Source organism: Ammospiza caudacuta, chromosome 5, assembly GCF_027887145.1.
Source record: "Ammospiza caudacuta isolate bAmmCau1 chromosome 5, bAmmCau1.pri, whole genome shotgun sequence".
Classification (NCBI taxonomy): Eukaryota; Metazoa; Chordata; class Aves; order Passeriformes; family Passerellidae; genus Ammospiza; species Ammospiza caudacuta.
In genome coordinates this window covers 44,122,272-44,194,360 of record NC_080597.1, presented here as the reverse complement: position 1 = coordinate 44,194,360, position 72,089 = coordinate 44,122,272, and the positions used below count along the sequence as shown (strand labels likewise).

Here is a 72,089-nt window from a genome sequence, read left to right as displayed (position 1 = left end):
CAACATCAGCTACTCACTGTTTTCTTCTCTATTCCAAATAACTCTTTGGGTTTTGTTGGCTTGATTTGAGTATTTTTGTCAATATTTACCTAAACCCTTACATATTCTACCAAAGTATATATTGGGTTCATACTGTTTGTATTTCTAGAGGTAAAGCAGATATACCTCTTTGTAAGGCTTTTGATATTCTTCAGTAACCATAGCTGCCAGTTCTGAGTACCCTTACAGAGGTGACAGTCTGCTTTTTGTCATAGTGATCAGCTTCATGATGCTGCTGAATTCATCTGTTGCCTCTGCAATGTACTTTCTCTTACCTTCTGTTTGGATGCAGATAGAGGTTGCTGGTATAAATGACATGAAGCTTCTTCATGTTCTGGAATTTAAGTATTTGCAGACTAGCAAGATGTCACTTGTCATCTACTTGCTTAACATATAGCATCCTGAAGGGCTGCCAAAATACACACAAACACTAAAAAAGAAATCCAGAGCAAACATTATTTCAATTAAGGCAGTTTTTCATGGTCGTGCTCCAAATAATTACAACGGGGAGGCTGAAAGCTGAAACTCAAAAACAAATGAAACCAGAGGAGTCAGTAATGTCCCATAAAGTCTAACTGCCGTAAAAGAGCCAATGGGCTCCTGCTCCCCATCCTATTGAGTGGCTCTGACCCTTTAGAACCACAATGCATGTCAGATAACAACAGTCCAGGAATAAACTTTTGTCTTGCACTTAATTTCCAGAAAAAGGAATAAATATCACAAGGGGTGAAAGGCATTCTCTCAGCATAAACTCTTGACATAAATTATCTGAATTGGGAGACTATATTATAGTGGCGCCAAGGCATTTTAATTTCAGCCCTCAGTGTTGACACTATTACACAGGTCTTGAGACACGGAGTTTCCTGAAGTCTTTCTGCTGTATGTCATTTCCAGAATCCCAACCTCTAGCAATGCCCAGTGGCTTGAGAAGCAGTAGTGTGGTGATGCTGTACATGATGAGTAATTACTGAGCTCTACCGCAGTTCCACCTCCTGTTCCCTCTTTAAATGCATACGGATTACCCGGGCAAGTTTTGGCAAATTGCTGCAATTAGCCTGTGCATCAGGAAAACGCTGTTCCAACAGGGAGTATCAATGAATAGACCTTGTCAGGTTTTATTGATACGTCACTTATGTGAATGCAAACACACATACATTCATATCTACATCCACGCATGCATTTTAACAAGTTGGATAACTTCTCTTCCAAACTGTTGGTGCTGGAAGGCTAGACAACCATTCCATGCTGCCCATCAAGCCACTACACGGTTATCATGCTAATCAAAGCCCTCTTTGAAATGCTGTTTAGCTTCATTACCATCACAAAAGAGCAGCTAAAGAACATCTAAGGCGGGAGGGGGGAAGCGGGGAGGGGGATTGGAGGGGATGTGAACGCTCTGAGACACTATAATCTATTTGAACAACCATGTTTATTGGAAACAGGAGGGGAAATTGTTTAGCATAAGCTGGTATCAATCACTGAATGGATTCTGTTCCCTGTTATTAATGCGCAGGCAGCCGGGCAGGCAAGAATAGGCTCTGTGGAAAGACAGACATCCCCACTAAAGGGGGAAAGGACTGGTACACACACCACACCCTCCCGACCAGATGGACTCCTGCAACCTACCATCAACACTGTTTTTTTCCCAGACTAGGACAGAGAAGTAATAACAACTCAATGCCTGAATAATCCTTTGTTATTTTGAAAAGTTTTGTGCCTTTTTGCATAAGCAAATGGAATTGTTTTTTTATGGGTGAGGATCTTCTCCATAAAGAACTCTCCATCCAGTAGAGCAGCAGACTCTATTACAATATAATTAAGTAATATTGCCTGGCTAACTATGCTTACTTGCCTCTTTGTAGGTGTAAATGTTTTAATGCCTTATTGCATGGTTGTCTCTCATTTTATTAAAGAAACACACCCTTTGTCTTAAAAACAATATTGTCTTAATAGTGCTGGATTTATCTGTTTTGACTTAGGGTTAGAAAAGTAAAAGAGAACACTGATTTCAGAGGAATTAAACCAAGTATAATACAGTTATCATTCTGCAACCGATGATAGATGCGGAGGCTACAAACTCTTGTGGTGCTTTAAAACTGCTGGTAAGTACAATGTAGGCAATGGTCTCAAGGACTTTGATGTAACAAATATATCCGTACCAAAGCTTTCCCAGTCTCTCTGATTTTGGCTTGAAAGGTCATTATGGAGCCACAGTTGTGTATATTCATGATAGATGCTAAAGGATGCTTTTCATTACACTTACCCTTCAACTGTAAAGCAAACAAGAGTTTCCTGTTATGTCGGTTAGATAGAAGAAGTTACACATTACTTACACATGCAAATAAATATAAAAAATGACACAGCCTCAAAACTGATCCTCTCTGCTTTCTTATTAAGAGCATCAGTGTGCCTTTTTGTAATGAATCAAAATACATGCTCAGGGTAGGATGTTTGCAATGTGAAGTGGATATATTTTCTTCTGGTGAAGTGGATATATTTTCTTCTGCTGAGTTCTGCAATATTCTAAGTCATACCTGCCAGTCTGCAGTCACATCAGCTCTCACAAGCTAAATGAGTTTTGATTAGGTCAATAATTAGGTTGGAAACACATACTAGGTGAATCAGGAAGGAAACATTCACCAGTAGATAGCAGACTCCCTTTTGTATGAGCCTTAAACTAGTGTTTGAAAGGGCGCTATTGTCACTGCAAGTCTCCAGGTAAATATAGAGAGCTAAGATCTACATGACTGTGTTAGGTTTGTGTGGCAAGGATTTGGTAGACAAGGGGCTACAGGGGTGACTTCTGTGAGAAGCTGCCACCATATCCAACAGACAATGCCACACAGCTCCAGGATAGACCCTCCGCTGGTCATGGCTGAGCCTATCAGTGACAGTTGCAAGGGCCTCTGGCATAACAGATTTAGGAAGGGAGAAAAAATCCTGCACAGATGCAGCTGAAAGAGAGGAGTGAGAATATGTGAGAGCAACAGCTCTGCAGACACCAAGTTAGTGCAGTAGGGGCAGGAGGTGCTCCAGGTGCCGGAGCAGAGATTCCTCTGCAACTCGCAGTGCAGACCATGGTGAGACAGGCTGTCCCCCTGCAGCCCATGGAGGTCCATAGGGATGCAGACATCCACCAACAGCCCATGGAGTACGCCATGCCAGAACAGGGGGATGCTGGAAGGAGGCTGTGACCCTGTGGGAAGCCCATACTGGAGCAGGGTCCTGGCAGGACTTGTGGCCCCATGGAGAGAGGCTTGCTGGCAGGTCTTGTAATCCTACGTGAGACCAGTGCTGGAGCAGTCTGTTTGTGAAGGACAGCACCCCATGGAAGGGACCCATGCTTTAGCCATTTGTGAGGAACTGCAGCCTGTGGGAAGGACTTACGTTGGAGAAGCTTGTGGAAGACTGTCTCACATGGGGAGGACCCACACTGGAGTAGTGGAAGAGTGTAAGGTGTCCTCCCCCTGAGAAGGAAACAGCAGCAGAGACCATGTGTGGTGAACTGAGCACAGCCCCCGTTCCCCTTTCCACTGTGCTACTTCAGGGGACGAAGAGAAAATGTGTGAGTAAACTTGAGTCTGGGAAAAAGGGAGGGGGAGGTGTGGAAGGTATTTTAAGATAAGGTTTTATTTATCATTATCCTACTTGAATTTGATTGGTAACAAATTAGACTGATGTCTTCAAGTTTAGTCTGTATCGCCTGTCACAGTAACTGGTGAGTGATCTCTCCCTGTTCTTATCTCAACCAAACAGACTTTCCTAACATTTTCTCTCCCCTGACCAGCTGAGAAGGGGTGTGATAGAATGGCTTTTCTGGGCACTTAGCATCCAGCCAGGGACAACCCACCATGATGGCTTTTTAGAGGTTCAAGTGCATTAAAACTGACACAACTATACACTGCTACCTGCCCATCTTAAAGGGATCAATGAGCTTGGGTCCTCATCTCAGCTTTTCCTTTCTTAGTATTACTTAATAAACTGGTCCCAAATTCCTTTGAGATGATGAATCATAAATGTACTGAGTTTTCTATGCAGTTTCTTGTGGTACGGCTGACCATAAAAAGTGACCATTGAAAGCAAGGTTTACACAGGAGAAGCAATCTTGGATAACTGCAGTATAAATTGGAGTGCAGTGTAACTTCAGGAAAAAGAGCAACAGATTAAAGCACGCAAATACTAGAAAGAAATCAAGCCTCAAAGTCTGAGGGGAGGGGGTGTATTCTCTTTTCCAGACATTCTTCTTCTTTTTGGTTATCCAGCACTATTTTCAAATCTTTCCTCTGACATGTGCCAGAAGAACCAGAGACAGTTGATAATTATTCCTATAAACTGGTAATACCTGTCCATACTCTTGCCCATACATAAATGGACTGAAACACTTCAAGCTCAAAGGGCTGTCAAAATGGTGAGACATTTTGGTTCCTGCTTAGTTCATGATCAGAGAGGTGTTCAAATTCTCACCCTCAATTCAGAATAAGCTTTTTTTACTAATCATCAAATCTTTTCCTTTTTTCAGATATGTACTGATTGATAAGGGTTCTGCATTTGCTGGCCTAATGATTGTGCTTGAAATGGCACTATTATTTTTGGAACACAGAATCTATGCTCCCACAGACAGAAAAGTAAAGCTTCTATTAAAATAAGAATAGAAAACAAGCAGGGAAAACTTCTGTAGATCTCAACCTCTCAGTCAGGGATTCTTTGACTAAGAAATTTCATTTATGCTAACTCGTGACACTCGGGCTTTCTAATAAGAACAGGAGGCAGCACAGGTCCCTCAACACACACAATGCTGAACAATGACATGAGGTTTTGATTTTAGGAAACACCTGATATCCTGCATGATATTCCTGTAACTGTCTACTTACAGGTTTGATTTTATGCTTAATGCAAAGATAGAAGAAATAGAGAGCACCCCAGGTGGAACCTCCACTGGAACAATCTCACTGATGAAGTTTCATTTGATGCAGTTGATATCACTTTCAGTCATCTCTGAATGGTAAACAGTTCAAATTATAAATTCTTTGCCACTAAATTGTCTGCTGCTAATTGCTCTTTTGCATGTAATTATCAGTCAGGATTTAATAAGTATGGAAATACTATTACATGCCAAAAAGTAAAAATAAAATGAGAAATAGCAGACTTAAAGAATGTCTGGCAGACAAACTCTTTAATTAATCCTGGAACAACATATTGGCTGGCGTCTCTCTCAGTGAACATCTCTGGCAGAGACATGATGGGGTTTTATAATCCTTCAAGAAAAACAAGTAATGCATTTGCTTCTAAGCTAGAGAGGTTTTAGCCTTTGCCTCCAGGTTATGCATTGGAAAAGAACATCGATATGGGTGAGAACAAGACTGAACACATCAAAGGAAACATAGGAAATCTAAACATAACTTTAGAACAGCAACTTCTGTCCAGCAATTCCAATGAGAGAGAGGCAAAACTCAGGAGGGGGTTTGAACTGTCACTATGCTTTCAGGAAGAGCTCTACTTTTGCTTTCTTCACGTGATTTGTTTTTTAAACAGCCATGTGGCTTTTGGTGCAGGTAAAATATGGGAGATGTGGATGAAAAATTTAAATAATCCTCTCAAGGATTTTCATCTTGTTTCTGTTTAGGGAAAAAAAAGATCAGGATGACCAAATAACTTTGCAGTGATACCTTCTGCCTATTGTCAGATGGTGATGGAAGTTGAAATATCCTTGAAATATCCTACCACTGATAACAGGCATCAGATAATATTGATCTGAATATAATCAGACTCAGCAGATAAAAAGACTGTACACAGACAGACAGTCCCAAATCTGGATCCCATGTAGTTAACAGCTAAACTACTGCTTGCCACTGTGAAAGAAAAATCCCAGTTTGTGCATTCCTGTAAACTATCAAAGAAAGTGAAGTGGAAGAAAGATTTGGTATTTTCACTACACTTCTCTAGGGAAAACATCTAAATTTAGGGTTGTTAAGCAGGTTAATGACCTGTTGCACAAGACTAAAGAATAAATTACCACTGAGAGAGAATGAGTAGAATGCAAATCCGAAATGTGTTTTCCTCAGTGAAAAAAAAAAAAAGTTACTTTAACTTCCTTAGTTGCTGTGGGTTACTTTTCTAGCTGTTATTTAGTGATTCGATGCAGACCTGAAAATGCCTTTCATGAAGAATTTAGAAATGAAATTGACCAAGTTTGGCTAAGCATAAGGCTGGTACTAGAAGATGGAGGTGGGAAGAATTACAAGATTTCTTTTGCTGTTCCTGGCTCAATTCCTCAATGTAAATCTGTTGCCCAAAGGGGAACAAGTTACAGAACTAGTGAGACTTTTGTTCTTCCTGCCTGCTTCAGTCAATATTATTTCTTTCTCTGAGGATTAAGAGGGCAACAATTTACACAAAATATTTTGTATTGATTAATACCAGTTTACCAGGAACTCTGACCAATTCCCTTAGAGCAGATATGGCAACAGAATTCACTATCTTCACTTATTTCAGGATTTGAATTGCTACCCTAGATAAAAAAGAGAACAACTGTGAGCACACTGAGCCTTCTAGATCATCATACTTGGTTGTATTATTAGTAGCAGAACAAGACATCACACTTCAGTACCTTTGCATTTGGCTAAATAAACTCTGAAGACATTCTGGTACACTCTGATTATGTTAGCAAGATTTTTTTGACAGTTCTTTAGGCGTAGGTTTGCTTACTATGATTAGAGAGAGCTATCTCAGTCTGGGAGCTGCTGTTTTAATTCATGTATGAAATGAAAGTGAATTTTCCAGACTTCTTTCTTTTTGTGGGTTCATTATAAATTTCTCTGGAATATCATTACTGAAGCTCTAAAATGACGATAACACCACCAGGCTGGATTTGATGTCTATTTTCCCTGAAAGATTTATGCATTTCATGTGTGACTGATTTTGTGATAAGGTGACTCTCTGGAGGGCATAGCTTTAGTTTTCAGATCAGTTTTTTTGCTTTCTAAACTAGAACAGGAAAAGAAGAAACCCTGCCTGATTGGATCACCTCAGCAGCATATTTCTTTAGGACTTTTGCATCAAAGCAAATTAGATCATTCTCCACTGATGTGATATGTAATTCCCATATCTTCTGCGCCATCAGCTCCTCGGGTTTGGTTTGAAGGGAAAAGAATTAAGCTGCAGAATTTGAGTGAAACTGTTTTTATTATTGGAATCACAAGGGTTTTTTATAGCCAAGAGAAAATCTACCATGACTGCCACACAGCGTGACTCAATCTTAAATATCAAGAACCTTAACTCTGTCAGCATCAATTGGACCTGAAGCACATCCACTGCTTTGTTTTTACTTTTATGTAGCTCTATTAGCAAAATAAATTATTTCCTTTTTGTAATTCAGTGCACACTGTTTTTATTATTTCCTTTAATTCTTCCTCATGTTTAAGTCACTGTATATCAAATAATCTTGCAGTATTTCCTTTCTGAGTGTGTTTTGGTGCATCAATTGAGCACAGCTAAGGCAAGGACTGGATCTGCTGCTTGAAAACTTTAATTGATGGCAAATAATGAAGAGGTAATGGCAGCTGAAACAATAACTGCCTATAGAAATCTGACTTCAGCTACTGTTGAACTTGTTGATCTTTAGTGAAAAATGTAATATGAACTTTAAAGGACTATCATTCTCACTGTATCTTCCATCATCACATTATAGGTTGTGATTACCACATTTTTCTCCCTCCACTGTAAAATGACTCTTTGGATAAAAAGGGCTGATTGCTCCATTAGTTCTTGATATCATTCAGCACTCAGGACAACATGCATTTCTTTTTCCCTTCATTTGCATTCCTTAATCACTGCTAAAACCCTGGACAATCTTATACCCCTTGATAACCTAGTTAGAGAATATTTTTTTTGCTGAAGACCTATTTTGCTCCAATTCCTAGAAATATAGTCTTGCTCTTTAGGCATTTATGTTGAGCATAAATTATGATAACTCTTAAGATGTGATGTGGACAACAGTAAACACATTTTAAACCTCTTACACTAGTTTGTCCTGGGAACTGTTGGTAAACAAAATAAATAGGCATGAGATAGATTTCAGTTGGAAGTAACTATGAATGTATACCAACACTACAAGATCTAAGAGCATAGAAAATGGAATTGCTAGCTCCCATTTGTATCATCACCTGATTCTGTTTACATAGGAATTTTAATCCCTGACAGGAAAAAGGATGAAAACCTGGGGTTTACTTGACTCTATGGGCCACAAACTGTATGTGCCAAAAGGGCAGCTTGAGTAAATTATCTTGTCAAAAAAGAAAGCAACATTTAGGGAGCAGCATGGAGGGAGTGAGCAATTCATACCAGTTTGTTAAAAACAGTGGTGCATTTTCAGCCATTACTCCTCTACTTCTTTGTCAAGTGCTGACTGTTCAGCTTTTTTGTATTCAAACCAGTGAATCTAGATAACTCTAGTTTACTAATGTTGATTGTTACTGAGCTTGTGTACATAAAGAAGTTATTCTAGAATAACTGCACAAAGACCTGTGCAAAGATAAAGAACTATATCTGTCATCAAATAACTTTTCTAGAGGAATATTATTTTACATGAGGAGTAACCACATTATAAGCTTTCTGCAAAAATTCTTAAAGACTGTATGTTGGGAACATCTCCATACATAACGCTTATTTTTTAAGAAGCAGACACTGCTCTTACTTTCTTATGCCATATTCTGCACACATCAAGAAGGACACTGAATTGGTGCTTGGCATAAAGATTACTTTGACAAGAAAGTCCTTCGAAGGTGTGAGGATGACATGGAGGAAAGTACTTACCAGAGATGACAGTGAAAGAATCAAGCAGTTAATAATGAAAATCTATAACTTTTTGTGGTACCTGAGTGATTTTTTGATGAGCATAGAATTGCTTACACAACTGAAGTGTTAATAATACAGATATATTACTGTAGAGAAATCCAGAAAGAAACTATGTTCTTTTTTCTTTTCTTTCCCGCTATGAAACTGAGAACCTTAGTGTTTTCACTGTCTCAAAAAAATATTTTATAATGAAGATCCACAGTAAAGCTCAAAATTAAGAGGAAGATTTCCTAATTCAGTAGCCCTAGCTCCGCAAATAAATAAAAAATGTCATTTGGTAACATATTTGACCCCAAATGGAAGTTTCTTTTCAACAGATGCAAGTTAATCTTTGAACAGCGGGTGAAAAAGTTATCTTAAGGCAGAAACCTTAAACAGGACAATTTTACAGGAAATATTTTAGTTGGTGGGAAATGCAGAAACAATTGTGACATGTAGCTCTTTTCCTTTCTGTCTTCCAACGTACATGACTCAGTGCTTTATCCTGAAAGAGACAGATAGATAGATAGACAGATAGATAGATAGATAGATAGATAGATCAATAGACAGACAGACTTCTACACCTCCCCCAGATTAGAACATGGTTCAGCATCATATTTGTTCATTTGGCCAGTGTTTAGCAATTGATGTGAAAATGGATTTTCATTCCAGTTGTTTCAAGTCAGTCAAAGGAACACATTTGTTCTGAATTACCTACCCAGGTGGTTGATAATGGAAGAGAGTCAAGTAGATTTAATGCTGCCTTTGATTACTTTCCACAGTTCTGGAAAAGTTTTTGCTATCTCAGACTTCACTTGGTTTTGCAAATGTGTCAGGGTTTTATCCTGCTAGATGCTGAAAATGGGATTCATGTTGTAAAGTGCTAACTTGAGCTAAGAACTTTGACAAGCGGGGTACTCATTAAGGAAATTACAAAATCTATTTTTTTCCTGATATCTGAAGCACATGATTTAAATACAGGAACTAAAGAAGGACCTGAGCCTCAGAACATATGTAGTGATAAAGATTTTCTCCCTGCTTGATACACCTGCCATACAGAGCAACATCTTTCTCCCAACACAGTGCATAAGCAGATGTGAAGCCATAAGACACCACTCTGCTTTAAAATTCAGCAATGTGCCTTGAATCAACCAAGATGGCTCACACAAGCCAACCATGTTCCACGATTCACTGAAGCCTGAAATACCATGGACCACTGCCAACCTCCTCTGACTGCCTTGCAGGGGCACTACTGCACCACCAGATGAATCATCTCAAGGAAATATAATTTTGGAGTTGGCTTCTTGAAAAAAAACCCATTGCATCCTTTGTGGACAAATAGTTCTGAACAGAAAAAAACCAACTACTCTTGTAAGTACTCTTCTTCTAGTATTCGTCTTCTAGTAATGTCTTGCTCATGAGCATTGACTAAAATGGGATCTTTCAACTGAAATAAAATATCTGTATTTACAAGCCAACCTTGAAGCATGTACAAACTATTCCTTCAGGATGATATCATAGCTTCTCAGCTAGATGCCTCAGACTATACACTGCTGAGGGGTAATGAAAATTCTTTTTCAGCCCCAGCTGCTGTGTAAATTCAACATGATACAAATCTCACAGTGTTCTCAGCCTTTGATGGGTTCTCAGAATGACCCCATTAACACCATGTAGAAAAGCAGAGTGGACAAGAATGAAAGCAATCCATGTCAAGGACCTGAGAACAATGAGCTTATGTGGTTTATTCATGGAATAAATTTGTATCTCACAAGAAAAAAACGTGGCCACACACAAGACTGGCAGAATACAGTAGGTGTTTTTCCATCTGGTTCTCTGCACCTTGTCAGAACAGGTTTCAAGAGAGAGCTCAGGGACACTAGACCTGACAGTAGTTCTATCTGGGCACACTCTCTCTAATGACCTCTTGATGGAAGATAAGGCTGCAAAACTGCACCTTGCTTCCATCTGTGTCCATCACAGCTGCACAGGGTGTCACTATTCACAGCAGGGCAAAGAGACTGCAACATGCCATCAGAGCAGCTTTTTCACACTGACTACATGCTGGTGGTAAATGATGACATCAGGTAAGGGAAAACAAAGAAAGAAGCTTATTTATTTCTATTGTTACAGAAAGCACTGCCTCCAGAAACACTGTAGCAATGGACTTCAAGGACATTCTTACAAATCGTTGGGAGACAAAATCATCTTCATCTTGCAATATGTGAGCAGACAATTGTCTCTCTGTATCTCATCCTTCCAAATGACATTTCTTCTACAATATATTTGTTCCAGTCTCTCTGAAGCACTGGCTAGTAATGCAAAAATCTTAGAAAAATGACTAATTTTGGCCTCTACAAGATGATAACAGAACAAAGCCCAGATCTAGTGGAACACAGAGATAAAATGACATCCTTACATTGCCAGTACCACAAAAGTGGTAAAATAATTAAAAATTATATAAGTCACCTTGACTGTGACAGGCAGGAGATGTTTCTGACGTAAATAATGTGACTCAATTTCCAATAAATGAAAAGACGAAATTTTGGAAAACTATTTTTGTTTTGGAAATAACATTCCTCTATTCCTCTGCATCAGACTGTAGCATGTGGGTTGACTTTTGTGATGGAAGTCATTAAAAAATACCAGATCTCTCAGTGAGAGCTACTGGCATCATTAACCCCCCAAGAGATAACAAAATATTGGAAGGCATTTCTTAAGCCTGTTTCAAAATGTAATAATGTTGTTTAAATTTGATTGTTAAAAATTGATATATGTTTTTCTTCCTGGCATGTAATGATTTCAAAAGTATTATAACTAATTGTAGATTTTTTTTTTTGGGAGCCCCCTCTTGCTTGAATAATGCACATGAGATATATGAGATTCTTGACTTGTACTCTTGCTTCTTTTGATACTTTGTTTCATATTTGCCTCTCAGATACATAAATTCACAAATAAGCCACCTATACTTGGCAGTCCTCAGTTTAATGCATATTTATTATGAAGAGAAATTTTACAAACCCAGAGGGCTTAAAAATTCTAATGCTGGCTCTGACATGTTCAAACATATGCCATAGCATAGATCTCCTAAACAGGCTATACCTTGCTATCTAGGTTTCTAATCCTAGAGTTATATGAATAGGCTAATAATAAATGCATGTAAACACCTTTCACACTTATGACTTCATGTTAACTAATTTTAGCAAACAAACATGTGCTTAATGATTTATATGAATTAACAAAATCATCTTCAAAGACCCTAAGCCCCAGAGTTCAATGGGTTATGGTAGGACTTTTCTGCAGTATAAATTAATTCTTGTTTCTGTTCAAATGGTAGTTGACACCCACAAGACCTTCAGTGCTGAGCTGAAGAGACCAATTGTTGGTCATCTCTAATTTGGTGCCATACCTGCAGGCAAGACAGCCAGAGTGGACCCCAGAGACCCCAATCCCTTCAGCACTCCTGCCTCCTGAAAAGTGGAAAAAAGGTCTTGGCATAAATGAGCAATGAGTTAGCTAAGTTTAGGTAAAACTTGAATGTGGACAAGGAGTTACTGGAGCTTTTTCACATATTAGCAGATTCATAAATTCTGGGGGTTGGATCTTGACTTCTGACCTTTGGAAGGTTTCAATTCAAAGCACTTAAATATTTTGAAGGGAGATATGGCAGTTCTGTAAGTGCAAACAGTGAAAGCAATCTTACTGCAGCTTTCTAGTCTGCTCCTGTGCATGGTACTGTTACCCTTGTTCTCTTTGCAAAACTAGGTAACAAGAGGAAAATAAACAGACAGGCTCTAATCAGTACTTGAATTTAGCACTCCTCTGACAAGGTTTTGTGCATAATAAACACTTATTACATGTCAAAAATACTTCACTAAAAAAAGCCTTAAAAAGAAATCAACAAACTTTTGAGCTGACTGACAGTAGAGTTCTCAGTCCCAGAAGAGTCTCTAATAAAGACCAGCAAGCGTGTTCCTGCTCAGGAAGACCTGAGTGCTACAGGTATTACATGGCAGGTCTAAAAACTGTAGTCAGTTACACAGGGATGCCTGGAGAAGTGTGCCTGCAGAGCATATGGAAGCCAGGGGATATTTTTAGGTTCTGCTCTGGGAATGTGGATGACCGTATATATTGAGTAATTAGAAAAGCATACATCATATATTAAGAGCCATTCAGCTTCAACATATGTCTAAAGACTAATAAAGCCCTTCAGCAGAACATTCAGAGAGTATGGAAAAGATCAAAACATGAGTCAGTTTGTGGCAGCCAACAGGGACATATCTTGACAGGCAGTGGCCTGTGTTTCTTGTTCAAGTGATGGTGAACTGACAACAGGCATCACCTGCTCCAAGAGAGCTCACTGAGGCACTTTACCTTGGACCATCCTCCAAATGAGTCAGTTTTGTTCCAAGAAATCAGACTCTGCAAAGTTACACTCCAGTCCCTCGATTCATTAATTGCAATTTAATTTTAGCCCTCTCTGTTCACATTGATGCATGGCAGAATAATTGTATTTGTATTTTTTCAACTTTGCAGTTACTGAGTCTCATAAGTGCCAAAGATAGCACCTTCTGTGGCCTGAAGTGAAGCATTTCTAAGAACCAACAGAATTCACTTGTGTCAGTAAACAAAAGAGATTAGCCCTTATGTCCACTTTGAAAAACATTGACTCATAGTGTAATTAGCCAATGTACTAACATTGAAATCTCTAAATTGCAGGTATGGTCAAGGCTTTCTTGAAATGTGGGATCCAGAATAAAGAAAATCCATAGTACAGCTACCTCTGATTCTAATAAGCCTAAATAGTGCAAACACTTAATTGGTATTTTTACAGCTTCTGAAATTCAGGGAATATGGTTCAATAACAGAAGTTTCAATTAAACAAATGCTTTTAAGTTTATTGAAGACAAGTGTCTCAAGTACAAGCATTGCTGAGATCATTATATGAACAAATGTGGGTATGCTGACATAAAGGGAAACATAATTGGCTCTGAAGGAATTATAAATTTCAAGTTGTGAGAAGGCATGAAAATACAAATGGTCAAGCAAAAAGAAAAACAATGTGGACTGATTCTCAGGAGAGTTACTGAGGGAGGAAAAAAACATTTTTCTCTGTAAACCAAGTTCATTTGGCATGAAAATAATACAATGAAAAAAATATTTGAATCTAAATTTCTGGGTCATATTTCAAATCAGATTTCATTTGAAAGACTGATCATTTCTATTTTTGGGTGGTTGTTGTATGTATTTGAAAATGACCACAGATGCTGCAAAAAGCTGTGCAGTGTTAAGCAATAAGAAGGGAAATTTCTTTCAGCTTCATTGTAGAGGTTTTACATTTTTTTAACATTTTAATTAAAACACTGTTATATTTTTTCCTTTAAGATATTATGTTTCCTGAAACTTAATCTTATGATGAGGTTGCTATTGGAACTCTGTCTTTTAGAGAGATAATTTGAGCTCATGTGACAGTTGTTTCACTCCATTACTTACCCAGATGAATACATTCTTTTTAGAACTGTTTTCCTATCTTTCTCTTTTTATAGCTGATGGAATCAGATACTCAAACACTTTGTTTTGCTTTGCTTTGCTTTTCAGGAGTGGATTATCTGGGCTAGGAAGGTAGTTCTCAACTGCAGATATTGTTTATTCTTTTTGGTAAGTCAGTAGAGGTATCTCCTAAATAAAGCCAAGAGTATCTTCGATTGTCCATAAATGAAACAATCTTAAGTGAAAATCAGCAGATTAGCACCATTTGGAAAGATGCTTTGGCACTCTTACTTACTTACTTACATCAACAAATTTTCTGTTTTAGGAAGAAAGAAACCTTAACTAAAACTTTGGCTTAAGAGGTCAAAGGCAGCCAATGATTTACTTAGTTTGAAATGTGTCCTACTTTGGAAATTGCTATAATTTGCTATGAAATGCCATCTAACTTGAAAAATAAGGAAAACAGAAAGTAAGGGGGGGGAAAAAAAAGATCCACCCTTGGCAGAGTATAGTTAGGATTAAGATTCCAAAGCCAAGATTAAAGTTCTACAGTTAACTCACCTTCATATCTTGGAACATGACAGTTTATACAATGCAATACAATAATAATGTCTTGGAACACACATTTACCTGTGAGACCATTCCAGTGTAGGTTATGCTATTTTTAAAAACTGTTTGCCTTAAGTTAAATACTGCCCTACCATTCCTTTTTATTTCTTTCATATTTAAATCTAGATCACGTCTTTGAAACCATCTGTGGTTTGTTAATAAAACCAGTCAATAAATGTGTAAAACTCTCTTTCCAGGCATCTTTGTGAAAATTCAGAGTTCATATGTTCAAAGTCAGCCGTGTATCTAAGTGATAAACCACAACTGTAAGGTCCTCTGGTTCAAATATCTGCTTGCAGCAGTGAGCAGCTTTTGAATTAGAGCAGCAATTTTCCTTTTATTCCCCCAAAACCAGCTGTAAAAAATGATAACCAGCTTTTAACTTGTCATCCAAAAGGATTCCCTTTAAGCTGAGTACAGCTGTGTGGAGTAACTCTTTCCACACTGAGACTGAGATGCAGCACATTCCCAATATCCTCTGTCCATCAGTGGCCTCACAGCTCCCATGTGAAGTGAAAATGCAAAATGGGGAGGGTTCCAATTCTAGGGCTGCATATGCATCTCTAACTCCCTCTTCTTCAACATTTGGGGAATGTATTTGTAAGTGCAAAGCAAGATAAATCCTTTCAGGTTCCAGCATTTAATTAAGCTTTCAGCTATCTTTGTGAATGAACTGAAGAGCATCTAATATGCATGCCTACAGGGAACAGAGCAGGAGTGCCACTCCTTCTGTGAAGCTGTTTGCTATCAGCTGGAAAAAATCTCAACTCAATTAGTGTCTCTCTGTGTTTAACTTCCTTTGGAACATTACATCTCCTATGGCTGAATCCCAATCGTAATAAATGTACTTGAACAAAAAAAATATTTTCTTCCTCTGCGATGGCCTGTGTTTCTGGTTGTGATTTGGTTTGAGCAGAGGGGCAGGATAAGGCAGCTGTGGTATGGGAACTAGCAAGGGAAGGATGATGTCAGAGGATTTAAGAAAGATTTTAGAAGTGTTCAAGGTTGTCTAACAGAGCAGAGCAGAATTCTGCAGTTCTGATTTTTTTCCTCTCGTACAATTTCTTATATTAAGTAGATGCATATAGGATTCCCATAGAGGCAAATAACTTGGTTTAGTGTCTAATTGAAAATGGTAAGGATTTAAAAAGGTAAATCCCAACAGTGGTTCGCAGGGACCACTGGCAATGCTTTACTCTGCAAGAGCAATCAACAAAACAACCCTAACTGCCATGAAGGATTTTCTTTTGTCTGCCTGGTTCTAGCGTGCTTCTGCACTTTAATGCATCATGGTAACCAAGTGGGCAGAATGGTTTTGGAACAGATGATCTTTCACCACCCAAGCCCCATTTAGTGCCAAAGTTGTGAATGTAAATAAAGACCAGGTTAGAACATTTCTTTTCCTGCACTATGTGACAACTGTGGGACACTAATGTCCCAGAAACAAGTTGTAAGATGCTCAAAAGTTACAGCCACCAAAACATTTCAGAATAGTGCTATCCTTGCCATGGCACAATATGAATCAGTGTGGCAAATGTCAGGCATTTGTACTTCAACTTTTGATGCCTCAGTACTTCAAAGAGGAGCTACACAGTATTCCTGTGTGTGTAAAATATCATCACAAACTATTTTCAGCTGTCACAACCAAGTCAAGATTGAGTCTATCTTCATCTGTATTGTTCCAGCTCGCTCCATTAAATATCCAACACAAGCATTCAAGCAAAATGAAGTAAAGAATTTCCCCTCTCTAAAAGGTAACCACTAAAATAAGGATTTCAAATTCAAATGAGTGAATGGCCTATTTAAAAATAGCACGGCTGCCAGAAAATTAACAGCATGAGCATCTTCCAAGACAGCTGTCAGTACACTGGGGTAGGGTGACAGTCCGTGGTGGTGACACAGTTCAGCAACTGAGTAAAGAGCACATTTTCCATTAGCTGCTGTGCAAGGCTGCCTGCAAGCTGCAGTAATAAATGCCTATAGGAATTTTCTTTATAGTTCAAGTCTTTTATTTTTAATAATAGTCTCAAAAGCCACTTCTACAGTTTTGCTGTACACACATGTATTTGAGGATTAAGGCTATTTACTTATGGCCTGGAACTTTAATAAGAACTTTTAGAAAGATGTAATGTGCAACTATTTCCCCAGTTTTCCTAATGCTCCTTATAATGCTCCATATCTATGCATAGACAAACCATAAATTAAGCCCAGGGAAGTAATGAGACTGACATGAACAGTAATGGTGTACACAAAAAAGCCTCATCTCTGAAACCTCCTTTGGCTTCCAAGGCCTCTGAAAGCACTCATATTTTCAAACTGCTTTCAGCAAACCACAACCAATGGAAGCACGCCATTACCTACCAAGAAAATTATTTTTCACAGCACATTATTTTTCACAGTATTTTTAGCTCACATCTGACATTTTTCTGAGCGTGCTCAGCTATGAGGAGAACCACTGTACAGCTCTGAGGGGGCCTGCAACTGGAGCTGCGTGCGGCCCCTGTAACATGAGTGTGAGATGCAAAGCTGTGCTTCGTGTCAGGTACAAACAGGCGACGTGTGTAGTTCTGAATGTGAAATGTGTGGACACTGACAATGGGAGAGCTGTGAATTCTAATAACTGAGGAAAATAAAGCATGGAAAAAGGCCTTTGAACCTATCTTTTGTTTGCAATTAACCCTGGTTGATTTAGGAGCATTGGAATTAAGGGGTTAAAGATGTTGCTTTTTGCTTGCATTTAATCCATAAAAAGCTCTGCAATAATAACCTTTTGAAGTATAATTTTAGAATATTACTTGTATCCTTGAAACTATAGCTTTGGAATATATATAAAGGAAATATGCTTATCTCACACCTTATTGAAGCAGAGAAAAACAGCTTGAGAAAGGAAGATGAACATCACCTCAAGGGTTTATGGTTTTGACCAAAGGGAAGCTGGACATCACTGCTATAGGATTTATAGTCTCTGCAGTTAAAAGGTGGACACACATCTGGGGAGCTGGACCCCACCAGATGAGATTCGTCTTCTTTCAGAAACTGGACTGTCACCATCTGGGGATATTCCTTTGAGATACATCCTGAGAAATGAAAATCACAATAGTGTACAGAATTGTGATGTAATAATTTGGAATAAAAATTGCTGATGAGTAAAAGATTGGAAATAGAAACTGCTGAAAAAAAACTGATGAGTACCCCTATAAATACCTGTAACCATCAATTATCGGTGTGCAGCTGGAGGGAAAACTCCCCCCACTGTACCCAGCGCTGTATTGCTCATACTTTACCATATTAAATAATAAATTGATTGCTGCTTGAATATTGGCCCAATCAAGCTTCTTATTCATAACATGAGGATATGTCGCGGGCTAGTAATGGCCACGCAGAGCACAGCACAGTAGGCCCGGGGCTGCCGAGCGCTCTGGATGCGGACGGAACCGAGGCCGCCGGGGCTCGCCCCAGCGCTGCCGAGCACTCTGGACGCGGTCAGCACCGAAGCCACCGAGGCCGCCAAGGCTCGCCCCAGCCCCGCTCCCAGCCCCGCCCGCTCTCCCTCAGCATCGCCCGCGCCGCCGCCGCCGCGCCACAACGAGGCTCCGCATCCCAGCAGCCACCGCGGCGCAGGGCACCCGCCACACTCCAAACTACACATCCCGGCGTGCACCGCTAACGGCCCCTGCTGGGCGCTAGCGCGGTGCACGCTGGGACACGCAGTCCTGGCTGGGCTCAGCGGCGCCCCCTCCCCCCTTCCCGCCACTCTCCCGCGGCGCCTGAACTTCCCGCGCACGCTCTGCGCCACGTACGATCTGACGTCACGTGGTGTCACAGGGCTGCACGCGCCTCCCGCCCGCCCGCGGACCCAATCAACAGCGCCGGCCTTCGACCCGGCGCCGAGCGCGAGCGGCCGCGCGCGCCTCCCCGCCCCTCCCGCCGCGTCCGCCGCAGCTGCCGCCCCCGCCCCGCCGCCCCCGGCCCGGCCCGGCCCGGCCCGGCCCCTGCAGCCGCGGGCGAAGTGGAGCCGGCGCCGCCGGGAAGACGCCGCCGACGCCTTCTGCTCTCCTGCTCTCCCTCCCCCCCCGCGCCCCGGCCGGGTCCGTCAACATGGCGAGCGCCTCGTACCACATCTCCAACCTGCTGGAGAAAATGACATCCAGCGACAAGGACTTCAGGTGAGATCCGCCGCCGCCGTCCCTCCGCGCCCTCCGCCGGCTCCGCGCCCGCGCTGCCCCTGCGGCCGCCTGCGTGCCGGCCCCGGGCCTGGTGCCGCGGCGGCCCGGGCGGGGGCAGGTGCCCGGTGGCGGGGCCGGTGCCGCGGGCCCGGGCTGTCCGCGCCGCCGCTGCGGGGCTGGGCGCGAATCTGCTGCTGCTGCCCCGGGAAGAAAGTTCCCGTGAGGGGATCCCCGCTCCTCGCTGCCCTTGAAGGACGGGGCGCGGCTGTGCGGGCACCGCCGCGGCCTCCGCGCATCGTGGGCAGAGATCTCCAGCAGGCGGGAGAAGCCGAGCCGCCCCAGCTTTGCTGACTCGCGTGGGGACAGGCGAGGGTGGAGGTCTGAATTCCTGAGCTCGCAGATGTTCAGAAGCCGAAGGGAAGAAGCCCTGAGCAACCAGCTGTCGCTGACCCTGCCTCGAGCAGCAGAGGTCGGGTGAGGTGGTCTCTCTCATCCCTTCCCAACTTCAGAAAATATGGATCCTGCGATTGTACGAATAGAAGCAGGAAGGGGTAGCCATTAGGGCAGACTCAAGACCGTGCAGGGGAGGGCCACGATGGTAAAGGGACTGGAGCATCCCCCTTATGAGGAGACACTGAGGGAGGTGGGTGTGTTTAGAGAAGAGAGGGGACCTTATATAGGTCTTTCAATATAGACCTGCATATAGTTCTTTCAAAGGTGGGTGCCAAGAGGACGGTGCCAGACGCTTTTCAGTAGTGCCCAGTGACAGGACTCAGAGGAATGGACATAAACTAAACTACAATAAGTTTCATCTCAACATGAGGAAGAGCTTTGTTACACTGAGGGCAGCAGAGCACTGGAACAGGCTGCCCAGGGAGGTCATGGGGTCTCCCTCGCTGCAGACTTTCATACCCACCCTGGACATGTTCCTGTGTCACCTGCTCTGGGTTACCCTGTCTTTGCACACGGGTTGGACTGGATGATCTGCAGAGCTCCTTTCCAACCCAGACGATTCTGTGATTCTCAGCTCACATCCTTCTGGATGCTATGTCTTTTAGACAGTGGGGTTTTGTGCTCCTCATGTAGTTTGCTACTGCCCCTGTGCATCCAGAGAGAAATCCAGTTAAGTCTTATGGAGAACTGGATTTAGTTTTGAGTTCAGGATCTGTCACAGGAGCACTACTTTTCCTTGGAACATTTGCTTGCTTTGTAATAAATTAATAGCAGATGAAATGTAAAATTTCAGAAAATAGAATAATACAATTAAAAAACAGCAGAGATAATACATTTACACAGTACCTCTGGCAAAGCATTAGGTTAAAAAGAATTACATTGTTTTGGTATTGAGTGCAACCAGAAATTCAAGTTTGAAGGTTTTACTTGTCTATGAGAGCGTATCAATACGGATAGGGAAAAGGCATAAAATACACTTGTTTTTTGTTGCTTTGCTGCAGCATCACAGTGCTTAATTTATTATTAAAGTCATCCAAACAAGTGTCAATGTATTAAAATCTAAAGGAAAACAGAGGTCCTGATATATAGGTATTTTGAATAATCTTGTTAGGTTTTGACAGAGTGTTTTAGCACGGGACACAAATTTGATATGGCATTTTTTGTGTCAATTTCTTTCAAATTTTAATAGCTTTATATTACCTGGAGAGTTCAGTGTAGAAATTGTGTAAATAAAATACTGAATAGTCTAAAAAGAGACAAACTAAAATTGTCTTTAAATTGTTCTGAAACTAGACTGAAACACTTTTTCCTCTAAATTTTACAAGATTTTTTTACTGTTTTCATACTAATTTGTTTCTGTGATTAAGTAAAATTTGCATTTTGTAGTTATGGGGAGGATTTACAGTAAGTTCCAGTAGATTTGTGATACTGATTTTTAGGAGTTCAAAACTTTCTGTATAGAAGGGCTAGGTTATACCTGTCCAGTGCAATTGTAGCAAACACTCTTTTCCTCCCAGCTGTGTGTAATTAAAACTTCTTGTGTAGTTCCTTTAGTAGAGCACACTTCAGAAATTCTGTTCTAGTAGCTTTGAACAATTTTGAAATTCTCAAATGTTAAACAAAAAAATGTCATAACATAGATTAAAATCTAATGTTGCAAACCATAAAAAAAAAGAGTGAAGATAGACCTTTACCAACTGGCTGTTATGGAGTAACATTTTATGAAACTTTATGTGTATTGTGTATTTGCATGATGGATAAAATAGTATTTAGTTTCAGTAATTATAAGTGCATTTGTTCTTTGATCATGTCTGTTTGAATAAGGACAGTGTAGTTATCCTGTTGATACCAGGGAGCAGAGTGTAAAACAATCATTCAAGTAAGCAGTCTACTGTAGAAAGTAATCCTCATTTTTCTTGATAAACTGACCTGTCCGATGCAGAGCTGGAATATGTACTTCTTGGAAGGTGTACATACTTGTGATTGTGTTGTCCACACAGAAGCTTGGGCGTAAGTTCTGAAACGGGCAGTCAGGTAAGGTGGCAGTTTCCAGTCTGGCTGTGGGAGGAGGAGTGTCCTCCCTGCAGCAGGAGAATGAGTGCTCTGAGTACAGGCTGGGAGCAGCTGCTGACACGCTGCCTGCTTTGCACCAGGTGAAGTTTGATGTGCAGGTAGGGTGAATTGGGACTAAAAGTCACATTAAAACTACTTAAAACTACGTTTCTAAATACCAGCAGTTTTACACTGAAGCTGCTTGGTCTCCCCACCCCATTGTGGTGTTTGGGTTGGTTTGCAAGTTTCAGTGGAGAAGTCTACCAAGAGAACCCCGTTGTGGTTGCATGCAGAGGCTGCTGGTGCACCTCAGCAGGATGTGCATGGTGTGCTTACTTCAGGAACTGACAAGAGAGTGATGAGTGGACATGACCTTCTCAGGCTAGGAAATAGGAGCTATTGGCCTAAGTTTTTAAGAAAAGGAGGTAAATGCAGCAGTAAGTTGGAGACAGTTTTTGAGTGTTCTAGTACTGTGTGACTTCATATATATGCTTAAATTAGGTCCTATCTGTTATCTTTACTTACCAAGTAGCTTTTTTCATTACTGTGCTTAAAAGCTGATGCTTTGCCTCCCCAGCCTGTTTTTGTGCACATCTGGTTCCTGTCAGACTGCAGGCTTGCTTCAGTGGGACTGTTGGAGTGAGTGAAAGAGGGGTGAAGTCTTACCTTAGAAACACCTTGAGACCATTAGATTGGAATTATTAAAAGACAGGACAAGTTGAGGTCCGTTATGTAGGGTTAGGTATCTGCCATTTGTGATGCTTATTAAGATTATGCAGAGTCTTGGCTTTTGTGTTCAGTAACAAGTAGTATCTGGCATGTCAAGCTGCAGAGATAACCTTCCAAGCATGACCTGAGCTGAAGTGATGTCTGCTTGAGGCTGATGTGCCTGAGGTCCAAATGTCACCCTTAGCTGTTTAACTACAAACCCTTGTTTGGAGTTTTGAGTGGGGGTTGGTGTCAGTGCCGAGGCCCGTGGGATTTGTAATTGAGTAACACATCTGTATTGCTGCTTCTGAGAAGAGAGGGCACTTACAAAAGAAAAATGGATTGTGAAACAGACTTCAGATTAAAAAGAAACAGAAGGCATAAAGGCAATATTTTTGGAAAGTAATTTTTCAGTATGTTCTTCTATTGGTAGATATTGACTGTTATTAAATAGTAAATTAATTGATATGAAGATGATTTTATTTGCTTGATCTCTCAAGAATTAATTTTGTTCTTCACTGTGGCACTCTGTATTGAGGGCTGGATAAATGTGATCAGCTCTGTTTTCTGGCTGTAAACAAGCTAGTCTGTACAAGGCAAGAAAATTAAAACCACATGGAACATAAGCATAACTTTTATTTCTCCCTTCATTAATTAAAGTTTGACTTTTGTGAATTTTATGGGAGAATGTTTGAGAAACTATATTTTTCTTCTTGGTTAAAACTTGTTTTAAAACAAACTCAGAGCAGAGATCTTTTTTTTTTAAACAGTTATAAAACTTGTTTTTTACAACATCAGCATAGCTTATGAAAGGACTACTTAAAATCTGTGAAAGTATCAGTTTTTCTTTGTGGAGATCATGTGCAATATAATGTAAATGCTGGAAGTAAAATATGTAGCTGTTCTCATAAGAGAAAGGTGATGACCTAGCTCAGTTATCATTTTCAAATACAGTTTTTCTTCCTTTCTGTTTTATATGTGCTACTTGCATCACAAAATAGACAACAGTAACTCAATGTTAAATGTGATTTGTTTGATAACAAATTATGGAAATGAGAATTTTGAATCCTAAGCACTGTGAATAACCCATATCCTTTTAGCAATAATTATCTCACATCTTTTGTCAGGTTTATGGCTACTAATGACTTGATGACAGAACTTCAGAAAGATTCTATCAAGCTGGATGATGACAGTGAAAGAAAGGTGGTGAAGATGATTTTGAAATTATTGGAAGATAAAAATGGTGAGGTACAAAACTTAGCTGTTAAATGGTAGGTATTCTTTTTTTATGATGTAAAGAATTGTATAATGACTGAACAATATAAAGCACTTCTGAAAACTCAAAGGACCACTTCACAAAATAATTTTGAAATTTATGTTCCCAAAGGAGCCCTTATTCTTGTAGATTACCTGCCTTAATGGTTGTAACATGAAAAACTATATGTTGTTGACATTGGGGATTAATATTTGGGGTTTCAGGCACCAAATAGCACAAGCAGTCCCTGCTGGAAGTGTTTGAGTGATGCACTTGCTCTTTGGTGCCAATTCTTGATTGCTAAATAGATAGAAAAAGCTTATAATTCAGTGGCAGTTGTCACATTGATACTTGATGGTGAGACCTTAGATGATGTGCAGGGGAAGAATTGTAGTATTAGAGTTGTTTTCAAGCAGACATGAAAACATGAAATGGTAAAGATGTGGCCTCGGTTATCAAAGTGGAACTTACCTTTTCACTAGCATTCAGAATGCTCTGCTGATGGTTTTACAAGCTTCACAGGGACTGTAAATGTTTTATGGGATCAGGGTGCATTTACTTGCCTTTCAGAGACTTCTGTTGCTTCACTGCCCTCTCTTCCTCACTTTATTGAGCTTTACATATGGTGTGAATTTTCCAGAGCACCCTTTGAAGAGGTGCTACATTTCTTACGACTTTTTGTTCTTGGCCATTCTGATTTTTGTGCGCTTTAAAGCGGGCCTCTCTTAGGAGGCATATAGTGTTCCTGAGAATGTTTCTTGTTTGTGAGCATAGGGTTTTTTTTTTTTAATACTCCATATACACTACTTAAATTCCATGAGGTATGGATTGGAGTAAACTTGGAGCTTGAGAAGTTTCACATTGTGACTAGCCAAGTTTGGTTTAGCTCGTTATTCTTTGTAGTTTAGCCCTGTCAGAGTAGCAAAGCAGAAAAAGCCCGTGTGTACCTCTGCTTATGTACTTAGAAGCAGTGTTTGCTTCAGCTTTTGAAGTGTTGTACGTGATGGTAACTAAAACCTTGCACAGACAAATGGGTGTTGGAATGTCAAGTTTCAAGCCAGATATTAGCGATGTTAGGTATATTAGCACTGTAATTGTCACTACTTTTTCCCTACTGTCACCAAGGATGCAGTGTTTTTAACATGTGTCTTACTCCTTTTCATAACAACACAAAATGACCTGTTTCTTTTTAATTCAAACTTCTGGAATATCTGCTCCTTATGTTTTCATGATTTTGAAACTGATTGCTTGTATTCAATCAGAAGAGCATATTGTTGTGAAACTTGGCTCAGGCTTAGAATTGTCTTTGTGCGCAATAGCATTTTATGGAAAAGTTACATTTTAGCATACATTTCTAATGTAAATCCTAAAGTTGTCCTGAAGTTTAGATTAATGCACCTAGAGACACATATCACCATCTTTAATGGCAGTGTTAGAATGTAGGGTCTAAAGTACAAGTAATGCTTACTAAAACATTAAAGAAAGATTGCAAAGGGAAGAGAATGAGAAAATAGATGACTTCCTGTGTGTGTGCACATCCTGTTCTTATTAACAGTTCTTCAGTTTTTAAATTTACTTTGATATATTGATAAAACTCTTGGATTTAACTAATATGACTGAATCTCTTTCAATTTTGGAGTGTTTTTGAGAATTCCAGATAATGTTAAGGAACAGTTTTACACTTATTTTAATGGGACAAGAAACATAATAGAAAAGTTTTCAGGTGAATTATGACCATCTGTGTAGAAGGTGGACATGTAAATGTTCTGGATCATATCAAGTTGTGGTTTTTTGTTTGTGTCCCAATCACTTGCAGCTATGATTTGAATAAAAAAAAAAAAAACAACAAAAACAAAAAAACAACAAAAACCACCACTCTTTTAGAGTATTCTTTTCTTAAAGCAGCTTGTAGTCAAAATACAGTTCATGACACTTTAAAGCCTAATATTACTGCTGTTTCCTGTTTGCTGTTCTTGTACTCCTTGTTCTTTTTCTCACACTGCTCCTTCCCTGGTTTTGTGACAGTCTGGTTTAGGGACTTTGTTTTCTTCTGGCGTATTGCTTTCCTCCTGCAGTTTACCTGTTGATAGAAAAATTGGCGGGGTGAAGGATGGGAGAGGCTGAGCACTACTAAGCTTTTTAGTTTAGGTTTTTTTAGTAGGTTTTTTAAGACAGTTCAAGCTGATCTGAAATCTTCCATCTGCCACAACACTCCATGTAAGACTGATTCGTTGGGAAGTTAATTTCAGCCAGCATATTTTTCTTGGCTTTTTAAATTTTAAATATTTTGTGCTCTTGTGTATTTCTGTTAAGGATTTCTTGGCACTTCCAGCTGAGGAAAGCACAAACTGTCTTTCGATCTCTCTTAATTTAAATACTGTGGTGAACATTAGAGACTGTTAGCAGTAACTTTTATCAGACCCTTGATGACCCATTAAAGTAGCAATTCCCTCTCATAGAAAGAGGATTTAAGACAGCCCAATATTCTTTTCAATCTGCACTTGAGATAGATTTTCCTTGAGGAAGGGAGAAAGGTGTTGGAGCTTGTTAGGGGAACTTTCTTTACAGGTAGATCAATTGAAATGCTCTGAATAAAACTCTTGCATAAGAGTCACTCTTTGAAGATTTGATTCTCGAGGTCACTGAACCCAGCAGATTTGAAACAACTCGGAGCAACCATTAAGCAGTATTTATTTTTAGGTGAGTGTAGCAACAAGTGAGCAGTGTTCCTGGTTTTGCCTTATCCACTGCTCGCTTTAACGCTTGAGTAAGAGGAGCTCCATTGGTTAAAATGCTGATGAACTTTTTCATTATTATCTCTACAAAGCACACTGGTGATTTTGTTCTTGCTCCTTTCAATTACATTATGCTTGTTTGGGGCAGGATAAACCAGGTAAAAGCAAAGCAGAAGTCAGTTTTTGGGTTCATTGGTATTTGAATAGCTGCTTTGCAAAATAGTTGTCCAGTTAATTTCTGAATAAAAGTGAAAATGAATGAGCTGCATTAGTAGTCTTGAAGTAAAAGTTGGCCTGCTGTAGTCTTTGACCCTACAGAAGGGAACTGAGTTTTATTTGTTAAGCTTCTTACTGCAGGCAGTAGATGAAACCTGTGTCAGTAACGACAGGTTCTTTACCTTGTTTTTCTAAACTGCATGTAAAATATTAAATGTATTTTTGTTGTCTCCAATTTTTGAAGGAATGATTTATGATTTACCTGATAGTCATAGGCTGTTTTACCATCCGCCAGTGTGAAAAAGGCTATTCTTACAGCATATCCTTAGTTTATCTTAGTAAATCTAGTCCAGCATGGCATCCTGTGCACCTTATGGCAGCAGTAGTTGCACTGCCTGTGGCTTGATTAAGATTATGTCCATGAGGTGTAGTCAAGCAGTGTGGTTTGTCTAAGTGTAGGTATTGTGTTGGTATCGCTTGTTCCTCATTGCTGATAATCTTTGTAATGCTCTGTTGGCCCAAATTGCACATTAATTGTTTCATGTGTTCAGTGTTGCAGCTTAACGATGAGCTGTTTCTTGTTTTGAACACTTTGATATTCTGCCATTTAAACCTACAAATAGAAATTTTTATTGATTCACACTATGAAATCTTTCCTGAACCAAGTAAGAAGTCAAACATACCCAAATCTATCCAGAGTGAAAAAAGAAGGTGGAATTAAAGTAAGCATTTCAGTGCTTCCTCCGTGTGGTACTGCAGTTTCTCTGCATTTATCAGAGTGACTTCTCTGGGCAGTAGTTCAATGTAGGGAGCTCTCCCTGACGCTGTGAGTCTGAGTCATTAGTGTGAGCAGGATGATGCATGTATTGGCTGCTGTGTGGCTGATCCAGTTCAGCAGCTTTAAAGCACTTTGTATGCTTTGCTAATACACTGCTGCACATCATGCTATACTAGTGATTTGAATAATGTGGGTTTTTTTAAATTTGTGAATTTTAATTCTTCCTTGTAAATAAATGTGCTTATTCCATAGCTGTTAAAATATGCCAGTTGGAGATTATAATTGATTATGTGTTGGTGTTCAGCTTCCTAATAAAGAGCTATGCTATGAACACCTTTATTTCCAAATGTGTGTAACTTAAAGGAGCCAGTGTGTTGCTGTTTATTTCCATAGGCAGCTGAATGAGCTTTTTACTTTAAGAGAACCTAGACACAAATTATTGGCTAGTAAAAGGGAAAAGATCAAAGATCATTTAAAACTATGCAAAATGGCCTTCAAGTGTGTAAAATACATGCTTAAGTGCAAAAGCTTTGTAGTCAGAACTGATTTGATACAAGAAGGTTATAGTATACTTTCAATTTCTGATAAGATTGATTTGTAATCTCGGACTAATAATAAGGTCTATAAGTGATATTTACTGATTGTGAAGGCCAGAAAAGCTTGAGGTAATATTTTGTAAAATTTACTTCACAATTGTTATGTCTGATTTGCTGAACTAATAGGTTGAATAAATAGGACTGAAGATGCTGATTCAGGTAATATATGGCTTAATACTTCCCAGAAACTGTAATTTATAGTGTGTATTAATATCATTCCAGTGGTTTGGTCATCTTTAAAACATTAGCAAAAAAGCGTTTCTGATTCTTAGCTGAGATGAATCTGATTGACTGGCCTTTACTGTGATTATTTTAATTACTCGTAGGCTGTATTTTGAAAAACAAGCATATTTAAATCAAAAGAATTCAGTAGTCGTTCAACAGTTCAGGTTTAAAACAAGGGGTTTTTAACCTTGTGTACTGTAGTCTGTTGACTGAAACACACAGGGAGTTTCATTTCTCTGGAGTACTATGGAGTCATTGTACCTTAGGATTCTACAGGTTTCTGTTCGAGTTGATTTGTGCTTTGTTGCTTGCAAAACAATTTACTATGCACCAAGAGTAGGTGCATGCAACAGTGCTGTGAGTAGCCACTGTCTGACAGTGGTGTTTATGAAGAGAAACTCTATATATAGATGTGTCAATGAATCATGGTGAAGGCAAAGCTTGACTGAAGAGTCAAATCAAGTTGTGAAGAAAGCTGTGAGCTTTTTCAGCAACTGGTGAAAATATTTCAACTGTAGACGGGGATAGCTTGATGTATTTGTGTCTCAGACATAATTATTGGTAATAATTTGTGTTAGCAGATGTTTGTGTACAGATTTAGCAGTTTTTAAGTTAGAGGCAAAAAGTCTTTACCCATATTAGTGTTCAGAAATTATTTTAATCATTCATAATTTAACATAATTGAAGCTATAAAATGAGCAGATTAGATTGTGGATATGGTCCTCTAAACCCCTTCCTACTCTCAGGGATTTAGTGGTTGTAGAGATAGTTTAATAGAATCTAAAGAATCCAGTACAGTGCCCTTTCCCTAAATTAAAGGGTAGTGTCAGGTTAGGGCATGAGGTCTGACTGCTTTTAAGGAAGGGATCTCTGTCAGAACTGTTAATTTCTGCAGGAACTGCTGAAGCAAGTTAGAAACCATCCATTACATCTTCATTTCTGTGCACTTAAAGGGCTTCTCTTTATACCTTCGATCAGATACCAGTCAGTATCTCAACTAAGAGTTCTCTTGAGATTATATGTATGCTGTACTTGCTAAAAATCTAACCCCAAAGTTGTTCTTGTGTATTTATTTTAAGGTTATATGTAAACCTCCATTAAATACTCTCCAAATGGAATAAATTGCAATCTTTCTGAATTTGTGGCTGATCATAAAGCATCAGTTTCAGATGTCTGTGCACTAGTTTGACTAATCTCAAATGAGTTCCAAATTCTGTGCATTAACAAATGGAGTGAGTTGCAAGTGATACTTCAGTGTCTGGTTTTGGCAAGTGTGTTTTGCCTTTGCTGCCTCTCCGCCCACCCCCCACATGTGTTTTCAGCGGGTTTTACCGCATGAGTACCCACATGCGTGGGTAAGGAGAGAAAGACACCAAGCAGGTTATGGTTTGTGAAGGAAAGCATAGGAAGTGCTAGGTGTGATTGCCTTGGGAGTTGCAGATTCCTGGGTGTTAATCCAAGTGTTGTGCCTCAAGTGCAAGCGCTGTTCTGAGTTCATGGGAGGTAAGGCCTTGTGAGCGTGGCCATCAAAAAAGGAGCTCCAGGTTTGCCTAACATGGGTGACAAGCCCCTGATGGCAAAACTCTGAACCTTACTCTGGTTACTATTGTGCAGCTAGTGCTTGAGTGCAAGGGCTTGCTTGTCCATGTCCTACTCCTGTGTGCTCTTGCTTTCTGCCTTTTGCTGATGATGGGCATTTTCTTATAATAATTGGGTCTTGCCCCTGTGAATTCTTGGACATGGAAAAAAGGGTAACAGCAATGGGGTACCTACAACAGGTTTGGGGATGGAAGATGCCTTTGGGTTTGTTTTACTGCATAGAGCCATGACTGAATCCAAATGTTGTATAGAATAAAGATGCAGTGATTAAGAATGTTGTTTACTTGTTTGTGAGTTATGCAGACACTGATGGTCAAGCATGTAAACTGATGGCTCTGGCTAGGTTAATTTTTGTTGTAAATCTTGTTGTGAACTGAGAAATAAGAGGGACTGTGGTTTTGAGACTGAAGCAGAACAGCCAGACAAAATGAATTTCCAGCTCCAAATAAGAAACATGTACTAAACAAGTGTTTTGTTACTAGATTTATGGAGGCAAGTTATCAGTCCAACCAGATGAGGGTTTTCAGTTTTTAGAATTCTGCTTTGTGTTGCTACCAAAACCAAGCTGAAGTTTATGACTTGAATGCAAAATACTGAAATAATATTGTTGCCAATTTAATACTCTTCTCTTGTTTATACAGTCTGGGACCTCTGGTGAGTAAAGTGAAGGAGTATCAAGTGGAGACCATTGTAGATACCCTGTGTACAAACATGCTTTCAGATAAAGAACAGTTACGTGACATTTCAAGCATTGGTCTTAAAACTGTGATTGGAGAACTTCCCCCTGCTTCCAGTGGTAAGGCATTTTGTGCTAAAGACTTTATGTAGTTGTATCATTTACTAATTCAAAAAAATTTAAAAAGCTGGAGGTTTTAGGGAAGAGTTTCAGTACTGGAAATAGTTTCAGTTAGGGTAAAAACATGGCACAAATACCCTTTGAGTTTCTCCTTCTCTGACTATATTGCCAAATTTTGCTAGTTTAAGAACATATTTTTTACTGAAGGATTGCATTAATGTGAAAAACAAGTTCAGAGAATATAAACTTCAGTATAACAAGTTGTAAAAGCTTCTGTTTTAATAATTGCCTTTTGGAGCACATCTAGGCTGTAGTAATAGCTAAATCTCATCTTGGTCTTTGGTTGATAATAAGCTTTAAAATTGATTACAACTCCTGTATTTTTCCTTAACCATCTGATTTCTTGTCTCACTTTCTAGGAATTGTCTTGGGAAGTACATTGTGCTTCTGACAGTTGCCTGTTAAATTAGTGAAAGTCTTATCTGCAGGTTTAAATGAAGGCAGTCTTTCCTCTAGAAGAGACACTAATGTTGATCAGCTCATCAGTTAATAGCATTTTTTTACTCAAGTGCTTTTTAGATATCATAGTGTAGGATATGAATGAAACTAGAGAGTAATTAAAAAGGCTTTGGAAACTACATTTTTAGAGACTGAGGTCTCGTGAATTTAAAAAAAAGCTCTGATTTTAATATCCTTTTTGAAAATTGACATGTAAGTCTTGCTTCTATCAAGCAGCAGTGAGATGCTTAAGCTTTACATAAGTAACTAATTTTAAGTCAATTGTTTTAAGCTTTTACTCTTGTGTTTGCCTACACAAAACAAAAGATTTTTGGGTGGAGGTGAAGCTCAAACAAAAATGTAGGCAAGTCTTTCAATATAATTAACATTCCTAGTATAAAAATAAACAGCATGTTATTTCTTGCTCCCAACTCAAACACAGATTGTTCTCTTTTTCTTAGCCTCCATGGTAACACATTAGACTGTCCACTTGTTATGTTTTAATTTTAGTTGTAGTTAAAAATGAGCCATAATATATATAAACTAGGTTTACCATAGGTTGGAATGGTATTCATTTCACATTAAAATTTGCAAAATGTGACTTGAGAAATTTCATGCAGGTGAAGATGAGTACTAACCACTGGGCAATCGTTACCATGATAGGAGTTCCTTCTCATAATTACTTCAAACAATGTTAGACAATTAGAGGAATGGGGAACTATTAAGTTGTTATAAAGACATTTTTACTTATATTTTAAAATACTTCGGATATAAATTTTCCCGCCTTTCTCAAATGTTTCAGTAGTATTTCAGTCAGGTACTTAATTTTTAAGTAGCTTCTTGTGCAAAATAATTCTATTTTGCTGCTTTTGTGCTTTTCCTTACCATATAGTATATACCTTCATTTTTACTTATACTCCTTTCATTTATTGCTCTAGACTTGTTGTGACTTTCACTTTCCATTGCTTGCCCTTCCAAAAGCAGTGCTCTGTTGTGTGTACCCTCTGGGACAGGAATCCTTCCTGCTTAGTATGTTTGTACATAGATAATTTTTCTGCTCTAATGCAGAGCATACATGACATTACCAGAGTGGCTGTTTAAGCTTGTTTTTTTGGTTGGAAAAAGCTTCTTTATGTAGATTGGGTTGCTTTCCATAGTCACAAAAATCATCTCTAGTATTAAAAGGTGTATTTTTAAAATATGGAAATGCAGAGGTTTTGTTGTACTTTCAGGTTCTGCATTAGCAGCTAATGTTTGCAAAAAGATCACAGGGCGTCTCACTAGTGCTATAGCCAAGCAGGAAGATGTGTCTGTTCAACTGGAGGCACTGGATATCATGGCTGATATGCTGAGCAGGTAAGCATCTCTCTTCTAATATGCTGGTGAATGCTCATAAATACTGCTTAAATCTTGAACTTCAGTTTTCCAAATGTTAAAATTAAATTATTCAAAGTCATATGAAATAATATGGTAGTGTTATATGTAGGTGAAACTTAATTTAGAAAAAAATAAGTGAATGTACTGAAGATAATTGGTTGATCAATTACTATTTAACTTTCTGAGAATTGTGGTTTTAAGCTTATTTTAATGTTTGTCGTTTTGAAGTTATGTTTTAAACTATCTCTTCTTTTAACAAGTTCTAAAACCTGAAATTTTAAACATTTGGTTGGAATGTTTGTGATGTTTGGGGAATTTTTGAAGGATTGTTTTACAGTATATGAACAAAGTTATCTAGATTCAATTGGTTTTGAGTTTGTGTTTTGTCTGTTTTAAGGCAAGGAGGACTGCTTGTTAACTTCCATCCTTCAATTCTGACCTGTCTGCTCCCCCAGCTGACCAGCCCAAGACTTGCTGTGAGGAAAAGAACCATCATTGCTCTTGGTCACCTGGTTATGAGTTGTGGCAATATGGTTTTTGTTGACCTCATTGAACATCTGTTGACAGAACTGTCTAAAAATGATTCCATGTCAACAACTAGGACCTATATACAGTGTATTGCTGCTATCAGTAGGCAAGCAGGTCATAGAATAGGTAAGAAAAATATATAAATTATCTTTTACTTTGAAGTTTTTCCGTGAGAGTAATTACTTAGCTAATTTTTTTATCTTACCAGGTGAATATCTTGAGAAAATAATTCCTTTGGTTGTAAAGTTTTGTAATGTAGATGATGATGAACTACGAGAGTACTGCATTCAAGCCTTTGAATCTTTTGTTAGGAGGTAAGTCATTCATGGGTACCTATTTCAGGCTTTCTTCAGATCTAGTAGTGTGTCATTTGGTTGTAAGCTGTCAAGAGACAGCCTCCTTCCTACAAATTACTCTTGCAAGCTTTGAGCTGGAACAGTTCCTTTAGCTATCTTGTAACTCAGCTCTTAAGCAGTGTGTTATGTCTGTACTCTACAAGCCTTCTACTGTGCCATTGCTACTTGTGCAAACAAAAGGTGGGAAGTTCTCTGATTGTATTTGTGTCCAGTAGTGGTGATAAAAAATTGGTATCCAAAGGCATATCTGAGTCCTTTGCAACCTTCCCGTCTAGCAGATCCTGTTAAAAAGTGACATTGCCCTTTCTGACCTTCCCTTTGAATTTCTGTAGTTCAGAGGGATGCCTTGATGGTGTCTTGGCTACTCTCTCCAAAGTACAGCTTGCAACACAAAATCTTTTAAGAATATTTTAGTACTTCAAAGTAATTTGACAGTGATTGTATTTTTATATTACACAGGTGTCCTAAAGAAGTTTATCCTCATGTATCTACTATTATAAACATTTGTCTTAAGTATCTTACTTATGATCCTAATTACAATTATGATGATGAAGATGAAGATGAAAATGCTATGGATGCTGATGGCGGTGATGATGATGATCAAGGTATGTTCTCTTTTTGGTTTGGGAGAGAGAATGAGCTTTTGATCTTGCACCCATCTGGGAGAATTGGTGTAGATGGTAATACTCCTGAGTCCCAGCATTTTAATTCAAATTTTGTACCTCTTTTAAACATGGCTAATGAACTCACTTCCTGGAATAAAAGTATAGGATGTTGATGCTGGAGATCAGTAATTGTGAGCGGGAACATAAAATACAAGACAAATATTTTAAAATACCTGAAAGGTGGAAACAGCCAGAAGCATGTGGCATGATATAAATCAAGTGAGAACATCAGTTAATGAATTGGAAATACATACACAGCATGGGAAAGGCTTCTCACTACTTTCCACTATAATATATTGGTACCTAATGCATAAAATCAGAATAGATTGAAAATGACTCAGTATTTTTCAGTAGGATTGAAGTATTTCAGACTGAAAGGCATAAGCTATTTTATTGTTAATATGGTGGCAAGCATTGCCAGATATAAGCTTTGTGAAAACTTGGACACACAAGTAATCTGAACTGAGGGCATAAAATTCTCATTACCTAAGGAAGGAGTGAGCTGTATAGCTGTTGCTTTAAGACCTGAAAAATCTATATTGCTTATTTTATGCTTTTTGTTATTTTTGGGGACAATGTATAGTTTGATTCACCTCTAGAAAGAAGCACACAGAATAATTTGTTGAATCTTGATCAGCTAGTATTCACTGTTCCTTTGTTGTCATGAATAAAGAATATGCTTTAAATCAGTAGTCAGGCTGGAAATATGATGGGGAGCTCCTTTTCCTGTTTGCAGTTTAAATTAATATGTGTGGGGGGTAACGTGAAAAAATTGGCTGAGAATTACAAGTTAGGCTGTTTAGAAGGCTTTTTGTGTGTGTGGTTTTTAACGTAATTCTGAACCTATTTCTTCATGTGTCTTATGCTAAGAACCCAACTTTTTAATTGTTGAAAAGTGTGTTCTTTTTAATTGTTGAAAATAAAACTTGATGCTTTGCTTGTCTAGACTTGAACATATGCATAATTTATTTTTTCAAGGGAGTGATGATGAATATAGTGATGATGATGACATGAGCTGGAAAGTGAGACGTGCAGCTGCTAAATGTCTGGATGCTGTGGTTAGCACACGACACGAAATGCTTCCAGAATTCTACAAAACTGTATCTCCTGCTTTAATAGCCAGATTCAAAGAACGTGAAGAGAATGTTAAAGCAGATGTTTTTCATGCATATCTTTCTCTTTTAAAACAAACTCGACCTGTGCAAAGTTGGCTTTGTGATCCTGATGCAATGGAACAAGGAGAGACACCTTTGACAATGCTTCAGAGTCAGGTTATTTGTAAAGATTTTTGTTATCTTTGAGAAGGCATGGTAAAATTGCACCCTGTTCATAAGGATAGTTCATTCAATGTGCTTTGTCCTGTAGTAGTAACATAGAGAGCAAGCTGGATAAAGTGGCCCCAAAAAATGCAGCAATCTTAGAAACTGAAATGGACTTGTACAAATGTGCTTATTTAATTTGTTTACTCACCTGTAAAAGTTGCATGTCCTATGTCATTTAGCCACATTGCCAAAGCAAAAGTTACTTCCTGCGTTCTGTATCCAGACATAAGATGAAGATAAAACTTAATCGGCTGCAACATTTTTTATTTGCAGAATAGAAAAGATAATGCTGGAAAACTTCATCTAAGTGAATTATTTAGGTGACTTTTCAATTGTTGCTCTCTACAACAAGTTTTATTAATGCAGATCACCTTTCAAAGCTAAATCACTTTTTTTAAAAATGCAATTATTTTGAATCTTCATTTCCCAGTGTTTCTACAACTTCTCTAGTTCTGTAGAGAAATCAGGGGATTAGGATGCACATATTTCTTTATATGCCCCCAGTGTTCAATAATGAAAGAAATGCCAGCTATTGAATCAATTAACAGATGTGTGATGATTACAGGTTCCCAACATAGTTAAAGCCTTGCACAAACAGATGAAGGAGAAAAGTGTGAAGACTCGTCAGTGCTGCTTTAACATGCTGACTGAGCTAGTAAATGTGTTACCTGGAGCCCTAACACAGCATGTTCCTGTACTTGTACCAGGTATGAGAAACACAGCATGAACTTAAATACTTAGTAATAAATGGTATGGGAAGTTATGAGACATCAAAATATTGAAGTCCCGACTGTGTTTTTTGCAAAAGCTTTGAAGTGTGGCTTCTGTTAAAGAAAATGGCAAAATAATCAGCTATCATGTGTATCCATATAAATATTTGAGTCATATATTTCCATTAATCTTAAAGAGAAGATTAAAGGTTTTTTCTTCTTTATAAAAAAAAGAAGTTAATTTGATTCTTAATTACAAAATCAAACTGCCTTCTTTTCCATCCGAACAGAGAAAAATATTTTCCATAGTTTAGCTTTTAAAACTTAAAATGTTGAAATTTGAAGTAATGGTCAAAAGTGAGGTTGAAAATGTTAAAGGTTCAGAGTTTCTTTATAATTAAGAAAATATGTCATAGACCCTTGAATGACCCTTGTCTTTTGAAGGGAGGTAGCTTAAAAGCTAATTGGTTGAATAAAGTGATTAAAGGGGCCTGGAAGCATTCAGAAAGATGGGGAGCCAGAAGGTGTAAATTCAGTATAGCTGCCTTCCTTTGGAAATTTTAAAGTGTTCTAGCAGACATTATAAATACCTACCCTAAAAATACATTTTTTTTGGTTTCTTCCAGGAATAATCTTTTCACTGAATGACAAATCAAGTTCTTCTAATCTGAAGATAGATGCTTTGTCTTGTTTGTATGTGATCCTCTGCAATCATTCTCCCCAAGTCTTTCATCCTCATGTTCAAGCATTGGTACCTCCAGTTGTAGCTTGTGTTGGTGACCCATTTTACAAGATAACATCAGAGGCACTTCTGGTTACCCAACAACTTGTAAAGGTTATTCGTCCTTTAGACCAGCCTACTTCCTTTGATGCTACTCCTTACATCAAAGATTTGTTTACTTGTACAATCAAAAGATTAAAGGCCGCTGACATTGATCAGGAGGTGAAAGAAAGGGCAATATCTTGCATGGGTCAAATAATTTGTAGCCTTGGTGACAGTCTAGGCACAGACCTGCCTAGTACACTTCAGATCTTTCTAGAGAGACTGAAGAATGAGATCACTCGGTTAACTACTGTGAAGGCAATGACATTGATTGCTGGTTCTCCTTTGAAGATAGATTTGAGACCAATCCTTGGGGAAGGAGTTCCTATTCTTGCTTCTTTTCTGAGAAAGAACCAGCGAGCTTTGAAGCTGGGCACTCTTTCTGCGCTAGATATTTTAATTAAGAATTACAGTGACAGCTTGACAGCTGCCATGATTGATGCAGTCCTGGATGAGCTTCCACCTCTGATTAGCGAAAGTGACATGCACGTATCACAGATGGCCATCAGTTTTCTGACAACGCTGGCTAAAGTATATCCTTCCTCCCTGTCAAAGATTAGTGGCTCCATTCTCAATGAACTTATTGGGCTGGTAAGATCACCCCTACTTCAGGGTGGAGCACTTAGTGCCATGCTAGAATTTTTCCAGGCTTTGGTTGTGACTGGTACAAACAATTTAGGCTATATGGATTTACTGCGCATGTTAACGGGTCCAGTGTACTCCCAGAGCACAGCACTTACTCACAAGCAGTCTTACTATTCCATTGCCAAATGTGTCGCTGCCCTCACTCGAGCCTGCCCTAAGGAAGGACCGGCTGTCGTAGGTCAGTTCATTCAAGATGTTAAGAACTCGAGGTCCACAGATTCCATTCGTCTTTTGGCTTTGCTTTCTCTTGGGGAAGTTGGGCATCACATTGACTTAAGTGGACAAATCGAGCTGAAGTCTGTAATACTGGAAGCGTTCTCTTCTCCTAGCGAAGAAGTCAAGTCAGCGGCATCGTACGCCTTAGGCAGTATTAGTGTTGGCAATCTTCCTGAGTATCTGCCATTTGTCCTACAAGAAATAACCAGTCAGCCTAAGAGGCAATACCTTCTTCTGCATTCCTTGAAAGAAATAATTAGCTCTGCGTCAGTGATTGGTCTCAAACCATATGTGGAGAACATCTGGGCCTTACTCCTGAAACACTGTGAATGTGCAGAAGAGGGTACGAGGAATGTTGTTGCTGAATGCTTGGGCAAGCTTACGTTGATAGACCCAGAGACTCTGCTTCCACGACTCAAGGGATACTTGGCATCAGGTGAGGAGTAGTAATGCACATATGTACTGGAGCAGATGGCTTTATGATACCTGTTAAAAATGGATCTTTTTTTCAAATTACTTGCTTAAATGTTGTGTCTTGAAGTTTTGCTCCCTTCCCCCAACAATGGAAGGTTAAGGTTTTTTGTGTTTACTAGAAGTTGTTAGTCATACACAACAAGAATTACTTGTGTTCTGCTTTCAGACATTATATTTCTGTTAACAATGTTATGCTTTATGTTTAAGACAGAGCTATAAACTTGAAGGAGAAGGAGAATGGGTGACTAAGGGACAAATTGACAAACCAGTTGCAACATTTTGACCTTTTCATGTCAGCTATTATATTCCTAATTTTTAGATAAGGATTCTGAAATTCTTAAAAATTAGGAAAGAATTTTGTGCGTAATTAATGAATCAGTCTCATATCAAGAACTGTATTCACGTGTTTTCTTCATGTGCTTCTGCTGTAAGGGGGAGAATTTTTTTGTAGGCCGATGTGTGATCATAAATAATCTGTTTTAATAGGCTTATTGCTCACATTTTCTATAGGAGATAACATTACATGCTTATTACAATGTTATGGTATTTTCCCCCTGTTTAAAATATTCTCTCTGTAGGTTTATTTGAATTACATGTTGCATTGCTAGCAATAAATAGCATTGTTTGCTGTTTCTTAAGAGTATTAGAAGTCTAAGAGGAATGAGTGGCACTGAGCATGATTTAGATTCTGTTGTTGTTCTGTTTTAATCTTTCATGTTCACACTTTTGTTTCCTATTAGGGTCCTCATATGCTCGAAGTTCAGTGGTTACTGCTGTTAAGTTTACTATTTCTGATCATCCTCAACCCATAGACCCACTCTTGAAAAACTGCATAGGTAAGTACTCCACTTATCCTGACAGCTTCTATGTTTTCAGGCAAGAGAATTACATTTAAATTTTCTTTTTGTGTTACCAGAAGTAAGTATTTTGAAGATACTAGAATTAGCTGTTAATGATAACTGTTGGAAGAGTTACAAGATGTTTCCATAGTAGCCAATGATTTCTATTAACACTAATTTATTTGAATTCTGAGCAGTAAAAATTATGTCATTAAAAATTCTATGTATTGACTTTGTGATGGGCAAAACAAGAAGCTAATGTTTTTAGTAGGATGAGATCCAAAAGCTTTCCATGTTTTTGCCAAATTATATCAGTTTGATTTAATAAGATGTACTATATTTACCAAGAAATGCGGTCTTGGAAATATTTGACATTCAGCCACTTAAGATGTGTATGCTTGTGTGAATTATTCTGAGTATTACCAGGTTTTGAATTGTAAATATAGGTTGTTACGATTCTGTAGTGCTTGTAGTCTGAAAGCATTTGGAATTGTGTGTATTTTTATACAGGAGTAAGGTAATCAGAGCTTTCAGTGTAACATCAGTATGACAAAGACTTTTGCAATGCTGTGGCTTTTTTATTTTTGCATTTGTATGACAAAGTATTGTAGATTTTTTAAGATGTTATGAATGTTCTGTGCTTGTTTAATTACAGGTCTAAAGATCTGTAAAAACATGATCTATGCTTCTTAACCTAATAGGAGGAGAAAGATTTAAAGCATAAAGTTTTGTAAAGCGCAAGGTTTTTGTTTATAGGGAAATGAAGTGAGTTTACTGTGTGTTATTTTCATCACTAAGCTTTTTTGTTTTCTAAGTAATATATTCAAGAATTATGTTTGTAGGTTTTCCCCCTTTGTCTTGCCCCTTTGGTTTCTGGAAATATTTATTGATTATTCAGTCAAAAAGCTATCAGAATCTAGTACTTTAAAAACCTCAGTCATTTTGAGTTTTGTAACCCAGTTTTTTGGTGGGAGTAAGAGTCACTTTGTTTGAGGATATATTCTTGCAGCCATTTATTTTTAATACAGCTGTGTTAGAGAAGTATAGAAGAAACTAATTTAAAAATGCCCAAAGGTAGGGGTGCATGGGAGAGGTGGTGCTACATTAATATATACTGAGTAGGCCAATTTTATAATAATTTAGGCATTCTCAGTATATGCCAGTTTGAGGGTTAAAAAATCAGTTATGTTGGTAGTTTCCTTGAGAGGTGTTCTGGAACTCCTGAACTGCAGAAATTGAAATTGGTTTTCCAGTGCATATTTTGAGAGAATTTTAATAAATGGAAAAAATGAAAGGTTAAATGTAATTTTCATTAATTTACATGAAAAGAAAGTTTATAAGTCATTGTGACGGCAGTTTATTTTGTTGGTATTTCTTCTACTACTATTTCATTATATGAAGTATAATATATAACAATTATATTATATTAATAGCTTTGATATGGTGATAATTGATCCTTTATTTGTGTAATCATGCTGAAATAGCAGGTGTCTGTTACATTAAAATAACTCCTGCACTAAGTATGTCTTTTTCTAAGTTTAAAACTAAGCAAAAATATTTTAAAAGTGGCAAATGTAAAAATCCTCATAGGTTGCTTTCTTTCTGTGTGTGATTGCAGGTGATTTTCTGAAAACTCTGGAGGACCCAGATCTCAATGTCAGGAGAGTAGCCCTAGTGACTTTTAATTCAGCTGCCCACAATAAACCATCTTTGATAAGGGACCTCTTAGATACTGTGCTTCCTCATCTTTACAATGAAACAAAAGTCAGAAAGGAATTAATCAGAGAGGTAAGATAACTGAGAAAAACAATGCTAAATATGTAAGTAGGTGATTTTTTAAAAGTGTATTACTTAACTTTTTTTTTTTTTTATTCACTGACAGGTGGAAATGGGACCATTTAAGCACACAGTTGATGATGGGTTGGACATAAGGAAAGCAGCTTTTGAGTGCATGTATACTCTATTGGATAGCTGTTTGGATAGACTAGATATATTTGAATTCCTAAACCATGTTGAAGATGGCCTGAAGGATCACTATGATATTAAGGTTAGCTGTCATTTTTCTCTGTGAAAGGAGTGACTGTCGAAATATTTCAAATAGTTAATAGACTGAAATGGTGAAAATATTACTTCACATGCTTAAGTACTTCACTACATTTGCCATTTTAATTAAAGTGTGACTGTTCAAAAGGTTACACAGCATGGTGAGAGATATATCTCCATGTATGTGCCAGGCATAACTGTTGTTGAATTGGGTTTTTCCTCACCCTAGATGCTGACCTTTTTAATGCTGGTGAGACTGTCTACCCTTTGTCCAAGTGCAGTGCTGCAGAGGTTGGACAGGCTCGTTGAACCTCTGCGTGCTACGTGTACAACTAAGGTATTTCAGCTTATTTAAATGCATTGGTTTGTGTTTTCTTATAGAAATATAAATGAACTTGTGTTTAAAGAATACCTTTGTACTGCTGCAGCGTTTCCTGAGTTACAGTTGATAAGCTGCAGTAGAGACGATAATTAGATTAGAAATGAATGGATCTTTTTTACAAGTGTTAAATGTATTTAAATTACAGATGGAGAGAGATTTGTAAGCTTCTTTTAAAAAATCCTCTGTTTCTTTGATGCATTTTCTTTTGTTCCTTAAAAATTCAGCTGCCACTTGGGCAACTTGTAAATCTGAAACTGGAATACTGAGGGTTTATCTCACTTCTGATGATGATGTTGTTTCAGACAAGCATTTGGCTGATAAAGGCGGTGTAAAGTAATGTTTGTTTTGTTAGACTTTTTGTCTAGACTTCTGTTAGAGATTTTGTCAGTTACCCCACCTCTTCTTCATTTATATTACAGGATTATTGGATCTTTGTAGTTAGTCTCCTTCCATTCCTGCTTGGTTTTGATTCACCTGCATGCTCTGACAGTCATTTATTGTCTGATTTACTTCGCTTTTCATTACTCTAGTCTGCTTTATTTCACATAATGAAAATTGACTGCCTTTAATTATAATTCATGTTTGTAGCACTGAAATATCTTAGAGAATAACAAGAGAAGGTTAAGCAGTTATTCTAATGAAAGTCAGCTTCTTTAAAAAGTTCTGTCCTCTGGAAGCTGGGAGTACTCTGATAATAGCAGTTTAAAGTCATTTACTGACCTTACTAGCTTAAAGGCTGGCTGCTATAGTTGCTTTGATTTGTGGTTGACTTGGCAGCTTACAACTTTTTTCTGCTTACCTTGCCGTGTCAGAGCTTCAGTCTATTTGTAAACTGCTGGTAAAAATTCTGCTAAAAAGATTTTTGGGGGTATTTTTTGTTTGGTTGTTTTTTTTAAGAGCATAGATAATTTTGAGAGGAAATATGGTTTTTTTTAAGGTACATTTTTTAAGATTGTATAGAGGGAGGGTTGAGTAAAGTTTCAAACATACTTTCATTTTTTCTGTAGGTAAAGGCAAACTCAGTGAAACAGGAGTTTGAAAAGCAAGATGAACTAAAACGATCTGCTATGAGAGCTGTAGCAGCACTTCTAACCATTCCAGAAGCAGAGAAGAGTCCATTAATGAGTGAATTTCAGTCACAGATAAGCTCTAACCCTGAGCTGGCAGCCATCTTTGAAAGTATCCAAAAAGATTCATCATCCACTAACTTGGAATCAATGGACACTAGTTAGATGTTTGTCTAATGGGGACCATTATGTTGAACCATATGATGCACTGAATTGACAGGTTATGAGTAAGAAACAGAAAAAGTATCTAATCCACACATTGTTCCACTTTATTTACCTTTATGGAGACAGTTGGCTTTTCCCATTATTGCTTTTCTAGCATTTATTCCAGAAATGTATTTCCATAGTCCAGAGTTTAACCACTCTTGTTTTAGTGGATTTGGCCACATTTGGGAATTAAAAAGTTGACTCATGGTGTATGGAAATAAATTCCAACATCCATTTGCCCTGTAATGTTTAGGATTAAAATGTCGAAATTTTGTGACCATGATTTTTTTTTCTTTTAGTCATTCTTTCTACTTGTAAACAATATGGGGGGAGGTGGGAATCAAGTGTCCAGGTGCACCATGTTTTTTGTATAACTTTTTATTCTTTTTTGTTTCAGCTTCATAAATTGGTTTGGCTGGCAGATGAATTATGTGTAAGATTTATTATATTAAAAAGAGAGTTTGGGCACAGTTCAAAAAGAGCAGACATAAATGTCATTTTTACAGATGTGGGGATTAGAAAACCAATATCCCTGTTGTGCACACTAATTTTGCATGAGCAAGTTTACAAATATATATTGTCTGTAAAACAGCATGTGCAGTTTATTCGTAATGCAAGTTAAAATAAGTTCTACTGTATCAGTGCAGTTTTCAGGTATTTTGACATACAGGCCATTCAGACAGGAAGGGATGAATGAAGGTTTGTTGTCTTAACCTGGCTTTTTAAAATGCCAGTAATATGACCCTGCAGATACTCTTACAGTAAACATGACAGTTTCTGCAGTTTTCATGGTTTTTCATTCCCAAAGACTGAATCCACTGGAATTAAGGTGGACAAACTGTGAGATTGGAAGGAAACATGATGGAGGTAAAATGAGCAGAGACAAAAAGAGCTGCTCAGTGGTTCCTGAACTTGGCATTCGACTTAGCTTTTATTATAAAAGTATGAAGGAAGTTTCTTCAGTGGATTCTATCTCCTATTCTTCATCTGACAGCTTTTGTTAAGGCACTAATATATGGTGTTACCTAGACAAGTGTTGCCAGACCATCATTTTGTTCTGGCACGTGGCACCACCAGTTGGCTGCAATGCTGCAAGTGCCGTACAGTATTCTGGTGAGACAGGAAACAGGGAATGGCCAAAGGGCTGGAGAGAGATAGAGAGCAAACAGAAGAAAACATTCCTCTGTGGATACAATGGGGTAATTTAGAAATGGACCTTTACTGGAGAGCTGACAGTCCCACAATGAACTGGATTTGGGAATTTAATAACACAATGGTCAGGGACCACTGCCTCATTACTTGTTTTATGCAACTGCTTAGTTGTCTTTTTTTCCTAAAGTCAGATATGAATTTGAATTTTTTTAGTTAACTGGTCTTTTTTAGCTAGTTAGATATTTTGGAAACCTGTTATGTGGGTACGTGGCATAAGCTGCTACGAGACTGAAAATGCATTCGTTTTTATGACCTCAGAGACAGTTTCCTGTGAGCATTGGGGCTTGGGGGCAGATCTTCACCTTACATGCTTGCAGCTTGGGAAAAGCAAAGGAGATATTGGTACATTTTACCTTAATAGAAGGACCTGAACAAAGAAGTCTATGAACTCATTCAATAGTAACAATTCTAATGCTGTAGAAATTTTTGAAAATGTAGCTTTCTCTGTCTCCAAAGTCTTCATACTAATGTAACAATTGTCTTCTAGAAGTAGAAATAAATGAGATTAAACATACCAACATATCTAAATGTCATGAAAAGGAGTGGGATGACTAGAGAGAAACCATACAGTAGAAAAATCACTGTGAATTAAGTATATGCTATCTTACTGTATAAATCATCTGCTTCAGTTGCAGCAATATACAGGCCTCCTAATTAAGAATCTGTTGTACTAATTAGTTGTCAGATTAATCTTTGAACTTTTTGTGTTAAGTTTTCAAAGTATATTAAAATGTTTTATAGATCTAAAGTTAGATGTGAGAATGGTATGATAAACATAAACCATGAGGCTAAAACAGGAAAAGGGAGTAGGTGACAGTGGTAAGTGAACAGAATATTTGTAGTTGAGAATCTGTGTGTGCTTCTGCACTACCCTAACAAACAGCTGATGTGCTGGAGGCAGATCATCTTCACTTAGCTTTACAGTACTTTACAGGGGAGCAAGCCTAAGGACAGAAGGGAAGCTTGAGCTCTATCACCTTGTGAATGCTTTCTTGCAGAAGAGTAATTTTCACTTTGATCACTGACAAAGCAGGTAGAAACATAAGAACTAAGTCTTCTCTGTAAATTGCAGAAATTCTGAGTGTGGTTGTCTCCCCATAGCAGTTATTTTGGTTATGTGGGAAGACTATCTCATAAAGATTGTAACTCCACCATAATTACTGAGATAATTTATCCATGTTACAAAATCTAACTATGTTAGGTGTTGAAATTCCACTCAGTTTCACTGGATCACTGGATTGAAAGTTTTCTTTGGTTTTCCCTCTGTATATCCAAGTACTTGTATAAATCTGGTGTGTTGATGCTTTTAGATCAATTACGTTCATGTCATTCTCTTAAGGAAGATGTCAGAAATACCTGTAGCTGTTTTTTAAATGCTGAGTATTTGAAACTGAAATAGGAAATTTCTCTCACTAAAACACAAACCAGCATTCTCAAAGGCTACTCTTAGGATGTTTGGTAAAATCAGAACTTTCTCTAGTATTTTTCATCGCTTTGCACACTGACAATTGAGACACATTAACAAGCTTGTGCATAATACATAAATGGTTGGCCAGTCCTCACATTGTAGATTCTTGGGTTAAAATATTTTTGTATCTCAAAAATGCTTCACGCTCTGTTTTTCAGTGAAAGAACTCGCCATTCTTACAAGAGTTTTTTTCTAAAATTAGAAATTGAAACCTACAAATGCTTCAAGAATGCTGCACTTCAATCATGTAAATTTATTTTTTATATTATTTTCCTTCCAAGTACGGCATCTAATACAGCAGTTGACAAAATAAAGAGAGATGTACTACTCCACTTGTATTTTTATGAGGTGTACAAAGCAGCACATAGCCATGTAAACAGCATTGCTTCCTTTGAATGAAGGATTATATTTAAATTTCATCAACTCCAAGTTAGGAATTAAAACTCCATATCTGCTCCTATCGTATTTGCCTTAACAGATATTCTCAATAGTGAGGCTTGGAACAAGTTCACCCTGTACTGGTGGACTCAGTAGTAGGGATTTAGCAACTGTTCTCATACTTACTGGTACTTCTCCTCCATTACCTCCACTTCTAAAAGCAAAGTAACATGTGGCCTTGGATGTGTGTGTGTGGGTTGTTTTTGTTTTGTGAGTCCTTATCATTCTGACTGAAATAATACTTCTTTCTGCCAAACAGTTCAACCTGCAGCCTCTGGGTTTTATTTCCCTGTTGCTCTAAACTTCAGATAAAATGTCTATTTTGTTATTGCTGTTCTTAAAATTAATTCTGAAAAAAAAGAAAAATAGTAGTCAGTTTATTACTTTTTTTTCCCCCTCTTTGCTTCCTCCTTGCTATGTGATGGGAAGATTTGAGTGCTGCACTACTGAACATGAGGAGTAAAAATTCTGGCAGCAAGTGTTGCTCCCTGCCCTAGAAGAGCTCTTGGGTATAGTTGTAACTCTCACATTAAATCCACCTTCTTCATCAGTATCCATTTATAATTTTTCATTGTATCTGAGTTTGGAGATGGAGTTTTTTAAGAGTAATGAAGTAAATTAATCTTGCATGAGCAGTGTTGGTGAAACAGGGAAGCTTTCTGCAAATGAAGCTTTTGTGAGAATCGGGCAATTTTGTCTTGGTATGGAGTTGGACTTCTTTAGATTTGTTCCCACCCCATGAGGCTTTAATACTTCCACATAATCTTAAATCAGGAAAAACCTTTCAGAAAGGACATCCATCCCCCAAAACAAACAAAGGATTTCTGCTGATGTTCACCTGTGTGTTGTGGTTTAGAGCATGACACTGAACCACAGAAGAAATAAAAGCATGCTTCTAAGAACAATGCTGGACACTGGCTGGAAGATGTTAGCTAAACTGTTATGCTGAGAAAAAGACAAATCCAAAGAGATTATTTTAATTTAAAATAATTTTCTCTGTGTTCTGCCTTTGATGTTTTTGAAGAATGGGAAATAGAGAAGGGAAAGAAAAAAGTAATGGGCAAGTGGTGGCCTGTGATCCCAGAGCACAAAGGGGTAGTTTTTGCTTCTTAAAAAGAGTATTTTGATAAAACTGTGTAATAATTTTGAAAAAATACTTTTTTTCTGAAAGAGTTTATATTTGGGTTTGTCATATTTTTATTATTTTTTTCTTTTATTATGCAGAAATTATTTCCCTTCTTAGGTGGATTCCTCCCACTTGACAATTCTGAGTCAGTTTAATAAAGCTGCTGAAGACTTTAGGAAGTAAGCTATGTCACTTGATTCAGTGCAGTAAAAATATTCCTACAGAAGAAATTTGCCATTTATTTTTTTTCCACTGCTCTTTTATTAATAGATTAAAAAAACCCAGTTCTATATGACTGTAATTTCTATTCAGCATCCAGCCTTTCTTCTCTTCAACTGAACAAATACTGGACTCCTAAACATCTGATTACTGTTACTTTGGATGCCACCCTTCCTGGGGATTCTTGATGTTGTAATATGGAGTCTTCTGGAAGACATTTTTTTCTTCAGTCCTTACTAAGGTTGTATGCTAGAAGGCTCAAGGCTTGTCTCCTGTATCGATGATATTTCCATTGTGCAAGAGAGTGTTTTCATTTATTGCATGCAGTATCCATTCTCCAGAGGGAGCTCATGCAGAGATGCCATGCTTACATGTAACTGAATGCTATTTTTGAGAGCATTCATAGCCCAAGCCTTCCTCTCTGCAGTGAAAATACCTAACATTATCTAGGGACAAAACAAAATTATGTGTTCCACAGAATTCCATGAATGTGGCTTCATGGAAATTTTTCTCCTGACCCTCAGTTTCAGAATGCTCACACTGTATTGAATGATCTAAAATTCTAGCCCAGCTTGCCAGTAAGGTGTTTTGAATTGTAACAGCTGAATTCTGCTTACTGACGGAATGTATGGTAGGAGCTACTTAGATTCTTTTCTCTCCACAGCTGGCAACTTTGAAATGTCAGCCACATTTGACAGGAGGGGAAAAAAAAATTGGATTTCCCATCATCAACTCCTTTTCAAAGTCTTGCAACATTACCATATTTTTTTCCAAATGTGGAGATGATCAAATGAGTCTTTTTAAATATACTGAAGTTACTGAGTTCTATGGAGTTCTTGTTTTTCCTAATAGTGTAGGTTGAAAATCCATGACTGGTTTGAAATGTGACTTGTTTGCAAAAACCATCTCATCATCAGAATTGAAGAACAGAAGATGCAGATGAGCATCGATGGTTGATTTTAATACCTTGGCAGGGGGCAGCCAAAATGAAATGCTATACTCTGTGCTGCTTTTGCTTTTGGTACCAGTTTGGGCATATAAAGTGGGTTGAGTTCAACTCTACTAAAATGATAGAATATGTGTATCTCCAAGTAGCCAATATAAAGATTAAAAAGTTGTTTGACATGGAAGATTATACACTGTTCTGACAGTGACCTTACCTTAGCCGTAGGTCATTTTCTAGGGAGATGACAGATTATTTTTGCAGTTCTTCACTCCAAACTTTTGAAAATAAGAGAAAAAAACCCCACAATTGTGTAATTTTGTAGTGGTGTTGGTATTTGATTTCTGAATGTGAATTAATTTGAGTGGCTTTCAGCCTTGAATATCCCATCATTCTGTGGCTGTACAAGAAAAATGGAAAGGTAATTTATACATGGAGAAAATGTTTTGAATGGTTTGAACACATGTATTAAGGTTGAAGCAGTTGGATTCATCAAGGACCATGTAAAGACAAAACATTTTCTGAAATAGTAAAAATTTCTGATTGTCTATGAGTTACTTATTTCAGGTCTGTTGGGTGGCTGCACCTGGCTGCTTCAGGAAACTTAAAATGAGGACAAAGGCAGGCTATCACATACAAAGGTGAATCTGCATTGTAGTGCTGTTTGGCAAAGATTTCATATTTGTTGGTCTGTTTTTCTTAATACTGGTGCCAGTAGGCATTTATTGCTGCAAGACTGCATAGCTTAGTTAGCAACACAATATTTGACATATTACCCAATTGTCTTTGTCACAGGGATTGGAACGAGTGCAGAAACAGTTTGGCAACAGGCTGGGATTTTCTTGTAGACATTTTCATGTCAGCATGTGGAAGGGTGGGAAAGTAAAAGGTCCATTGGCAGGTTCAGGTACTTCTATAGATGGAGGTCAGGAAGAGCACTGCAGATCATAATGAGCATCCTTTGGTCAAAGTATTCTTTGCTTGCTGTCCTGAAGTGCATACCAGGAACAAACAAATTCTAATACTACTGGCCAAATAGACCTGGTAATATCCTGCATGTCTGTGAGATCAGACCTCCCAGCTGAGAGAACAAGTGTCTCCTTAAAACTCACAGAAGAGAATCAGACCTGTTGGAAAGATCCCCCAAAGGTTGCTGTTGCAGTGTGGATGTCATTTTGTATGCTTTCAGCCACACCATATAGGAAAGGTGTGCTCTGTACTGCAGAAAGAAGAGAACATGGGAGCTTATTTCACAGTGTGCTTCTGAGCCCAGGTGCAGTGAAGGCCCATAGCTGTGTGTAGTGTGAATGCTGATCAGAATATGCTGTTGTGAAATGGGGATGATGTGGTGCAGAAAAAGTCTGTCATGTCATCATTCAGTTCATATTTCAATGGGTCATTAAGTGCAAGTACAGAAGCTTTGTTTTGCTTGAGGTAGCAGAGTAGTGCTCGTTTGCAGGTCTGTCCAGTTTGTTCGACAAGGATGCAATACTCAACTTTTTCCATGTATTTTTAATTGTAATTTTAGTAAGTGCACAATTACATTTCAAGTGAAGGTTTGTCCTGAAAATTAGCCTCATGGATCTTCTTTTTGAAAATTCACCTCAATGTAATTTTTAAAAAAATCCTCTGGCAGCAGTTAGTAGCTGAAACTAGGATTTAATACCTTTAATAATTCCAATAAATCTGTTTCCAAGGAGGAACCTTAAAATGCTGTTATGGCATCTAATGAAGTAAAGCAAACAACTATAATGCACAGTTTCCAGGATCAGCTGAAAGATTCTGTAGGAATCAAGTCAGATTTTTCTTCCTACTTCCCACCTTCAGAAGTGCTGAAGAGAAAGTGGGAGAGCATTTAGTCTGTGTTCATCTTCTTTGAGTTTTAACATGGTCTAGTGAATAAATATGATTTCAAATCAAGAATGCTTATGCTGCTTTTTTAAAATAAAAAAATATACTTGTTTGCAGACTTACTTAGCAATCTGTTTCAGTTAGCTTCGAAGGAGACAACTTCTCTCCTTTCAGAAAGTGATCTGCCAGTGTTATAAAGTACAGCAATACTTAGAACACATCAAGGAGCAATCTCTCTGGATACTGCTTTGGGAAGGCAAAAACTATAATACAAAATTTAAGTATTTATTTGCAGAGTTAGCCTTAAATGTCACAATGTTGTTTCTTAGCTTCTGTAGTGTTTGTTTATAAGAGAAATGTTCCAACACCTGCGCTTTAGGATTGTAAAGAGATTATGTCTCTTATTGTCAATGTTAGTTTGCTTTTTGTCACTACAAAACCCAGTCTTGCTTGCCTTGTTTAAATCTTGCATACTTTTCTGTAGTTTTGTTCAGATTTCAGCCTATAGCAATAAAAACACATTCATTTCTGACACGAGCAGGTGTTGGAGAAACATGGAAGCCCCAGGAAGTGTCTGAGGTCGGCATGCAGAACAGTATGTTTGACTGCAGAGGTGTGATATGTAACGCACTCCATTTTGAAGACCATCTATTTCTTTGACAAAGTAGTGGAAATAGGCATATTAAAAGAATAGTATCTGAGAACAACATTGGAAGCTTCTTTGATAAATCTGTTCTTAGAGCTGCTTGGTCATGTGGCTGAAGAAGAGGCTATTTGCTGTGAAGTCTGTCTGCACAGCTCATCAGTGGCCTTTGCCAAAGGAAGATCCTGCTGTTTCTGCCTGCCTGTACCAGTAAATACACTATCCTGTGCTGGTGAATACAGCACAGTGCTGTAGGTTATTTTTGTGCTCAGACACAAGATGATGTGTTGTGTATAGGGTATTCCTGTAAACCCAAGTTACCCTTTTGATGGAATTTCTGAATAAAATTTTAGTGCACTGGGATTTTTCAGCAAGGAGCTATGATACCCAAGACTATTATATTACATTGCTTAGATCATAAAAATCACTATAGTTTTTTCTTTTTGCATTTTTCATGAAGAGCCTTAAATATCAAGCCCTGAAGCCTTTTAATGAAAGAAAAGTGTTTTAAGTAACTAAGTATTTTTTTGTTTGTTTCTTCTGTCCTGGAAACAACTACTATTTCTTCTTGATAATGCCAGTAGTAACCCTAGGCTGATAAAGTATATGCTTTATGCCCCATAACAAAGTTTTTAGAGTGCTCCATAAATATAACAAAGTGCCTAGGACTTAATATCACATATAGCTGCAAGATCAAAATACCTGCTTGCTAGTAAGTCTTGATTAATGTCTCCTGTTTGTTCAAGTGGCTCTCTAACACTTTAAAATCCCCATTAATTATCTATGCATATTGTCTGCACATATATCTGAGAATAGATGGGTTTTTCTCGGTTTTTCATCTTTTGGTGTTTTAATTTTTTGAAGTTACTGTTCCCCCTGGATGATCAGCATCGCATTTGTAGAAGTTACATCAATCATCTGATTAAAAGGACAATTCTTGGGTGTTTTTCCAATGCTAACTGTTAAACCATTAAGTAATATTTTATTTTTTTAAAAAGGTAAAATTAACTCTGACAATGGCCCTTTTTATATGAAAGTAGTTTTATTGCTAATAGTTTCTCAGTGTTTTTGTAAAGCAGTGAAACACAAATCTAAAAAACAAATCGTTGGAGGTATTTTGATTTCATCATGGGGTGTTATTAAGCTTTTGGACCTTGGGCTTTGTACCCTCTGACCAAATGGTACATGTACCTCTTGGATCAGAAACCCTTTCATTTTCATTATTTGAACCAGTGAATCTGTTTGAGCAGGCTTGTGCTCTCCCAGTGCTGATTCTATAATAATAAATCTCACATTGCCTCTTAAAAGTGGAGTTTGAGATAAAATCAACCTCTCCATTCTCTCGCAGCGCTCATTATTGCAGTATATCTACTAAGTAAAAAAAGGCCAGCAGTTTCTTGTTTTGCCCATCCAGTTCCTTCACGTTGCTGCCCTGTCACGCCAGAATCTATTGTGTAAGCAGGTTCTGTGGGCACAGTGAAATGGAAAATTTCAGGACACAACCAGTTGTGTTCTTCCAGGAGATGGCGCCGTAACCTCATTAACAAGCACCAAACAAAATGGGAGGGGAAAACCAGCGAGAGTTCTTCGCAGAAAAGAAATTGCAGGTGTTTGAAGAATGGATTTGAAATGGATCTAGTGAATTTTATTTTTCTTGACAAGCTACTGAAGCTTTCTGTTAAGACTGGCTTATTTCAAAGTTCTATTTCAATCCTTTGTAAGCTGTTTCTGAGGTTCACTTCTGTAGTGTACATTTTGTCAAAGTTTGTGCAGGTGGGTGGCCACCAGGCAATGCTCCTGTGGCCAGATGTTTGCTGGTGGTCCAGTCTGGATGGCTGGCTGCTGCTGCAAGGAGTGCAGTAAATCCCTGACCCCCCCAGCTGAGTTACATGGCTGAAAAAGCAGATTTCATAGCATGGTTCCATATTTTCTTTCTACCTTGCTAATGATTTCCCTTCTTGCAGGCTTTCAGCAGTCAGCTCTAATGGAATGGTGGCTCTGAACACGAGAGACCTCACAAAACTAGGTTTGGATTCTGGTGAGCAGATGGGTGTGTCAGCAGTGATTCCCTTCCCCTGAATGAGTGCATTCACTTCTTCAGTGGTAAAATTTAGGTGCTTGGGCAACAGCACAGTGACTTACTTTGCAGGTCTGGAGTTTAAACTAGAGAGGATTTTAATTTATATTTCGAATCTAAGTTGCCCTGGCGATCAAAACCCTTTTTATTTTTTATTATTTTTAATTTTTTAAAATTAAGTATTAAAATACAGTTTTACAATTTGACTATAAACTGAACAAAATATGCAACCAGACCCCAATTCCAATGGTAATATTCTCTGATGCTGCAGAACTGGGGTTTCCATTCTGGGAAAGCTGACCAAAGGAAGGAAAACTAGTAATCTAGAACCAACTGTGTGTGATTCTATTTAAGCACAGCTTGTACCATAATTGTAAGAAAAGCTGGGGAAGGTAACTGCCCAGCAGTTGTCCCTGGAGATGTCTGTGCAAGCCCAACAGCAGCTTCAGGAGCTCACAAACTCTTTTGGGGTGGTTTGGGCAGACCTGCACTTCATGGGGCAAGTACTGTAATAAATGCTGCTCTATCATCTGATAGAGCTCTTAGGGGTAGGATTCTATACAAATGTGTGGATAAAGAAAAAAAAAAAAGCCCCAAAAATCTGATAGATCCTATAAATCTCTGTATCTGGTGCTGAACACTGAAAAGGAGGTGATGAGTGTTTTAAATGATCTGTCCATACTGCAGTAACTGAGCAGAAATGCCTGGAGATGGAGACTTGATTTCTGCTCCAGGCAGCAGTAGAGGCAGGAAAAAACCTGTCAAATCCAGTGAGCACAAACACTGACCAAACACATCCTTGCAGATGTTGTTCTCAGCCACTGCTATGGGAGATAGCAGAATTTGGATGTCTGGCTGGATCTTGTTTCTTGTTTTATCTCACTTGTAACCATTTTTGTATTTTCAGTCTTGCAGAGGGTTTTCTTTTATTTGTTTGCTTTTAATTTCAGCCATTATTCTGGTCCTCAAGCCCTCAGAGCAGAGCTTTTCTCTGAGATGCCCACAGCTCACACCAGCATCAGACCAAATAAAAATCCTGGATGCCTTTATTGTCTCACTGAGGAGTATGTTTTGTCCAAGGGTAGTACAACATCTATCATCACACTGCATTAGTGTTGTAAAGGAGTTTTGGTTAGGGTCTTGTTAATGGGGAAAAAGGAGAGCAGCAAGCCCTGAACTCAGGTGCCAGGGAAAGCTGCAGAGACGTGGCTGTGGACCTACTTCTCACTGCCTATTCCCAGCTAGGGTCCTAAGCACATTTTGCCCCTTCCCATCACAGTTTCATTGTTAGTTTCCCAGTATCTTGAAGAAGTTTATTCCTTCTCAAGGAGATCTTGAGAGAGAAGGTCTCATGCCTAAAAGGACTAGTTTGGTGAGTTGAGGTAGATTCTGATTTTCTAACTCATCCAGCTCCCCTTGCTATTTTGCACTTTTGCTTAAGCTCAACAAGCTTGTGCTCCTCCATGGCTTCCTCCTGGTGCTCAGAGCGTACAATATGCCCATCAGCCTCCTGGGTTTGTTTGGAGCTTCCTGTTCAGCTCAGCACTGTTTGTCACAGCTGTTCCCCTGCAGAGGGATTCCTTCGCTCAGCACGATCTAAATTTGTCACTCTTGTGCTGACTCAGTCCCTTTGGGCCCAGAACTGTTGCTGGTATTCCTTTACAATGTTCTCAGGAAAAGTACACGGTGTCTTGGCTTCCGTGGCAGATCAACAGTTTCCTCATCTGGCAGGATGTGTCTCTGATCTACCTTGTTTTTTTGAATTTCACCTAAATCGAGGGTCTCATTCACTGAGTGGTTTCTCCTGCCAAGTACAATGCAGGGAGCCACTTCAGCTTCTGTGTCTGAAAAACAGCTTCAGAATAAAACTGAAACAAAATTTGTGAAGATCTTGAAGAAGATAGAGTTTAAAATTGGTTTATTCTCATGTGTATGGAAACTGGGCTCTGCGTGCTTGCTTGGGGTCTAAATGTAATAAAACTCAGTGCTAATCTGCCCAAACATTCTAGCTGAAAAACTGCTGAAGAAAACTGCAGCTTGGGTACCTGAGGGGAAAAAGGAAAGGAAAACTAGCTTTTCTATACATTTCAAAATTCAAGTTACAAATACACTCTGAAGTTGACCTGCCACCTGGATGTGCTAATGCTCTAAATGTTTAAGCTGCCATCAGAACTTGCTGGTTTTACCAGAACCCAGTTTCAATGACAAGTTTTGCCTTACAGGAACAGCCTGGATTAAAGGCATCAAAATTATAATGAATTTACTAAGACAGTGACAATTCTTTTTGTATGAACAGCTTGTCAAGGATGACTCTTACAGAGCTCTCAGAGTAAAAAATACCAACTGAAATGTTATCTTAGTTAAAACAAAATTAAAGTCAGTTTGACAGAACTGTCTTTTTCTCATTCGTAGAGTGATGCTCTAAATATCATCCCTTTGTCAGAAGATGAGGGAGGCCCCCACTGCTCCCTGACACACCTTAACTGGAAAGGAAAACTGGAACATCCTGAGGCTTGAGAAATTTCAAAAAGGAAAAAGATATTTTTTAAAGTATGCACTACTTGACTGCTCAGTACTTATTATGCAGCAGTATTATGCTAATTAGCATGTGTGTGCTGTTTCTGGAAGAACCAAAGCATATAAAGCTGCAGAGAATGTCATAAAACTGCCATGCTTGAGTGCTCTCAGCTATCAAGAAGTGAATGGGTAATTTTAGATGTACAAGCAAGCAATGAGGAGCTTTTTTTTCAGGCTTCAAATGTATCCCTGTGTGTGGAGATCCAATATTACATGGCAAATATTGGAGTAAGGAGAAATTGTCCATTTTAAAAAGCCCTGTATCTAGCTGACAAAGCAAAAACTCTCCCACTAAGTTCATGTAATTTTAAAAGTCAATGAGAAGAAAATGTTTGAGATTTAAATTTTTTTCTCATGACTAAAATTCAGTGTGGAGTTTGGTGTCACTGGTTAGAGCACTACAACAGAATGCAATTGAGCTAGGAGCTGCATGGAACAAACACAAGGGCTGGTTTGTTTCTACATTTACAGGCTTTCAGCCCCATTGCTCTAACAATAGGAAAAGTGACTGTTTAGCAGTTGCCATCTCTGTCAGAGCCTGCATCTCCAGCCTCAGGAACAGGTTTGCTCCCATAATGGCAAAGAGATGACATTGCACCATTCTGGCCAAGAAGGGTCTTTATTGGCAGCTTTTACAGCTCTGCTGCCTGAATTGTAGTTGCCTGGATGTGAATGCTCACCTTGAACTTTCAGATCCACTTCCTTCATGATATTTATTCTAGTGAACAACTGAGAGCATAAATCTGCTCTGAGTTACCTTGTTAATTTCTCTAGGTGTGAAAAAGCCACCAATTTTTATAATCTTTAAAGTTTGAAATTACATTCACACATTATTATACCTATTTTTGTTTAACTTTGGTGTGTTTTTAAATGAATTACATCTCAGTGTGTCCACACAGGCCATGAAAACACAAAATGCATATTATTGGCCAACAAAAGGACACAGCATCCTCTGTGATTGTCATGTCAGCTAACTTCTGAGAATAACATTTTCATATCATCTCACACTTTCTAAATCATTTGCTTTAGCTTCAGAGTATTTTTAGGAACTGCACAGGTTAGAGAGAAAAATACTGTTCTCCTTTCTGTCTCTGCAGAGGTTATCTAGCTCAGCTGTTACAATCTGGAATGCTTTATCAGCTGTAAAGCACTGGCTTGACAATAAAGAGTTTCTTTCCAGGGTGAGGAAGGGTTCAGAATTTGGGAAAGAGTTACTAACAGAAGAGAGGCAGCTGAAGAAGAAGCAGTGAGATGGTGTGAAGCTGCTGTGGAGCCTCAGATAATTGCTTTTAGGGCTTTAATAAATACAGGTGTAAGGTTGTGGTTAATAAATTCACATATAAGGCTGGGGAGAGCTGTGAGATGGGATCCATCTGATCCATCCAGACTACAAGCTAACCATGAAACACCAGCAAACAAGCTACCCTGTACCAGAGGTGTAAAATTCCTTGGGAATAGAACACCAGGAATAACTCTCTGGACCTCTCTGGGCAACATGTTCCAGTGCTTGACCACCCTCATTAAAAAACAAAACCAAAAACCCAACAAACGAAAAACTTCAAAACTTCTCTACTTCGTTTCATCTATGCTTCAACTCATACCTATTGCCCCTTGTCACTGTACATCCTTGTCTTTACTCATTTCCTCCCCAATTTGAGTACCCTCACATGGGTGAGATGCCTCACAGAGCTTTCTGTTACCCAGGTGGAACATCCCAGCTCTTACCTCCCCGCTCCCAATGTCAGGCACTACAAGCCCGTGGCCATCACAGGGCCCTTCCCTGGACCTGCTCCGGTCTGTCCATGTCCCCCTCACACTGGGGAGCCCAGGGCTGGATCTGGCTCTCCGGGTGTGTCTCACCAGGATGGGCAGAGAGGAAGGATCGCCCCCCTCGCCCGGCTGGCAGGGCTGGGCCTGATGCAGCCCAGGAGGCTGTTGGCCACCAGGGCACAGCGCTGCCTCCTGCTCAGCTTGGTGTCCATCAGCACTCACAGGCACTTTTCTGACAATGTTGCCCTTTATGAGGTTAGAAGTGAAAATGGGCTGCCCTGTCCAGAATTAAATTCCGTGCAATAATGGCAAAGCTGAAAGAATCACGTTCTACTCCAAAATCAAAGATAACAATTTTTTCTTCAATGTAAATGGAAATATTGATTAGTTGAGCTACTGCTGCACTTTTCTTGCTAGGGTTTTCTCTGCTCTCTTAATTTCCCAAAAAGAGATTGCAGGCACTAGTGAGAAAATCAACTTCATCTTGCGGAGCTCGAGTCTGGTTTTGTTCTTTCATTAACTATCACTAGTCTAAAGTCAAACTGTAGATTAATCTGAGGTAAGTTTCCCTCGAGGTGCCTTATTAGGGCTGTTCTGCTTTGTTTAAATACTCTTGTTAAGGTAAAAAATACCAGAAAATGTGTGCTTCCTCAAGCATGCTGGCTCAGGCATGCCGGACTCCTGAAACAGAACGTGTGAGGAGGGCTTTCCACACTCCAGCAGTGCTTCTTTTGGCCACCAGCAGCTTCACTACATCTCTAGACTTCCTTAATTGCACTTGAGAATGCTCCAGGAATACTGGGGTCATTGCTGCCTCTTTGCAGAAAGAAGTTGTTGCATTGTTTCCCACACTGTTCGTGTCTGTCTTAGGCCAGAAGGTTGCTCCTCTCTTATTTTAGCTTTGGGGACTCCGTCATTTTTTTTTTGAAAATTGTCTTCTTGACAGCCAGGCACAGCTGTGAGGCTGACAATAGCTAGACAAAGAAAAGTGTAACCTGATCCAAACTGGTATCACTTCCACCACAAAACGGGGCAAGTTCTTACAACAGTCACTCTTATAAACATATTACTCGCAATGTTCAGTTACACAAAAGTTATCTGTGTTCCTCCTCCTGAGTTTAAGCCTGTTACAATTACTGAGACTGGGATAAGGGTTTCATTATTTTACCTTGCTTCTCCAATCCTTCATAATGGAGCAATTAATTTTAAGACGTGCATTTTGCAGAAAGAATGAAGAACTGGTACTATGAAAAATATCACCAGACAACACAACTTTTATATCTGCTGAAAGAGCCTGAAAATGTCCTATAATTAACAGCTTCTTGAGGTGTTCCATCAAGTCAAAAGCTATTGTTAAAATTAATTCAAGTGTTGGCAAAGCCATGGAGATTCTTTACTGCAGCAGACAAAGCAGGATAGTAGAATATAATCAGATTTCTATTGTGGTATAAATGACTGCAGCAGCACATAGTGATCCATGTGGCAAACCAGGCCTTTAGAGTAGCTGAGTCAAAATTTCTCCTAGATGTTTTAATGTGAGATTTTGATTAATAACTTTGGAGCATTAAGAACAGACAGAAAAGATCTGATACTGCTATGAATGAAGAAAAACTCATTTAGGTACATAATTGCATTTATCGAGTTGTAGTGTGCTTCAAGTGAAAGTGCTTTTTCCAAAAGTGCAAGTTCTGTATTTTATTGAAAAGTAGTTATTTCCATTGAACTTACTGTTAGATCAGTCACTACATTTAGAGGAGCAGTTGTAAAGACCATTATACTTCAATGAAATCAGTGTAATGCTTGGCTGGTTCTAAATAACAATGGTTGAGAACTATCATAACAAAACCCCCATAAACATAATTTTCACATTTTCCACTTGTTTCGTTTTACATATTTCTTGTCACAAACTGCTATGGCCTCTGCTGTACCCTGTGGTTTTCTTTAGAAGAATCACAGAAATATTTAGGTTGGAAAAGACCACTAAGAGCCCAAGTCCAGCTGTTAACCCATCACTTCCATGTTCACCACTTAACAATGTCTCTAGCTGACACACCCACGTGCCTTTTGAACATATCCTGGGATGGAGAATACCTGGGCAGCCTGCTCCAATATTGGGCAACCCTTTCAGTGAAGAGGTTTTTTCCTAATATCCCACCTAAACCTCCCCTGGTGTAACAGGGAGGCCACTTCCTCTTACAGAATTTGCAGACGTGATGGCAACCTGAAAATGGAATATTTGAAAAGCTGAAAATCTTTCTATTTCTTGGTTCTCTTTGTAGTGCAATTCTGAAAGAATTTTTTATCCAGTTGCATTAAAGATTTTGTAGCAAGCTAAGTGTGTTGGAAAATCCCTGTCCCCCAGTTCTAAACTGGTTAACTGGTCAGCTAACTGAGCATTTTTCCACAGCAGCTATAACCCTGCCCAGCTAATTCGTTCTGAAGTGCTGATGCACCAGGAACGTGTCTTTTGAGAGCTGAGGTCTGCTGCCTCATCTCAGCAATAGAAAAGATTTTGTGAATCAATATCACTCTGAATTTTAACATTTTGACAGAGCAAGTAGTTTCTTACTGCTGTACAAAAAGTTATTGGTTTCTACAAATCTAATGCTATTTTTCTGCATCATTAGGTGAAAAAATGTAAAGGGATAAAGGAGAGTTTTGAAAAGGAAGGTCACTGAGAATGAAAGGTCAGGAAAACCATGGTGTCTTCTAACAAAGCCTGCAAGTGGTCATTCTGCAGTAATATTTCGCTGCTGTACATGAACGCAGCTGAAATATCCTGGCAGAGGTTTTTTCAACACCACCCTGAGCACCATGTCAGGCTAGTACCTACTGACAATTTTATGGGGGCTTTGCTGATGCAGTGCTCCCCCTCACCCCTGCTGTGTGCCAGGCACCTGGTGCTGAGGGGCATCACCTTGGCCATGCTCAAAAGCTGTAACTAGCCCTGGTGGGACCACCCTCAGCCCTGCCTGTGTGGCCTGGGCACTTGCAAAGTTTCACCAGCACTATTTGCTGAGGCTCCCTGCCTGCAGCCCCCCACAAGCCTGGAGCTCCTGCGTGGCTGCTCTGCTGCCAGCTGGGCTGTGCTGAGCTGTTTTCCACCTGCCTCAGCCCCAACTGGCACGGGACCAGTCTTGGAGTGTCCCTGGACTGATCCATTCTTGCTTTAAGTAAGGATGCTTTTTACCACGGACTTCAGACAGCTGGGAGTGAAGCCCTGTTCTAATTTGCATTTAATCAAGAGTATTTCTCTCTTTTCCTTTTTCAGCTTTGCTTTGCATCTTGTTTTTCCTTATTTGTGTATATTAAAAATATGCAATAAAAAAAGATCTGTTAGTGTTCAGCACTCTAAAAATCAGAGCAGAGCAATTTCTGAACTTTCTCTGCCTGACAGTGCCAGTAGATTTTCCAGGGCCAATAATCACAAAATGTCAGCATTGATAATGGGGACAATAAATTTTCAAACAGTTCCATAACATGATTTTACCATACGTTAAAAAGGTCAGGCATGAGCTGTAAATAAATTCCCATCTCACAGCTATATGCCTCTTTTGTTAGAGAATAAATTATCATTAAGATAAGCAGTCAAACAGTTATTATCCTGTTTTGTTATGGCCCTATATTTTGCTAGTTAGGTAGTTAGGCTGTCCTGCAAAGATAAGAAGACTCAGTAAAAGTATGTACATCCCCCTTTTGTAGAAAAGACTATGAATAAAACAAATTTTAGAGAGAATCTTGGATCAAATCTAGGCTGTGTAGTTTGGCATCTCCTTTCTGTGATTTTTTTGGAGCAGCCAAGCAGACATCAAAAGAAAGGTCTAAGCAATGAAGTGAAGAGCAAAGCAAACCCCTCACCCCCTTTCATCTTGGCATGTAGGGTTTCCCCCTTGCATCAGCAGTTTAGCCAGCTCTGCACTTGGCTCTCTCAGAGCTGGAGCCAGTGAGAGCACACTTTCAGTGTGGTCTGCAGATCCATTTCTAGGGCAGGCTGGAAGTCTGGGCTGGGACCAGAATCCTCCCTGCACCCACGGGAGGGGTGAGCCTTTGTCTGCCTTCTGCTGAGGACTCAGATGTCTCAGGGTGATGGCTGCTCAGGGTTGCTGGGTGGGAAATTGTCGCAGACATCTTTTCATAAAAATCCTTTCTTTAAGATTTTCCCTTCTGGGAAGCTGAGGCCCCAGAAAAAGAATGTAAACAATGGTTATCTGCTGCTGTGAAATGCAACAGGTGCACCTGTGATTGGCCCATGTTGGATGTGTACAATTAATGGCCAATCAAGAACTGAGCTCTCTCGGACAGAGTCGGAGATAGCTCCTTTGTTGATCATTCTTTTCTATTCTATTCTTAGCTTAGCCAGCCTTCAGAGAACTTTTCCTTCTGTTCTTTTTAGTATAGTCATAATGTAATATATATAATAAATTAATAAATCAAGCCTTCTGATCATGGAATCAACATTCTCGCCTCTCTCTTCACCTGCAAACCCTTGTGACCATGGTCACAGGAAATTGGCTGTGCTTTTTGGCCACAAATTCACAGGATATCTGGAGTTGGAAGGGGCTCACAAGGATCGAGTCCACCTCTAAATGGATGGCCCAAATGGGGGTTGACTCCACAACTTCAGGGTTATCCGCACCATGCTCTGACCTATGGAGTGTTCCTGCACTGAGAGGGTTCATCTCTGGGAACTTTACTTGCACATGAGCCTCAAATTGCATTTCAATAGTGAGTGAAAACACTGAACCCTTCTTTTAAAAAATAGTTGGTCACCAGCTGTACTTCACCTCTGGTTTTAAGCATCACTGGAGGACTCGTCAGTTTGCCACAGAGATGGCAGGGAATGGGGAGGTGGTTAATCCAGAACATTGCCTGCCAGCACAGTGAGCTCCATGCATGGCACATCCATCTGAGTGTTTGACATTGTGCCAGGGGCAAGAAGGAGCTCCAGTAGCCAGACACATCTGCGTGGACAGGTCTGATCTCATGTTCACTGCAAACCTCTTCAGACCCCAGCTACTGATTTAAGTGGCACTTCTTATAAACAACCGTATTAAATGGTCGTGTATCCTTGGATCTGAGGGACTATAATTTTGTATAGGGCAATCTTTTCTACTTGGAAACTCCAGAAAAGGTAGGGGGTTTCCTGTACCTTAGCAAAACCTTTACTAAGTTGAATCATCCGTCTAAATGAACTTACAGGGGAAAAGGGATACTGTCATTTTACCCATAATGTCTGTAATAATTTTCTGTGGAATTAAGATGTCTTTTATGGGGAAGAGGGGTAGGTGGAAAGAGGTCTTGGAGGAACAACACAGTACTGCCACCACCACCTCCTCTTCTGGGGATCAGTAGTGCATTGCAGGGAGTGAATTTTAGGAGTATAAAGGAAGAAATGAACAGAATGTCAGCTTAGATGAGGAAAAAATGAAAAATGTAGGCATTGAAAGACTTGGGAAAACAAGAGCAAGAGAGAGTCAGGAAGAAAGGAAAAGATGGACTGATTTGAAAAGGGAAGGAAGGGACAGAGCAACTGTAGGATACATTGAAAATGAAAGAAATCCCTCCCAGAGCAGGAGAGCCCATGCACACCAGCTGGCTTTGCTTTGTAGGTGGCAGTGGGACATCCCAAATGGTTTGCATCTGAAATCTCTGACACTCAGGCTGGTTCTTCTGGGGAAAATGGGACTCACAGTGCACAGGGAAAGACAAGTTGGTCATTGCAAAGGCTTAGCTGTGAATTGCTCAGATTATCAAGATTACCTGTTATCAGGTCTTGTGGAGCAGCAAGGAAAAGGTGAAGAATGGCAATTATTTTTCATGCATTAGAGGGTTTCTGTCTGCCCCACAGGCACTCCTGCTGAGGCCACATGAAGATTTACACTGCCGTCATAACCAATAAGATTTGTCAATATTTTTTCATATGCAATAAAAAAAATACTATGTATAATATCTTACCAGATAAAATCTTTTTATGGACATGGAAATCTTTTTAAAACATACCATGTTGATCTGTCACCCTGATTTGAGTTGTGTAGAGCATCTCATCACCTTCTAGGTTGAGGAATGTTCCAAGGCTGATTTTTCCAAAGGAAGAACTCTTGTGAAATGAAAAAACCCAACCATATGAAGGCTGCAAATTTAACAGGCAGATGGTCTTGGATGTAAATATATTTGCTTTGATGGAATAGAAAGTAGATATTAGAAATTAAAACTTTCCCAAGTATTCATGTGGGGCATGAAGTTGAATGGAGAGAACTGATAGAGCAGAAAGATTCTCAGAACTGGTGGCTCAATCAGAGAAAGAAAAAGAGTTTGTTGACATTTTTATTGGCCAGAATAACTTGTTGTTTGATTAATTGATTAATCACCGTGTTTGCATGGGATGAAATAGTCCATGCTGATATAGGACAGGAGGGTGATGCATTGATGCTACAGGAGCAGATTTTGCCCAGATGCTCTGGGTGACGTTCACATGAGGCATCCCTATGGACCAGCCAGTGTGGCTCTGTGTGAGCTGGGGCACAGGGCACACTGCCCTTGCTGGTTTGTTTAGCCTGGGCTTTGTGCCAAGCAGTGCCCCAGAGCTGGAGCTGTCCCTGTCCCAGGGCGCTGGTTCAGCCACGAGCTGGTTCAGCTGCTGCTCAGACGGTGACCCCCAGCTCTGGGGAGCAGACCAGAGTGCCCACCTGCCTGCCCAGCCCCGCTGAGCCAGTGGCACCGGGGGAGCTGTCAAAGGTGGTTTTCTTACCACTGCTTTGGAAAGTAGCTGTAATTTTATTCCCTGATTCCTCTGAGCCAGGACAAACTGCCTCTGACACCTCAGAGAAACCTGTCTTAGAAGAATTACACAGTGCCCCACTGACTCAGCCCTTCCATCAGGTGTGTTTGGATGTGAGCACCAGCCCTGCTGCTCAGCACGGACAGGAGCTTGGCTCATGTCCTACCCAAGTGCTGCAGCTGGCAAATCACTGCTCATAAATAGCTTTTCCAAAGACAACCACCTCCCTCTATAAGAAAGATTTATTTGTGGAAAATGTTTGGTTATATAAAGTGTGGTTATACAGCATCTGGCATAAATTGCCCCCACAGAGTAACTGGACAGTTGGATGATCAGTTAATGCTGGCTGCTCTCCATCCTATTGTTTCGAGGGTATCAGGTAATGGATGGTTCATGTGCTCTGTGCATTGTAGAAATAATTTAGTTTACATCTAGGAAAACATGTCCTGTCCATGAAGCAGAGAATTACTGGCTGTGTGGCTCAGAGATGCCTCTAAACCATTTCAGTCAAGTGCAATAAATTAGGATACAGTGAAAGATTTTATTTTCTTCATCATTGCTGTCATTTGATTCAGCTACTGCAAAGATCTGTGTGAAATTCTATTGCCTGTACAAATATTACAACATAAATTTTAGAGTAAGACAAAAAGAAATTATGTGGGATCAGAAACAACAGCTGTACTGCTGTAGGAAGGTTTCATGGTATATTTGCTTACATTTTTTCAAATAAATAGGAATTTCATACTGCTTTTGCTCAGATAACTGAAGTTTTATGTTTTTAAGCTATTACTATCAGCCAAATGACCTGAAGAGGGACTTTTCCCTGAAAGAGAGCACTGAAAACACCTCCCAGTGCCTGGAGGTGCACATTTGAAGCTGATGTTGAAATTCTGCTGAGTTACAGAACAGCATGATTTTTCCCCAGATGTTTCTGTTCTTCACTGAAGCATGTGGCTGCACTTCTGAAAGCAGTTAAATTACTATTGCAAAGAAGTTGCCACCCATTGGGATGCTTAGTTTGCCTTAACTATGTTTTTTGGGGATGTAGTTGATGACATGACTGTAACTGGAGAGTCTTTAGATTAACAGCCTGTCAAGAAAAGTTGACTTCCCTCAGAGTTTTCCACTGTTCGCTTTTACTTTGATTAACAACCCTTTTTGTATAGGCTCAGCAATTAAGAAAACTCTTCTTTTTAATTACTGGATCAAATTATCCATGTTTCCATCCCAGACTTTGTTAAAATGCATAACCTTTATTTTTACGAGCAATGCATCAACAAGTCATAGACATTTCTTACTCTAAAACACCTTAACCACCCCCAGAGCGACACTATTTAATTCCTCTGTGTATTTACACCATATAGTAGAGGGGGCTGTTATACCCATAAATGAATTGCATTATCCATGGGGGATATTAAAAAGGTAATGAAAAGTTAATGTGGTATTTGCTTCTTTTTTATATACTCATTAAAATGATTTATAACTGTGATGTTTATCTAAACCCACAATTAGAATATTAGATTAAGTGTTTACTTTTGATGTGGTATGTGTAATTTTGTAGGAAGCCATAATACCATTTCAGCCTGGTGCACAGGGAATTGAGAGAACAACTTAAGTTGTTTCTTAGTTAATTACTGTTCTCATTTGCCTCACCCCCTCTCTGAAAATGTCTCTTAATTAAAAAAAAAAGAGCCTGGTATAGGATTGTGCTGATGTTCAACATCTTAAAATTTGAATTGGTGGTGTTTCCATAGGAAATAAAATCTACTGAGTGTTTCAAGTGCAGACCGGTAATTATAAACAAGTGAGATGACAGCAAGTCTGTGTTCCCAGGGGAAATTGCTTGTGCCTTGTGTGAAATGAGCTGATGGAGGAAGCCCAGGCTCTCAGCAGGGAGGTTTCTGTCCCACAGACAGCAAGCTGGGACAGCCTGGGAACCTGCTGACACCCCACAGGCCTCCCTGGCCCCATGGGCACTGCTGAGCAGAGGTGTTTTCACTGGTAGAAAATAACCTGCTTTTGAAGTCTGACAGCTTCTTTCCAATTTTGGGCCCTATGTGCCTGTTTCAGCAAGTTGGTAAGTCACAGGTGAGACCAGGCTCTGGGGTTGCAGATACAAGGGGACAGTGTGGCACTGCCCTACAAACGTGCGACACCAAGCAGATGTGTGGTGAGCCATACACTTCATGTGGGAGACCCTAGGTGTCACCCTAACCCGAGGCAGAGCAGGAAAAGCAGCCTTGGGCTAAGGCTGGCTCAAAGGAGAAAGCTGTGGAGGCAGCCATGTTGGGGCAGTTCTGTGCTCCCCTTGGGATGCCTTTTGCAGCTGCAGTGTGCTCTGGGCTTTGTGGTTTTCAGAACCCTTTGAAGGGTCTGAAGATCAGCAAGAGGGGAGTGTGGGGTTGGGAGAAAGCCATGGGCAGGGCAGCAGTCCTCTCCATGTCATCCTTGAGGTGCTGGAGGCAGGGGTCACCCTCTTGCCGGGCACAGCCATGGGCGCAGGGGCCTTAAGGGAACCAAGAGCTGAACAGATCCTAGTTTTGGGATCTGGTTCAAGTTGCCTCCTAAGATTTGCAGTAGAGCATGGTGTGGGTAAAGAGCTGCCCTCTGTGTAGGGTGGATGGCCACATCTCTGCAAGTGGTGGGAGATGCAGGTGACCCACCCCAGCTCTTTGAGAGAAACAGGTCAGGGCTGTTTTTTCCAGCAGCTTTAAGAAAGTATACACAGGGTAGTGTTTTATACAAATCTTGGATAATTTGGGGTTATGTGCCCCCAGAAAAAGAGGGGAAGAGAAAGCACTGTGCCATTCCTTGGGAAAGCAGAAGCTGAATTCACAGAGAAAAATACCTAGCAAATAACAGAATAATACATAGAGGCCATGAGGAGTTCTGTCAGCCAGCAGGACCTGCAGCAGCTGCCTGGGGCTGCTGTCAGGGGCCTCTGCACCAATGGAGCTCATAATCTCCAGCATCTTCCTCTACTCTCCTGCCTCCCAGTCACCCCTCCAAAGGTGATGGCACATGGGACAAAACCACACTAAAATCTTTATACATAGATGTAGAAATAGCTCCTAAGCAGGCAGCAGCTCTACCCCATTTCTGGGTGGTTTTGAGTTATTTAATTTCATTTTACACTCCTGCCCACTCTGTGTATGCGCAGGAGCAACCAAAATTTTTTTGGCTTCTTTCTCAGGGAAAAGAAAATCAGGTGCAAAGAGAGTGTGTAGTTTCCAGCACATCTTCTGTCCACACAGCCCAGGAATCAGTGACTACCTCTGACTAGTGTGGAAAGCTGTGCAACAAACTGGATCTTTGATGAGTGAGCTGGAATTCCTATGAATTGCAAGAAAAAAAGAAACAGAAATAGCTGCCTGTCCTGAATGATGTTTCTCAAGCCACTAACCTAGCCCCAGCAATGGTAAAAAGCCTGTTCTGTGTATGACAATACGAGCAGCTGGGTATGCACCCTCTGTCAAAGCAGAGGGCTGCAGGCAGTTCCTGTCCTGTAGCCTGGGCAACAACTGGCATACAGGGGGTTGGGAACTTGCAGACAAGGGAAGTGGATCACAGGACAGTGGCCAAGACAAGGTTATGTCCCCAGCTTTTTCTGGGAGGATGTAGGTGGACAAAGAGGTGCTATATGGCAAGGAAACTGAGGGAAATGGAAGGAAGCAAGTTGGAGGCCAGGAACGAAGTGGAGCTGTGATAAAGAGGTGGCAAGGGAAGGATAAAGCAAATTCTGGACTGAAGAAAATCCTTCACCTGGAGGGATGCTCCTTGACTTTCCCCTGCTGGCTTAAAATGATCACTTGGGGACTGCTAGTGGCACACCAGTGATGTTCAGCAGTGTGGCAAAGGTGTAAAACCACCTCTGCCTTAAAGCAGGGAGTTTTGCCTTGGCAGCAAGGACTTGTGAAGACTTCACTCTCACAAGCCTTTAGCTGTCTCCTTCTGTTTAGCTTCTAACCTAGGATCAACGGAGATCAAACATATGGTCAGCAGCCTCTCCAGAGCTGATAGCAGCACGAGACAGGACCAGTGTCCCTCTCACGTGGCAGCAAGTCTTGCCCAGGGTGAGTTCAGTCACAATAACAGCTTGTGTTCTTCACCCCTATTGCAGGGATGCCCTGCCAGCATTTGTGTCAGCATTTTCTTTATAAACTCATTTTTCTTTCTTGACTGACAAAGTGCCAAAATGCATGTGCTGTTGCCTCTCAGCTAAACAGAAGATGTGAGAAACAGTGTTTTTCTGCTCCTAGTAACTGAAGAGAACTGTTGGCTGAGTTTCAGAAAAGTAGATTAGATGCTGAAGTTCATGTCACTGAGGGTATTTTGGAGTGTATGCCATCTGAGTTAATCCTTTTTTTCATACAGAAAAAGCTGAATTTGGAAGTTTGGATGTGACCAGATTTGTGGGCATGAGCTGGGCCACACTGAAAACAAACCAATCATCATAGCTCATCATAGACATGGTGTTTGATGCTTTTGTATCTGTGGACTGATTCTTCATTGCACTAATTTAATTTCACACTGTTTCACTTGCATGAAGACGTGCTCAAGTAGGCACAACCTGCTCATCTTCCTTCCCACTGAGTGGCCTGAAATAAGGGCTCCTCTGCTGGTTCCCAGCTCCCAGCAAGAAGGATCAGAGCACAGCCAAGGGGAAGGATGCTGCAGCCTTGCTCTGTCTCTTTCTTGCACCTGGGATTGAAAAAATGTTTGCTGATTCTCAGGAAAATGTGTTCTTAACCCATCCCATTTCCTGACTGGGTGTCATGGCACTAGGCTTGGCCTCTAGTTTGCCTTTGCCTCTTTCCTGTGTCTCCCTCATCAGATTAAATCCCACAGCATCAGCTGTGTATCTTCCTTCAAGGACTTCATGGAGCTTTTGGGGTTTCTATCAGATCTTCATTCCCCATCTCACTTGACCAGAAGTGGTTTTTGTTTTTGCCAAATACTGTTACTATGCAACATAACAGCAAATAGCTGGGTGTGATGTTGGATGGGGTTTATTGCAACAGCTTTAGCTGTGATAAAAAGCATGTGCTTAATGTTATTTTTAGACTTGTGTATGTTAAGAGGTCATAGAATTTTAACTAAATACATCTTTGTATAAACACATAGCTCTCAAGCACCTTAATACTGAGACCTATGCATGTCCCCCCAGGTTCCAGTTTGCTTGCACAATGGAAAAATCAGTTAAAGCAGAAATGAAGAAGTTCTTTCCCTTGCTGATTTTGTTTTTCATCGCGTAACACCTTTTTGGTAAGAAAATCATTGTGGTGACTGATGGGTCTGGTGGACCAGTGTGTTCAGCTTCTGGGAGGTTGGGAATGCTGTGGTTCAGGCTAAGATTTGCAGGTGGCCTCACCCCTGCATCCAGGGGCCACTCTGCACTCATATTGCACATACTGCACTTCTGAGAAATCCCTTTATCTCTTTGCCTTGTCTTCTGCAGGGAACAGGAGGGGCATTGCATGAGTTCCCCCCCCTCCATTTTTTTCTCTTTCCTCTCTGCTTTTCATGTGTGTGTGCAGATCTGCAAGCACACAAATGTTTGTTAACCTACACTTGAGTTTGTGTTTAGCAGTAGCACTCCTTCAAGTCAAGCAGCACTCTCATCTTTTTCTAGCTCACAGCAATCTGTTTGACCTTTCTTGAAACTTTGGACTTAAGCTCAAGTTTCATTAGTCCTAATGAACCAAGACTTTGCACTTGGGTTCAAAGATCCAGTGCTAGCAGGTGTGTGAGAATATAGAGGCAGCTTAGGTAGCATCTGAAGGGGTGGCTTGAGAGGTGGCCCACAGCAATCTTCTATTTTCTCTGCCCTTTCACAGAGATAAAACCTCCAAGAACAACACTGGAGGAATTATCTTCATTTCTTATCCAAAAAGCAATCGATTTTTAAATCTGTTGTTATTAATGAACTTTTAAACAGTGGTTTTACTGTTTAATACTTAAACTACCATGAAGAGAGGGTTTTTAATCTGGAGCTGTGCTAATTTTTAGCTGACATCTCTTGATTTTGCTGCAAATCTCTTGCTTGTCTCTCAAGACCATTCTGCCCTCCTCTGTGAGCATCAAAGGCAGCTGCTCTTACTGCAGGTCTATTGTCACCTCCTGGAGAAAATTTTCCCAGTAATCCTGTTGGAGGCAGCAAACAACAAAGGAATGGCTGAAACGCAGAGATGCTTATCCAAAAGGAAAGCCTCAGCGCTTCGGTCACAGCAAAGCTATTTGTAAAATGTATGCAAATTCCTCTGTGGCAGCAGGAAGGTGAGCTGGCACAGGAGATCACAATGCTTTAACCCGGGCTGTGCTCACCTGCCCAGCCCCAGCTCTATCTGCTGTCCACACTGTGGCTCCCGTGCAATGCCTTTTGTCATTCTCACTTCTGCATCTGCCCAGAGTCCTCGGAGATTTTAACGTAATGAAATCATTCCCCGTGTTTCAGAAGGAACTTGGCTGCTCCTGCTGTCCCATGCTGCTGCCACACGCCTCAGGGCAGGCGTTTCAGCTTGTCATTCATTGTGAATGCAAAGAGAGGATGTCTATTGCACTAAGGGGACACTGCTCACATTTGAAGTCTTGGATGTTTCCCTGGCATAGCTCAGCTCCCCGGGGTACTGGCGTCCATGAAGTTGTGCTGGCAGAGACGCCAGCCCTCTTCATGTCGCACTCGGATCTCTGGCATTTAATGGCCTCCCGGGGTCACACAGGGGTGCTGGTGCTAAAGAAAGGTTCCCAGGGAAGTACTGTAGTCTGAACTACAGAGGAGAATGAAAGGAGGCATCATGTCAAATGATTGTCACAAAATTATATGCGTTTTTGAGCAAAATTCACAGAAGTCAGTGGTTTTTACTCAGCATGGGATCCAGTAAGAGGCAGTCAGGTACACAACACTCACCACAGATGGTTTTGCGTTCTGCCAATGGATTCAATTATGTTTCCCTCAGAGCACTGTATGGAGGCTGCATTACCAGAAGGCCCTCATTGCACCTCACAAACCCCCAATGGTGCTGCTGCTGGTGCAGTCTTTATGAGCACTGTGAGGACGTTTCAGGTGATGCATAGCAATAGTTTTCATTGGTGACCACAAGACCAAATTTATCCCTCTTACATCACTTCATCCCAGAGGTGGTCCACTGGGAAATGAAGACAAGAATCAATACTCTAATCCTGACAAAGCAACTCTTTTTGCCAACAGCCACAGGATAAGAGGTAAATGGAGACAGGATGTGAACCACTGCCTTTGTTTTCCTGGCTGCTAGGAGGAAAATCTGTCTGTCTTTATTTCCTCCTCTTTCCTTGATCTTGGCTGAACAGTGGGGACAGGTTTTGACCACTATCTGTTTGCCACCAGCTCCTCTCTCCCTGAGAGCTGAGTGCCCAGTGCTGCTGGCAGTTGTGGGGCTAAGTGAAAAGAACTGCAGTCAGAATTCTGGTCTCCAGTGCAGCCCTATATGAATAATAATTTCTTTCAAAACTATCTTCAAATTTATTAATCCAAATGAGGTTCATTCCAGAAGAGCAGATCCTGGACATAGTGTACTTTATTCTGAGTCACCAAAACTCAACTGAGAGGTCTCCAAGTAACCTGATCTCAGCTGTTCCTGCTTGGAGTGGAAAGTTGGACTTGATGACCTCTGCAGAGTTCCCTCAAGCCTAAATTTTCCTATGAGGATTCAATCATTTCTGTATAGCTCAGTCCAAGTAGCACGAACAAGCTTCCACAGATGCTGTACTGGGCTTTGGTGGCAAACAACAGCAGAATACTTTGGAGCTGAACTCAAAATTGCATTTGGACATGATAATTCATGCACTACTAGCAAAGTGTGGGATATGCTGTACTTTTCCAAAGACAAGAGTCTGCCACAGGTATTTGTCACCAAAATTGTTTCAGATCTAAAGCTAAAGCCCTAGGATCTTTCTCTGACTCTTGCTTCTGCCCCTTATGTTTTTTAATAGCACTATTGCCCAGGAAGAATTATAATTCCTACAAACAGCACAGGTTTCTTCTATTCCTAGGCCCTTTCAATTAGTCAAATAAAATTTCAAGTTCAGCAGCACCAGCAGATCTATGTGCACCACAGATCCTGATGGTCCTGTCCTGTTAGGTTTCAGCACAGCTCTTTTGTGACCAAGCACCCTTTGCTACAGATCTGTGGCAGGTCAGCATGTTTGGAGAGCAGGCCTGGCTCAGTGCTCTGACAGGCAGAGCCAGGAATAAGGACAGATCTGCTGATTCAGGATCCTACAAACACAGCTGATCTCATTGCAGTGAAAATA

The 72,089-nt window shown here is 39.6% G+C and overlaps 1 protein-coding gene across 1 annotated transcript; it reads left to right on the top strand.

The window, feature by feature from the left end:
• The first annotated feature begins 18,937 nt into the window (after window positions 1-18,937).
• Window positions 18,938-46,877, top strand: CAND1 (cullin associated and neddylation dissociated 1). The gene is made up of 15 exons (XM_058804929.1): window positions 18,938-19,133; window positions 23,474-23,617; window positions 30,392-30,546; window positions 32,277-32,400; window positions 32,819-33,075; window positions 33,158-33,263; window positions 33,765-33,910; window positions 34,949-35,241; window positions 35,858-35,999; window positions 36,629-38,122; window positions 38,901-38,996; window positions 40,618-40,787; window positions 40,882-41,046; window positions 41,272-41,379; window positions 42,432-46,877. The coding sequence occupies exons 1-15, from the start codon at window positions 19,066-19,068 to the stop codon at window positions 42,654-42,656; spliced, it is 3,693 nt and encodes a 1,230-aa protein (XP_058660912.1). The 5' UTR covers window positions 18,938-19,065; the 3' UTR covers window positions 42,657-46,877.
• The last annotated feature ends 25,212 nt before the right edge of the window (window positions 46,878-72,089 follow it).

What these genes read in the sequence shown, in the direction of transcription:
- CAND1 (XM_058804929.1), top strand. Translation starts at nt 19,066, where the DNA reads ATGGCGAGCGCCTCGTACCACATCTCCAACCTGCTGGAGAAAATGACA. An exon ending in ACTCTTGAAAAACTGCATAG is followed by an intron (nt 38,997 to 40,617) that starts GTAAGTACTCCA and finishes GTGTGATTGCAG; the next exon opens with GTGATTTTCTGAAAACTCTG. An exon ending in AGGATCACTATGATATTAAG is followed by an intron (nt 41,047 to 41,271) that starts GTTAGCTGTCAT and finishes TCCTCACCCTAG; the next exon opens with ATGCTGACCTTTTTAATGCT.